Source organism: Dreissena polymorpha, chromosome 15 (assembly GCF_020536995.1).
Source record: "Dreissena polymorpha isolate Duluth1 chromosome 15, UMN_Dpol_1.0, whole genome shotgun sequence".
Classification (NCBI taxonomy): domain Eukaryota; kingdom Metazoa; phylum Mollusca; class Bivalvia; order Myida; family Dreissenidae; genus Dreissena; species Dreissena polymorpha.
In genome coordinates, this window is record NC_068369.1 from 298385 (window position 1) to 370473 (window position 72089).

Sequence of the window (72089 nt, forward strand, 5' to 3'; positions counted from 1 at the left end):
GGCATCTGAACAAATGCTAATACTATTAACGCCATTGCAAACATCACAACACTCAGCATAGACGTGAACTGGTCCTCTCTAAACGGCCATTGCAACACTGTTTTAAGGCATACGGAACCCGAACCTCAGTCGTAAACATTAACTAATTAATTCATGCATTATTGAAGAGAATGCCCATTTAAATTAAAACATAAAACTGTAAAAGTGAAGCGTACCCGGAATGGCTGGAGATTCCATGCTTTGCGCTGAAATTAACATAACATTGACAGATACTGCTGATGAAACGTAAAACAACATAACGTCGAATGTTACCATTTCTTTGTATAATGACACGAGTCTTACTATGGCAATTGAAAGCTGGTGGGATAGTTTTCCTTGCTATGCAAATACCGATTGTTTTTAGAGAAACGGGCATGTCGGTGCATTATTCAGCGTGCAATATATTCAGCTTCCTATGAGGAAGATAGCGATTTCAAAAGATTCCCCTTGTAAGATTTTTATTTTTTAAGTCTGAATGAGGAAACACTTTCTTATAAAATGGGTCTGTGCTTATTAAAGAATTTTTTTTAACAATATGTATGCGTGAAGCTGTGAATAGAACAGTTGTCAGCACTAACATGTATTAAATAAGTTCTTTGAACATCTTAAACATTTCGTTTCTAAAATAAACTTTTTCAAGATGGTTCTACTTCTTTTCCGCAGGTTTCAGTTAAGTATAATAACTGTTTTGCTCACATTGCACAGAATATTAAATATTGAGAACTTATGATCGATGACAAGATATAAATCTGACAAAAGAATCAAATTATAATTTAACACAAGTAAGTGTTTTAAGTAAATATTTTCTACGACAACTCTTCTCCTATTTCTGATTAAGGTAGCGCAGTTAGTAAAAAACAGTATTAAAATGTGCACAATAAATACTGGTAAAACTCTTAGATCGGCTAATCTTCGCATAGTTACGTGAATGAAGGTAAAATAGCAACCGTGATATCATTCAAATAAGGCTGGAACGGAGAAAGCCTTATCAATCAAATAAGCATAAACGTATGAATGTATTTCTCCTGGAGACTGACTCATATATGAATGTATTATTTGTATTTAAAACAGTTTGCTTAATGCGTCCTACGCATTAAAAGCGTCGAAACGAAGAAAGACTGTTGGTGAAGCAATATTTCGATTACCTGATTCAACATACAAAGCGAGGAAAAGGTTGTTTTCGAATGATCAATTTCGGAATTAAAAAAATGTATGAAAAGTCAACGCAATCTCTCTTATCCCATGGGCTTGGGTTAACAGCCATAATACAAATAGAAAATCGTGATACATAGCGTTGAATTATTTGCACGTTTTAATAAAAAAAACATGACCCAGCTCACATTTTTAAAGATCTATTTTACACTATTTTTAATGGAATAAAGTGGAGAACCCGCTCATTCGTAAGACTTTTCTATAAGTATCATGACCTTTTTACACAAATACGTATTTTTTCACTAAAGTGCAACCGCGCATTTGAACGGTTAGAAAACATGTCGGATCAGTGTGAGGACTTCATATTACAAACGCGCGGTTGCACTTAACTAAAATAAAATACTCATTTGTTTTAAAAGATCGTGATACTTTTAGAAAAGTCTCACAAATGAGGGGGCTCTCCCTTTTATCCCATTAAAAATGGTAAAATATATTAAAAGAACTCATTAAAAATGTTAACTGTATCTCGCTTTATTCTCCCAACACATATCTTAAAAAAGTCACGTGATATAGGCCCCGTGTTGACGATGCCCTCGTCTAAAATGTACATTTAGAATCATGTAAATCGATTGAATCATACGAAACGCGATATAAGTTTCTAATGTTTAAAGTTACACGATGAATATGAACATTTTATGCACTTTTCAAAAAAAAAAACAACACAATTACTTCTATGAATAACATGAGTAAATACTATACAGTTTTCAAAAAAGGAGAAATTTAGCGGTTCACTCCATATCTGAATAATGTCGTTTAGTTTCTTTATGCATAAAGAGACACGGAAGAACAACTTGTTAAATGCTACCTTTACTAATATCGTTAATAGTTTATAATGTCGTTACAAAAGGCGTGTCTGAAAGCTACATCAATTGCGGTTGTCAAGCTTATTAAAGATTTAGATATGTGAACAAATCCGCAGCGATTTCGCATTGCGTGTATCATCATAAACCTATCGACCTTTCACGCAATTCATTTAACGAGATTTTACTCATAATTATCATTCATCATTCGGTTATGTAAATAAAGTCATGTGTACGTGAATAATTCATTTACAATAGAAGCCGATAGACATGGACGTTAATTTATTAAACGAACAAAGTTGTAATATTCTCAAAATATGATACTATAGAAATATTGATCATAGAATAAATTACAATTACACAGAAATGTTTACATGAAAAACCAAACGAACACGCATGGGGTTTCAACCTGTTTGCTCCTAATGCTTCGCAGTACACGTTGCGTTGGGTTGACGTCATCTTTAATTATTATTTTATGTTCAAATTTGCGATTGGCTCCTGTTCATACGTCTCTATGGCAAGTTTTCTATTTGTTTTACATTTTAACCCATATCATAATGTCAGATAAAAACTAAAGCAATACTTAAATAGCAAAAAGTATGATTTTTGTGTTGCAAAGAAACAGTACAAAAATGACGATCGTTGAATTTCATAATGTCCAATTAATCGTATATAAACACACCATAGTATGATGAAGTACATCGAAACTCATTTTTACTAGAAATTATATTCAAAATCTAAGGAGGAAACTCTCAGTGAACATGCATGTGTTCGCATTGTTTATATGCAAACACTAATCAATGATTGTACAAGAAACTAAGATGGTAAATCATATTAACAGCAATCACATTGTACACATCTGAGGTACATGCTAGACGATAACATATATACATAGTTCACGTTGAATACATGCACGAACTATTTTACGAAAAAAGGACGATTGAACTTGACATTCTTTTTTTATTTCATAATAAAACCACGGCGAAAATCCTTGCATTTGAATCTCGAAACTCTTAATACATACAGTGATAAATGCCCGAAAAATTAAATAACAAACGTGGAAAATGATTATGAAAAATCTAACCCGCAATTACCGCAGTAAAAATACATATTGGCATCTCTTATGTATTATGTCAGACTGTATAACATGTACATCGTTAATGTATGATCCACTCAAGTTAATGGTAATAGTGGTAAGGAGGTTACTAAATCCAAGCCGCAATAACCGCATTGAAAAATATGTTGATATTTAAGCTACGTAAAGAATAGAAACATCAAATGAACGTGTGTACATGTTCTTGGTTTTCAAATCACCTTTAAAACAAAATGCTGATTTGAATAAAACAACTTTAAACAATAAGAATACTGAAATAATATAAACGTAACAGATGTTTTACACCTGAATTATGTTCAGCGATCAACGGCAATTTCATATGTTTATATAAAAAAATAAACATATACACACATAGAAAATGCATCTTCAAATCGAATCAAAAACGTTTATGAACATTGATCCGAACATTATATTATATAACAAATCCGTAATAAAAAAGAATGATTGACAGATTGGAAATAAAAACATGATGTATTTCTAAATGATAGTAGGATTTTATTCAACCAAGCATAAACACTCAACGAAAATTATATGTCTAATCGCTTTAATTTAAATGATTACAAATCTTAAATTGAACTGAATTAGTTTGATTTTTTTCAGCCGAAAAATTTGTGAGTGCGTATATAACAGATATTAAGAGTTCAAAATAAGCTTTAAGCTCCAAAATCTGAAAAACCATGTGTAAGCGCGTTAAACGTTGAACCCAGTGAACCCAATTCTCGAATATCGGCGAAGGCATGCATGAAATGAACCTACTTTTACTATCAATAAAAACAAGACGAGCTTTTTAAACAGAAATTATACGGAAATTACCGAGTGACTAGACGTTACGTTACGTATACGGCGATAAACGTCGATCATGGTTAACGAGGGCAAGTGCTGACAACATTAGTAAAGACAGCTGGACACTGACTGCGGATTTCTGTTTAAAAAAATGAGGAGTATTATTTTTATCACAGTTTTCACTGTGTATGTTTGCGTGTGTTTTACCAAGGCTCAAAGTGGATCTGTGTTTAAGACAATCATTCGAAATGGAACAGGTAAGTTTTGAAGTATAAAAATCGACAGATAAATCGTTGCTTTAATTTGAAAAATACGGCTGAATGATATGTCAATATAAATCTTATCTAATCGTAAAATGGCGTCAATGTGTTTGGTGTTTTGTTGCTAATGTACTTATTTTTCGAAATATATTTAATATATAATATATTAATTTAGTATGTGAACACGCATCTATGTGATAACAGTTTATGGCTTATTTATTAAATATCTGACATATCTTTTTACTGCACATAAAGTAGCAGATAGTAGAAATTTTAAATTATTAAGGTTTTCTTTGGTAAAGTATGATGATTATTTTATCGTTTTTTAATTGGCCATTTTAAACGATGAAAGAGTTGGTTTGTTCTCACAATCGCTAAACGATATATTAATATTGATTATTTTGTAAAATGTGTTGTCATAAAAAATAATATAAATATGTTTTTGTAGTCGAACGTGTGTATGTTACTGGTATTATTTTGGCGTTGATAAAGCATATCTTAACAAAATTAATCAATAGTTTCATCGAAAGATGTTTGATGTTAGAAATCTTACATAATATTAGACATGCATTCATGATTGACGTAACTGTTGGTTCACAACTAAAAAAAGCATGTTTAATTTCGGATATTGTTCAATTTAATGTTGAAACGTTGACATGTCCGTATGATATTTTCCTTCTTATTGATGAAACATGTCGAATATGCAAACGCTTGTAATAAACCTCTTACGTCTGATTTTCGGACTAGCCATGTTACATAACACCATGTCGCACTCGCAATCTTCAGGAGCCATATGTCGGCCCTGACAAGCCATGGGTCCTCCAGGCATAAAGGTTTAGATACATGACAGACGGTCCTTATGTCCGATTATGTACCAGTCAATGAAACTGACTGGCCAAATACTCAAATACAGGATATATACATGAAGTTGTCGTGTAATTTGCACAAGCTAAATTACAGAAGGAAATTAAATAATTTCGTGGATTGTTGTGGCGACAGTCTAACATATGTATACATCCATTTCATCTGCGTTATAAATTGCAATTCGAATCACTGGCCTGATAGTGAATTATGTAATATTATAAATAAGTATTTTACTAAATTCATTTTTCAGATACCAAACGGTATGCTTCTAGTTTCGTGTCAAACACCCTATGCGCTGTGCATATGCTTATAATTCTAATTACTTGGTATCTTTATATTTAACAACGTAATTGTCTTTCATGTTAACACGTGTAACCACTTATCATCATGCTTTGTAGTCGGTTGTAAAAGATATTGAGCACCTCGTGGTATTGGTGTTCATTTTTATTTCTCTTGCAAACTTGTAATAAAACTTAACTCGAACATGCATTCATCTAAAGGTCATCTCAATGATAATGTGGGCTTCCTCGTGTTTTCTGTTTAATCAGTATATGAAATCACTTATATTTTTAAGTCGATAATAAATGTACTTTCTTAAAAAATTAAGTACAATATATTAATTGTTTTCAATATTCATAGACAATTATATTTCTTTCATTTATGGGCGCTTTGGAAACATTACCATCATCATTTTATATCATAAGTGTTAGCACGACGTCAAAACTTATTCGCCTTGATAAGTTAAATAATGCAAAAATAGGTTAATTGATAACATGCCGTATTCATAACCTACATTCACGCATGAGTTGCAAACTTTAAAAACAAATGTAAACATGTTTTTCAACATATAAATTAATTGACATGGGGAATTAATACAAATTACAACGTTATTCGCATTAAGACAACATAATTTTGTTACATAAGCAGCAGCAAACTTTTTTTAACCAAATACAATAGCTGACATATGAAAGCATAACAAGCTTAAGTTAAACGCAATATTAGAACATACATTCATGTAAGTTGTATTTCACCGACTTTAGAAATGAATTGAACTAATCGGTCCGCCAAAAATATCACTGTACGTCACGATAGCAGAATAATCGAACATAAGTAGATTTATCATACTTAATAATACAAATGTTCCTAAATTGCAATGTCAACAATTTCTTGTAAATCTTAAAGATATATTTTGTATGTGCATGTTCATTCAACTACTTATTGTGGACGGGTTTACAACGCTCATTTAAAGAACACTCGAGAAATTGACTGACGTTGATTGCCTGACCGTTTGACATTCCGGCGATTAAAATGTCATCAACAGTGACTGCAAGCTGAAGAGGGATGGATAATTATAATATTTATACCTTTTTTAAATAATTTAAGTGCGGAAATGTGTATCATTACTTGTAAAAGTGACAAAATTACAATACTTTGGAAACAAAATAATAAATGAAACCAACATGTACGTCTAGATTTTATAATTTGAGAAGAAAATTTAGTAACATTTTCAAAGTTGTATTGACCAAATAAATTGCCAAAGCAAACGTCACATATCGTTGCAATATTCGCGTAGTTCAGTAGTTTTTTTAAATACATATAATTTAAGTAATTAAAAACTAATTACTGATGTGTCGCCTTTTAGTATTAAGTATTAAACATTTTTAGTATTAAACATTTTCTGCTTTTTAATTAATGTTTTTTGTGTTTTTTTTCATTTTGATATAAAGATGTTTATATTTTATAGAACGACATTTGTCTGTATGGTTGTTTTGTTTTTAATTGTTAATGACCCGAGCAATATATGAGTCGCGTTCAGAGGAAACTGGGCATAATGCATGTGCGTAAAAAGTCGTCCCAGATTAGCCTGTGCAGTCCGCACAGGCTAATCAAGGATGACACTTTCCGCTTTTATTACATTTTTTTGTTGAAAAGAAGTCTCTTTTTTGTTAAAAGCCAATTAAGGCGGATAGTGTCGTCCCTGATTAGCCCATGCAGACTGCACAGGCTAATCTGGGACGACATTTTCCGCACATGCATTATGCCCAGTATTCTTAAAACGCGACTCATATGTATATAAGCACATGATAATGATCCGATGTTCCGCAGGTCCAGTTCCTACACGAAACCAAACAGTGATCGTCCATTACACAGGTAAGATTTATCTTCCCCTACCGGTTCCACCGGAGGGGACTTGTGATTTGCGCTCTGTCCGTCAGTCCGTCAGTCCATCAGTTAGTCACACTTTTCTGGATTCTGCGATAACTTTAAAAGTTCTTAATATTTTTTCATGAAACTTGAAACATGGATAAATGGCAATATGGAAATTATGCACGTCATTTTATTTTTTTCCTACGTCCAAAATCCTGGTTGCTATGGCAACAAATAGACTAGAAATACTGCTGAAAATGGTGGTTTTCTGGATCCTGCGATAACTTACATGGATAGATGGCAATATGGACATTATGCACGTCATTTCATTTTGTTCCTACGCCAAAAATTCTGGTTTCTATGGCAACAAATAAAAAAAATCTGACAATGGTGGAATTTCTGACAATGGTGGAGCCAGTAGGGGACATATATTGCTTGGCAATAGTCTTGTTGAATGTATATTGTTATATGTTTAAATCCTCGTAACTTTTCATACATTGAAACCCTTTATATTTGTTTCAACGAAAATAAACATATTGCTTAATATGAATCTAATGCATATAAAACTGTCTTAGTTGTTTCTAGTAACATGTTTGGCAATATTTGGAACAAGCGCACATCAGCTTACACATAGCTACTTTAAATACAAACATTTATTGTAGATATCTCATATATTAATTACAGTAGATAATTATTAAAAGTGTACGTTACCTTTGATGTATGGATTAAAAATCAGATGACGATAAATTGGAATATTATATTCACCATAAAATGTATTCACAGAGACGTTTCAGTTATTATTCAATATGTTTATAACGCGATGCTTGGGTAAACTGAGATACATGTGACACGCTTTTCATGTCGAGTAAATAAGTAATTCGATCGTTACATTGTATTCTATTTATCCATTCGCTTCCTCAGTTCAATATCAACATAGAAAAGCCCCAATAAACTCCAATTGAGCATCTGATACGAGCATCAAAATTTTGTCTTTATATAAGCTTGTGTTTCCATTCAAATACTGTATTTTTGCATTTGTTTTCGTTGACATTAAATTTCTTTAAGTCTTGCATTTTCTTTTGATCTTAAAGTGGGTATGCACGATTTTTTGTGTGTGTTAAAGGGGGGTTGGTAAAACGACAATATTGAAAAAAGTTGATTCAGATTCGCAAATTTTCGTTTAAGTTATGATATTTGTGAGGAAACAGTATTACTGAACATTTACCATAGGTCCAATATAGCCATTATATGTATCTTTTGACGATTTGAAAAACTAAAAATTATAAAGCGTTGCAACGCGAAACGATTGAATAATTTGGCGAGTTCTGCTGTTTAAATTTTAGAAACTACGAAGATTGCTTATATAAGGTTTAAATACTTAAACTGTGAAAACTCGGCGGAATAGCCGAGAGGGCTAATGCGTTTCTACTTCAGACTAGCTCCAGGACTCCGGGGGTCACTGGTTCGAGCCCTGGTACCGGCTACTTTTTTTCCTTCTTTTTTAAATTTTATTCTTGTTTTTTTACTGGAGCTTTTAAGATCCAATGTTTACATTTATCAATATAAAGCATTTAATAACAAACTTCAAAATATGCCAAAATCTGTGAAAGGGCCCCTTTAAATTGTAATATATTGATAAAAATATGTTATAATAACACAAAATAAGAAAAAATATACATTGAAGACGAATTTCATTAAATACATCACAGAAAAATTAGCGCCACGAGCCGATTGTGACGAAGATATTTCGTACATATTTTCCTACAATAACCGAAGCATTCGTCTTTTTATTATGATCGGAGTTAGTGTTCGTGTGTCGTATGAATGGATATCGTTGAAGGAAATAAAAATGATCAGTAAAACAAAATTGTGCCTATGTGACGTATGAACGATTTGCACTAAAACTAAATTTAGATTGACAGTGTACATGCACGCTGGCGAATTCGACTGTACAGACATTTTCGATTTCAGAATTAAACATCTGGCTTATTTCGCATTTTTCGACACATGTTCTTCTTAACTTTTATTTAAATTTGTATTGAAGTATGTACTATAAGTTTTTTTACACATTTTATATAAATTCATAAATATTTTACAAAATCGTGCATACCCACATTAAATTCGTGGATTTTTGTATCATGTCTGATAGAGGAATTTGGACTTGAACGTTCTTTAGACATTCGTGGCTAAGAGGGCCCTTCCACATCGACGAACATTAGTGTAAGAAGATTATGTTAGTTTCAAAGAAGATTGGTCTAGTGATTGATACTGCTTGATCATGAGCTAGATAATGCAAGATGAACGGATTTATAACGTTACTCAACGAGGACTACGAGTATTTGAGACGCATTCTGAGAAAACTGGGCAAAATGCATGAGCGTAAAGTGTCGTCCCAGATTAGTTCCACACAGGATTATCAGGGACGACACTTTCCGCTTGTATTGTATTGTTCCGTTTAAATGAAGTATCTTCTTAGCAAAAACACATTTTAGGCGGAAAGTGTCGTCCCTGATTAGCCTGTGCGGACTGCACAGGCTAATCTGGGACGACACTTGACGCACATGCATTATGCCCCGTTTTCTCAGAATGCGACTTATTTTTCAGGAAAACTGCAGAATGGGGAGGTGTTCGACTCGTCACGTGATCGCAATGAACCATTCTCGTTCAAGCTGGGAATGCAGGAGGTCATATCTGGTTGGGACGCCGGGATTTCGTCCGTAAGTTACCACTAAAGCTAGCTCGTGTGTCGTTTTCATTACGAAGATCTACAAACAAATGTTACTGGTTTGGGGAAAGCTCGTTTTATCGAGCAGGCTTGTTGAAAGCAAGATATAGATGTCTTAATGATTGAGTGTATATACGTGCTTTTGTGTGTTTTTCCTGACGGTGGCTTCATCATTCATTCTGCTATTTTAAAATTACTTACCGCATTAGTTCACCATGCAAATACGCGTGAAAGGCCCGTGTCCTTAGCTCAAAGACCAATGCCCAATGTACGATTGAAGTCCAAATTCGTGATAATGCAGCTTTTCTGGAATGCTACTGCATCATTCCTCACGCAATCCACAAGTACTTCCCATAAATGTCCATCATGCGATGGCGGTTGATCGCGTGTATAACTCGTATAACTAAGTGAAAGATCAATGTAAAACTCGTCACACCCAGGGGCGTTGTTTCAATTATACCATTTAACCGGTAAGTAAATTGTATTATGATGAAGGCAATTTTATCATAAATAGCGACACATGTCTTTGGCTAAAAGGTCAATTAACACTTACAGACAAATTGGAATACTGGCATAGCACAACTAGTATGGACTGAAATTCAATTTATTATCTAGAAATATTAATATAAGACATATATTGCATGTATAATTCGCATTTCACGTTAAAGATCTTAGGTCCTAGCTCAAATCACAAGGTCGCTGTGGCGTTATGGATATGGTGTCCGCCTAGCGATTGGGAGTTCACGGGTTCGATCCACACTATTGAATCGTTCTTTAGATCTCACAAATAAACACAAAGCGCAGGTTGTAGTCCCAGGAAAAGGAATTGAAAGGTTTCAAATAAGCATTTGGCTTTCTATGAAATTGAGCTAAAATAAAAAGTTATAAACTAAAGGTCAGACTGCGGTAAAACGTCGCATGCGGGCGTGATGCAGCATGTCAAGATAGAAATTACAATATTCATTTCAGACCATGTTACCATTGATTGCCATTGGTTGTCATTAATAAAATTCAAAAACAACGGGATCGACATGCATCTAGTATATCCTGTCAGCACAGAATTATGTGAGCATGGTTGGATGAAAGTAATGCCGTAGGAGTGGTGCGTGCAAACATTAACTCAAGATATTGTTTCAAAAGCCAATGCACGATAACTTAAAATAGCAATTCCGTCAAATTGTGTGAGTTGTAAAAACTCAAAAATGCGATATTCATTATATTCCTTTTTTTAATAAGTTATAAATAAAACCGTTTGATACAACTTATTTTAATGATTATGCCATAATTTTGATTGAATCTAGAAATGTGTCAACAAAAGGTACTTATGAGCACGGGTAAAAAAATACAAATACACAAAAAACTATGAAATATGTTTCTTACTGTTTAAGATGTTTCAGTGAATTCCTACTTACCGTTATCTTACATCCATATCCATGATCTTACGGCCGTGGTCTTGTGTTAATAACTTTTTTCCGAAAGATTGCTGCCTTGTTTACAAATAAGTCGTGTTCTGAGAAAACTGGGCTTAATGCATATGCGTAAAGTGTCGCCCACACAGGCTAATCAGGGACGACACTTTCCGCCTAAACTTGATTTTCGGTAAGGAGGGACTTTATTGAAACTAAAAATTCCATAAAAGCGGAAAGTGTCGTTCCTGATTAGCCTGTGCGGACTGCACAGGCTAATCTGGGACGACACTTTACGCACATGCATTATGCCCAGTTTTTTCAGATCACGACTCAAATGATGTATGCGTTGTTTTCAGATGAGAGTCGGAGAAAGGGCTGAAATAGAAATCCCACCGGAATATGCCTATGGTGCCGAGGGTTACCCGCCTGTATATCCTTTTTATAAAAGTGTTATTCGCCCCCTGTATTGATCCTCATTTAAGTACATGGGTGGTGCTCTGTGAAAAAGGGGTTGAATGCATGCGCGTAAAGTGTCGTCCCAGATGAGCATGTGCAGTATCCTTAAAAAAGTCTCTTCTTAGCAAAAATAATGTTCGGCGGAAAGTGTCGTCCTTGATTAGGATGTGCGGACTGCATAGGTGTATATAGGACGACGATTTACGCACATGTATTAACCCCTTTTCACAGAGCGCGGCTCGTGTTATTGTTATCATCACCTAAATTTCACAAGGTAAAAAACATTACCATTAAAGCGATAATGGAAATTAAATTATCCTTCTTGCTTAAAGCCTTTATAACGCTCAAAATCAACTAAAATTTCGTAAAGTATTTCGTAAAATAAAGTTTACACCTTAACAATCAGTGTTTCTAATCCCAATAGCCACTATTTCAACACAAGATGTGGTATGATTACATTGATTTTTGTTGATACAAAAAGCTCGTTTTTATTTATTTGTGACACAATTAATTCCATTTAAATTTCCCGCGAATATATCTATTCATACGACACATTATTAGTTTATATTGATTAAAATATCATGACTTGTATATTGCATTACTTTAAAAAGTTGTTGTTTTCTATTTTCAGTATATTCAGTATTACAATTTTACTGGGTACAGGCACAGGTGGTTAGCGTGTGGCTATGATATTAATTAGTGAAAACATCATTTTGAATGATAAATAATCATATTATAACGAAAAATTAACTTTTCTGAAAAAAAATATTTCACTATCAAATATATATATAACAAGGTATGCAACTCAAAATCAGCCCAAAACGGGGTGCATCGCTTTGAACAGCCATATCTTCATCAATTTAGCAGCGATTTTAACGATCTCGGTCTTATTCAACGCAGAAATGAATTTCCTTTCTGGAAATGTATATGTCTTGCAATATTTTTACAAATGCTGGGTCAACTTTTAAGAAATAACACGATACACAACACGCATGACCCAGTTGACAGTGATCATGCTGTCTTTAAGACTGAAATCTTCACGGAGTAAAGGGCAACTTCCCTACAAAGTTCATGTAGTTCGATACCATAATTCAATAAAACGTATGAAAAAACATTATTACCGTTCTTGTCGTTACATTCTGCATCAAGACTTACTGTCCAGCGCCGTTTGAAAACTTTGTTTACATACATTTCAACTAACTGACATTTTAAACATACGAGTGATTTCATTGGTCCAATGCGGAGGTGTGTCTTTACAACTGGAGATTTCATTCATAAAGAATACATGATCACTGTCAACTGGGTCATGCGTGTTGTGTATCGTGTTATTTCTTAAAAGTTGACCCAGCATTTGTAAAAATATTGCAAGACATATACATTTCCAGAAAGGAAATTCATTTCTGCGTTGAATAAGACCGAGATCGTGAAAATCGCTGCACAATTGATGAAGATATGGCTGTTCAAAGCGATGCACCCCGTTTTGGGGTGATTTTGAGTTGCATACCTTGTTATATATATATTTGATAGTGAAATATTTTTTTTCAGAAAAGTTAATTTTTCGTTATAATATGATTATTTATCATTCAAAATGATGTTTTCACTAATTAATATCATAGCCACACGCCAACCACCTGTGGGTACAGGTACCAGGTAACTACCAGTTAACTATAAATAACGCAACTAGATTGATCATCATCGTCACGTGGTAAACGTGGTAAACCCAGGAATGCAAATTGTGCATGCGTAGTGAATTGTATAAATTTTATGTATACAATGATCAATCTACTTGCGTTATTTATTGTGTGTATATCGTTATGTCACCTATTTTCGCGATGTTCTTTCGATTTTACATCGCGAAATTGTATTACCGCATATACTGAAAATATGAACTTTTTCAAGTAAAGTAATATACCAGTCGTAATATTTTAATCAATATAACCTAATAATTGTAAAAAAACATCTCTTTTTTCGTCGTTTGTGGTTGACGGTCCCTTTAATGTCTATTCCTGAAAAAGTTTGAATTTATCACAGCATATTCGGAAAGTTAGTTTGATTCGGTGGAATATCGATTTACATTCACGACTGATCATAGAAACTAAAATTTTCAGTCGTGGCGCAGCTTTTATCAATGCATGATTATATAAGGTACTTTTAAAATTGTTGCAAAAATACTGATTAATATTGTCTGCTAGGTAAGCTATACCTTCTCTTAATATATCTGAACGCCAATTGTAATTAAATAAGTCGATGTTATGGATTTCATTACCTTGAAGCCTGCTCGCAATATCGCGTTTCCTGTCAAGTTTTTGTTCAATATACATGTACTTAGAATTACAAATACGCGACTTTCCTTAATATGTATTCGAATGCGTGTTCTTACAATATCTGTAAAAAAAGCATAAATGGCGAACATGGTCCCATTTAGATTGGTTACCTCCCCTTATCTTTCGCTACTCTCTATATTATAGTCAACGAAGTCAACGGTTATATTCAACGGGGGACCAGTTAAGGTCCCATTAAGCTGTTTCCGATTTAATTTTAATTGAACATGTCGAAATTAAGTAGACAATGTTCACATATAAATGTCAAAAATCGTGTTAACCATAGGTAAAATGCCTTCAAATTATTACATTACATTTAATTATTTTACAATTTTGTTCTTATTGTGGTCATGTTTAGCATTGTCAATCGGACATGTGCGACATAGCTCACATTGTTTGTTATCAAGTTGCGTGACTAAAAGCTGCTTTTCGATTTCCATTTGACAAATAGAACGTTAGTTAACTATCGGTTCCACTTGCGTATAGCTTTAAATTATGCTTTAATTGCTATTTTAACATCGAATAACCTCAAGTTGTGATCCGAAAACTTCGAAATGGGGATTCGGTGAAGAAAACAATGGGTTATGACGAAACCATCAATAATATAAATTATTCGTAGATAGCAAAGAAATAATGTTATTGCGGCGATATTATAGAAAGTCAACCATCTTCAACATTCCATTAGCTATTGAAGGAAAAGTTTAACCGCGGTCGCAGAAAAAAAAAATCAAAAATTAAATCATAATAAGTGAATTTATCAAATAAATGTAACAATAAACACAGGCAAATATATTGTTATTATAAGAAGGCTTAACCAACACTGATAAACATTTCACTAGTTTCGTTTTTTAGTATAAACAAATGCTAGTAGTACATTTCGTTCTTAACGATCTTACCATCCCAGCGTCTGCCACGCTCATCTTCGACATCGAGCTAATGGGAATCGAGGGCGTCACAGACCAGCAACCAACGGTACAGTTGGTGGCACAACCGTCACAAACATTCGGAGCGGCAGGTTCCGCGGCCGCCTCGAGTGGTGGCGTTGCACAGTTTTCTAGTGCGAACTTCGCGCCACAGTCGCTACCATCTTCGCAGCCTGCACAACCCATGGGAGCGGCAAGTTTCGGAACGCAGGGCGTCTCGAGTGGTGGCGTCTCACAGTTTTCTACTGCAAACTTCGCGCCACAGTCGCCATCCACTGAATTTCAAGGGTTTTCTTCGATTTCCCAGTTTCCTCCTGTGAATTCCGGCGTGAGCACGCAGGGATTCTCTGGGGCTGCTTCTTCAGCATCGTCATCCCAAGGTTTTTCGACCGGCTTTACTGCGCAAACTGCACCTTCTTTTACGCAACCGCAACCACAACGTGAACAACCTCAGACACCCAGTTTCACTGCACCGGAACCGCCAAGGCCCCAACAACCAAGCGGTTTTGGCACAATGCAGTTCGGATCCAACTCCATGTTCCCCTCGTCTAGTATTGGGTCAGGACAGCCGCCTGTTGTCAGCTTCACCGCACAAGAACCACCAAGGTCCCAACAACCAAACGGTTTTGGTACAATGCAGTTTGCTTCACAGCCCCAGTCCACGTTTTCTTCATCTAGGCTTGGGTCAGGACAACCGCAAGTTGTTAGCCCACCTCCAAGCCCCTGGAACCCGCCAAGTTCATTAGGTGCCGGTTTCCGTTCTCAGAATTTTGCACCGTCATCACCGCCATCCGGGTTTGACACTGGCTCAAGGACGTCTGCTTTTGACTTTCAAGGGTCAAGATTTGGACAAACTGAACAATTCGAAAGAGAATCGACATTATTCCCGTCAGGCCCAACGGGACCCGGATTTCCGGTCGATCGTGGTATGGTTAGCCGATCTGGACCAGGAATGGGCGTACCCGGTCAGCCCGAAACCTTTGGCAGGTTTGGTCCACCAAATGACTTTACGGCTGCAGGGGGAGATTTTACCGACTTTAGAAGCAGTTTCGAAATGCCACCTTTTGCCGGCTCGCCTACTGCGCCTGGCATGAGGCCAAGTGATAGACTCGGTATGCCCGAAGGCGCAGTGTTAGGTTTTGACAGCAGGCGGGATCCGCGTCTCGACATGGCCAGACGCTTGAGGCCAGGATTTGGTTCAATGCCGCCGAGATTTGGTGGCACCGACATGCTAGTCGGTGGAGCCGACATGCGGATGGGAATGCCCCCGATGCGAGGCGGCGCTCCATTCATGACTCCCGTGCGATCTCCATTCAGGAGACTCATCCGGCGAAGACGCGCGGTTGTATAGTAAACATGACTTCCGGTTTAGTGAGGCAGCATAATTAACCCCTTCATTCTTTTTCTGGTGACAGACGATATTTGCAAAATTCGCCATAAACAAAATTTCAAAGAGTCGTTTGGAAAATATTACCAGAATACCAGTATGAATATTAAATTTAGTTTTATTGACAAGAAAGATGAAAATGTAAACGAGACAGTACACATTATGAACATGCAAACGGAACAATAAACCCGACAAAACGCTCTTAAAGTGCAGTTCATTTTGCAATTTAATATTGTGTTGACATAACAAAAGGCAATATAACGCAAGAGATTATTGACAGACAATAAACTGGCTATAAAACCTATCACGTCACTGTCTACGTTGGTTGTAGATAGTGTTTGAGTATTTAAGTGATTCATCGCCAATTAGAGGCCTTAGTTGGACCTTGAACTGTTACGATTTCTGTGTAAAAAATGCGATTTTTTTATTTTGACGAAATAGTTTATGCCTTTTTGTTTAAACCGTTTTGTTGGTTAATAAAATGAAACGGCGTGAACATTGTTTTGTATGTGTGTGAAATAATTTTCATCAAAAAAAGTTTGAGTTGTTGTTTTTTTCTGTTAATATATACGCACAGCGAACGATTACTCTGTAGTTTTTAATACTTAATTCTTAATCATTTAAGCTGATCATGTCGAGTATGTGGTGTCTTTTGTAAAACCTTATCGCCATTGATATTTAACAGTAAGCATGAGAAGATATTTATCCCATCATCAGACGTGGATTGTCGAAATAAACCACTGTGGAATATATTTTCCTTTATTCCGGCATTGCTGAAATATAGCTGTCACGCGCGGCGGACTCTTATAGTCCTATTTCTTGGATTCAACTATAAGTAATCATTTTAGTAAAATCGAATCAGATTCAACAAAACAAACAATTTGATACCAAGATGTAATATATTTTAAACACAACATGGAACACAAACAGCAAAAAAACATTTTTTACAAATATTAAGTGCGTGTACTCATGACGTCATTATTTTCACGTCAAACGACAAAAGTCATATTCTTTCCAACTAAAGCTGCAGTTTTTTAGTATTTTTTCATTATTTCTTTTAAATCGGGGACGTAGAGGTATGATTAATAGAAAAACAGGTAACTGATCTTTGTGTTATATATTAGGCTCGGGACGAATAAAATAATAAAACCATGTTTGCTTTAAATAACTTTGGGATTTTCCGTGTAGTTCTATTTTCCGATTATATTTTTAAAGAAATAATTGACGACTAAGAAAATTGATTTTGCGCGACCCGAAAATCTGAACCACTCGACAAGATTTTCTAAGCCTCTCAAAATAAACTTCGCTTTATTCAGCACCAGCCTACGGTAGTTTTCTATATATTATATACGGCGTGTATTAATTGACCTTTAAATATTTAACGTGGTACATATGTATAGTAGATAAACTAAATTTAATTCGCGCATTCTGTAAAAATCAATATGCGTGTATTACAACTTTTTTTGTAAACAATTTTGGAAATAATGCTTCCATCTGTTCAACTCTTTTCAAATTATATTTCCATTTGTAAACTAGTTTGCAAAAAATACGTCCCAGTTCATTTTGTTTGAACGGCTGATACCAGAGATCTCTTTTGTTCAATGTATTCTTAGATGATTACATTGTTTTACATGAAATTTGATTAAAGAAATGTATTTTATAATACAGTTGGTGTATTGCTGAAGGGAATTTAAATTGTTGAACTTCAAATCGGCTAAATATGTAAATGAGGATATGTAGATTGTTTGTAGGATATTATCACGTAACCATCGATTGATGATGTCAGAATGCATATTTTTTAACAATACGATAAAAATATTAAGCATTATTTAAGTTCTGAATAGTTTATTAAGAGAGACGTGTAAAGGAGATGTTCACAGTTTTGGTAAAATGGCGATTTAAACAATAATTGTCATACATTCAAAAAGAATGTGTGCATTATGCTCGAACAGGCGGAATAACACCCCACTTTATAATCGTCCTTCAAAATCGGTAAAATAATATAGAGTTGGTAATACTTTTCAATTCCTGGGGTTGGCATATATATTGAAATAAATATTTTTTGCTGTTGTAATTTTTAAGAATATTCAAAAGCGTATAGATTTCTTGATAAACTTATATAATGATTTTTTTTATGGGAACATGCTACTTCATTGATTAGCAATATTATTATGTGCATTTTGTTACACAAGACAGTTCATAGGTCGCTTTAAATAACATATGTACAAAGTTGAAGCACAGTAATTTTGTTATTCAGCTTTCAAGTTTCTAAACAATTCTGAGAAGTTCCTTTACATCCTTCTCAATTCGAGCGAGAACAGCCACTGCAAACGTATGTAAAATTAACAATGAACAATTGTGTTGAAATGTGTTCCCGCTTTTTTACACAGTTTTTTTAAAACGCATACATATTATGACACAAAAACTACCACTTAAACGTTGTCAGGATGCTTCTTCAAAGTTCATAAAATGTTGCTGCTTTACATGAAGCTGCATAGGACGCTGTTTTAATATGTCCTTTCAGCACCCACCGCAAGGTTGACGTCGTCTGATGTTCTGGGCTAAAGACTAACTCACTGACGTCATTTTCATTGACATTCATCGGCTCTGTCCTTTGGTGTAGATCCTAAGATTTGAATTAAAAATTAAATCAACTTTTCGGTTATATCGATGTAGTATTTGAATTCTGTAAATGTAATCGAAAACTTAATATTTACACCAAACCGACAATAACCACCCTTTATCGTGTGATACCCTAATGAGCCGTTTGTAGGCTCCACATTTACGCAAAAGAATGATCTATTCAAATGTAGCAGTTTTTCTGTAAAACTGGTGGCTGCTTGAATAACTCAAAATACACAACCTCTTTATTAAAAGTTGCAAGTACTTACCATAGCTCGTATACAAGCTCTTGGGCATTTGCAATATGATAATAATTCTATATAAAAGACAGGATAAATCTGTATAAACACAAATCTTACTAATGGTGGTGATTTCCCTTGATCGAAACGTTGACAGTAAAATGTATAATAATTTTATAAATGTATAAAAGTCATGAAAACAGTGTTGGACTCTATAAAAACTACGATTGTCGTTGTGACTAGTTTATGTTAAAACAGACAGACGGAATGCGATTTGATTTTAATTTGCCTATATTTATTGTTAGCGGAATAAAGGATTAAGGGGGACGTGTATCTGTAAAAATAAAGTTGTGTTTTGATTGCATTCCCTTGTAGAGACGTTTATAGTAAAGAAGTGCTTAAACTAAACTGTCAAACTAATAGATTATTATATACTTTCCAAGATATAGGATTCTGACAAAGTCCGAACGGACTAACGAATGGATGGATAGATGGATGGATGGATGGATGGATGGGTGGATGGATGGATGGATGGATGGATGGATGGATGGATGGATGGATGGATGGATGGATGGATGGATGGATGGATGGATGGATGGATGGATGGATGGATGGATGGATGGATGAGCCTCGTTCTGGAGAAAAATGTACTAAATGCCAAGGCTGAAAGTGTCGTCGCGGATAAGGCCATGCGGGCTATTTTGAGATGCTACTTAACGAATATTCATTAAACCAATAACGAGGCTCATATCGTTCTTCAATTGAGGTACATACATCTGCGTGCTATGCTGTTGAATGGCTTGGCCTTAAATATCATACACGACCTTCCTGCACTGCCCTCCCCGCCTGCCTGTGCACGTGCGATATGACGTACTGCAGCCGCACTCTCTCTTCTTTCAGCTCCTGAATTGCCAGCTCGTACTGGGGACAGACAAGAGCACCGCCTTGCGGGTGCAGACCGCTCATCTATTTTTCTTTTTAAAGGTGTAGGGACCTATCTCAATTTCAATCACAAAGGATGGAGGGGTGGAGTGGAGAGGGGTGTATAGTGTGGGGGTGTGGTAATTTATAACATTATCTTCCAAAAATGCATAAAAAATGCAACAAAAAATGTTTTTTTTGGGGAGGATGATTCTTGGGTGGGATGGTTGGACGGTATTTCAAAAATAAAATAATAAAAATAAATATTTGTGTTTTTTAACCATGTTTGAAAAAAACAAGAGATGTGTTTGTCAGAAACACAATGCCCCCTATTGCGCCGCTTTGATTTTTTTCCTTTGACCTTAAAGGATGACCTTGACCTTGAACTTCCACCACTCAAAATGTGCAGCTTCATGATAACGCCGCTTTGAAATTATTATTGATTTGACCTTTGACCTTGAAGGATGACCTTGTCCTTGAAGAATGACCTTGACCTTGAACTTCCACCATCAAAAAGTGCAGCTTAATGAGAACGCCGCTTTGATTTTTTCTAATTTTTTGTTTGACCTTAAAGGATGACCTTGAAGGAAGACCTTGAAGGATGACCTTGACCTTGAACTTCCACCACTCAAAATGTGCAGCTTCATGAGAACGCCGCTTTGAATTTTTTTTATTATTTTTTACCTTGAAGGATGACCTTTACCTTGAACTTCCACCACTCAAAATGTGCAGCTTCATGATAACGCCGCTTTGATTTTTTTATATTTTGTTTGACCTTTGACCTTGAAGGATGACCCTGACCTTGAAGGATGACCTTGACCTTGAACCTTCACTACTCAAAATGTGCAGCTTCATGAAAACGCCGCTTTGAATTTATTTTTTTGACCTTTGACCTTGAAGGATGACCTTGACCTTGAAGAATGACCTTGACCTTGAACTTCCACCACTCAAAATGTGCAGCTTCATGATAATGCCGCTTTGAAATTTTTTATTTGTTTTTTTACCTTTGACCTTGAAGGATGACCTTGACCTTCAAAGATGACCTTGAACTTCCACCACTCAAAATGTGCAGCTTCATGAGAACGCCGCTTTGAATTATTTTTTTTGGACCTTGAAGGATGACCTTGAAGGATGACCTTGACCTTGAACTTCCACCACTCAAACTGTGCAGCTTCATGAGATACACAAGCATGCCAAATATCAAGTTGCTATCTTCAATATTAAAAAAGTTATGGCCAATGTTAAAGTTTTCGGACGGACAGAGGCCATATATTAGACAATTGACCTTGAAGGATGACCTTCACCTTTCACCACTCAAAATGTTCAGCTCCATGAGATACACATGCATGCCAAATATCAAGTTGCTATCTTCAATATTGAAAAAGTTATGGCCAATGTTAAAGTTTTCGGACGGACAGACACCATAAATTTAACATTTGACTTGGAAAGATGACCTTGACCTTTCACCACTGAAAATGTGCAATTCCATGAGATACACATGCATGCCAAATATCAAGTTGCTATCTTAAAAAGTGAAAAAGTTATGGCCAATGTTAAAGTTTTTTTCGGACTGACAGACAGACTGACTGACATTCTGACGGACGGTTCAACTGCTATATGCCACCCTACCGGGGGGCATAACATTTTTTTTGGGGTGGGATGGGGTATAGTGTGAGGGTGTGGTGGTCATTTATTAGATGATCTTTATTATTTTTTTAAATAATGGGGTGATTACGGGGGGATTCGGGGGGATTCGGGGGGGGGGGGGGCTGGGGGATGGTTTGGACGGAGTAAATTGTGGTACAAGTATGTCAGGTAAGAGTTGTTTTGTCAAAGTATCAATCGAATCGAATCATAAATAAAGAAGTTATGGCAATTTTAGCAAAATTTAATAATGTGACCTTGAGAGTCAATGTCATTCAAAGGTCAAGGTAAAATTCAACTTGCCAGGTACAGTACCCTCATAATAGCATGAAAGTATTTAAAGTTTAAAAGCAATAGCCTTGATACTTTAGAAGTAAAGTGAATCTAAACACAAAATGTAACCATATATTCAAAGTAAGTAAGTAAAAAAAGGGCCATAATTCGATAAAAATGACAATCAGAGTTATGAAACTTGTCCTTTTCTGTCCCGTTATGATACTTTGCGAGTGTTCCAAATATGAAAGCAATATCTATGATACTTTAGGGGTAAAGTGGACCAAATCACAAAACGTAACTAAATTTTCAAGTATAAAGGGCCCATAATTCCGTCAAAATGCCAATCAGAGTTACATAACTTTGCCTGCACAGTCCCCTTACGATAGTTAGTAAGTGTTGCAAGTATGAAAGCAATGACTTTGATACTTTAGGAAAAAAGTGGACCTAAACACAAAACTTAACCAAATTTTCAATTTTCTAAGTATAAAAAGGGCACATAATTCTGTCAAAATGCCAGTCAGAGTTACATAACTTTGCCTGCACAGTCCCCTTATGATAGTTAGTAAGTGTTGCAAGTATGAAAGCAATAGCTTTGAAATTTAATGAATAAAATGGACCTTAACACAAAACTTAATCAAAATTTTTAATTTTCTAAGTATAAAAAGGGCACATAATTCTGTCAAAATGCAAGCCAGAATTATCTTACTTTGCCTGCCCAGTCCCCTAATGATAGTAAGTAAGTGTACCAAGTTAAATGCAATGCATTGATACTTTATGAGAAAAGTGTAGCTAAACGCAAAACTTAACCGGACACCGACATCGACGCCAACACCGACGCCGACGCCGACGCCAAGGTGATTACAATAGCTCTTTTTTTTCAAAAAAATAGATGACCTAAAAATGGGACCGTTACGTCGTACTGGTGACAGAAAATGGGACCGTTACGACGGATGTGTGATACATTCAGGGTGTAGAAATTAAAAGGTATTCGCTACGCATGTTTTTTTGTTTCTATATACATTATACGTATAATTAACATCCGTCCTTAACTTTCTTTTCACGACACATGCAATAATGCTGAATAATTACATAAACTTCATAATTTTTGAAAGGGAAATTTTGCAGCCTTAGAAACGGACACTTTATTGTTTTGTTCGTGTCCGAAAATTTAGAGAAAATATTTTAAGTCTAAGAATATTTAGAGCACTATAAAATAGTGCATTTAAGATCGGATTAGGATAAACAATTTGTATAGCTTCAATTGTTTCAACGAATAATAGCACGTGCTTATTACATACCACGCCATTTTGTTCGTCTGCCAGGTTTTATGACCTTAATCCGGTTGTAAAACGGATGATGGAATGCCTCAAGGTCAGAGTTATTTTGCAGCCTTGGAAAATTCGTTAACTGTTGAACAAATCCATTTTAGAGAAAACATCCCATATGCTCGTATAACCACACAGTTTACCTCGGCGATTTTACGGTCAATCTGCGCTAAGCGTCTCTTGACGTAATCAAATTCCTCCAGAAGCTTGAGTGAAGAGCAAAGTGATGTCGTCTGTGGAGAAATGTCACCTGAAACATAAAACAGGGTGCAGAATAAGATTGCGTCATAAATGTGACTCAAAGAGTTGTATGTTTTGTTTTTTAGATCTGGTGACCTAGTTTTGGACATGCATGACTCAGATACGATAAGAAAAGTTACATGAATACAAAGATAATGCAAAATAGTAAAACTTTTCGGGAGTATGTTTACCGTGAATCCGAAACAAATGCATTAGGATACAAATTGTTGAGAAATATACAAAACAGCTCACTAAAAAGAATAATAAAAAGACATTTATTTAAAAATCTTACGAATTCCCACTTCAGCATGTCATCGAGTCTCTGCTACCCACCTCTCCTAATGGGTCTGTGGCACGATCCGGCGCAGCCCGGTGTCCCCGTGCATCCGGTTCTGCTGTGTCGCCTCACTTTAGTAGACACCACACTCGGCTTCCGTTTCCGGTCCTGAGGCTTCGGACTGCTGACGCTGTGCGGTTGCCCTCGGTGCAAATGCCTTTTTGGCGCCTTAGCGGACGAATCGGCCTTCATTTTGTTACCAAGTGGATTCCTTGTTTTGGATCCGGATCTAATTGTATTTAAACCTACAACGGATTTCAGCTTTGTCAAGCGATCCTTATTAGACGCGAACGCTCCGGTCTGCTTTTCATTGTTCGATACCTTGGTTAAGTCGGAGCAAGCGCGGGATGCTGTTCGACACCGAGCATGTTTGACTTCCTGTGTAGGAAGTGATTGACCGACGTCAGCTTGCCGTCTCGCGTTTGTTAACAAGGGTAATCTTTGTTTTAAAGGCGATGAAACTTTCTGGTGAGACACCTTTATTAAAGGGCTTGAGAATGACTTTACGGACGGTTTACGGCATATAGCCCCATTTCTTTTTGCACGTGACGTTGACCTGAGTGCCTCCACATTCGGTGTTGTCTTTTTCTGTTCAGAAACTGTCCTCTTCCTTCGCGAGGTCGAATACGGCTCGTGTCTAGTTGCAATTAAAACTCCGTTATGTTGATTAGTTGGTTTGCTGGGTTCCAAGAATAAGTTTAGACTTTCGTTATGGTACGAGCTTTCTTGTTCAGGTTCCAAAATATAAAAACCTTTTACATTAGTGGATTTTTCTGTTTGATCGCAAGCATTTGAGTCACAATCATCTCTTCTTGTCTGTCTCGATGAAATGGCATCGAAGGCGCTAGGGTTCATCTCAATATAGGCCGGTATATCGTGTTCACCTGGTGCCTTTCGCTTCATTGAGTCTTTTGAATTTTTAAATTCTTGAGTCTGAAATGTTAAGCTATCGTTCTTTTTTGTTGTAACCTAAGAAAAGTGGCACTTAAAAATAGTAACCAAAGAAACTTTTCGCAATTACATATATGAATACGTTTATAGCAATGTATTTCAGAAATATAAACTTGAAGTTGGAAAATGCAGTTTAAACATCATAGTATGTTATACAGGTAACAAGCATCTCTTACAGTATGTCCGGAAGGGATAGCATTGATGGCGGTAGGGGCCATCTCAATATAGGCCGGTATATCGTCAACACGCGATGCCGCTCGATTCGTGGAGTCTTTTGGACTTTCAAATGCCAGAGCCTGAAATGTTAAAAATATTGTTATTAACGATTGTTTCGTTGTAACGAAAGAAAAATGGCACATAAAAAACAGCGCACCCATAAATGGCACATTTTAAAATTGAACAAAAATAGATGAATACGTATACAGTGATGTTTCAATAATATAAACGTTAAGTCATTTACAACATTTAATCCAGCCAATGATTTTATAAAAGTTGCGCTCAGTTCAATCACAAAACTACGGAATCCGAATAGTGCCATCTATAATCTCGCACTTCTTTCATCAAGGGCGACACTAGGCACACGAAGCGATACTTTATATTTTTCTTGACAGTCGCGGCGACGCACGATATTTTTCTTGACAGTCCCGGCGATACTCGATATTTTTCTTGACAGTCGCGGCGACGCACGATATATTTAACACGATATATCGCCCTTGTGTAGGTAGCCCAAAAGGTGATATATCGTATAAAATATATCGTGCGCCAGCGCGAGTGTCAATAAAAATATCGAGTATCCCCGCGAGTGTAAAGAAAAATGTCGTGCGTCGCCTCGACTGTCAAGAAAAATCGAATCGATACACAATATTTTGCGCGACAGTCGAGTCGACGCACGATATTTTATTTTTCAAATATCGCCCATTTTATCCGAATCACGTGTATCGCGGTCTAATTTCAGACCTCGACACTAGACACGCGAAGCGATACTCGATATTTTTCGCGACAGTCGCGGCGACGCACGATAATTGTACTGTTCAAATATCGCTGTAATAACATCGCCTGTCCACTGTCAGATTTTCAAAAAAAAAGTCAGGGGAGACAAAATGGGGATAATTTCACGTCATTAAGCATGTGTATCATGTCGTATGTATATCTTTTGATATAATAGTATTTTATAATAATGTTTATTTCTGATCAGCAATTAAAATGTATATGATTGATATAGCAAGCTATTCGCTTCTTATACTTCAATCTTGCCATAAATAAATATTTAATATTACATAAATATTTTATATAAACGTATATTTGATGATAGGTAAATCGCTTGGAATAACGATTTTGAATATAAGACCGAGTTCCCAAGGTTAAGTTATTAGGTTCTACGGTTCAACGTGCATTACGTGTTTTTGTTTAAATCATATTTGACATGCAAAAAGTAACAGTGTGAACTTTATCTGAATATAATTATATAATAGTCATTTATATTTATCTGGAACCCTGTAAAGCAATATGAAACAAATGTTTTTCGCCCTTCAAAAGCGTTTGTGTTAGCCAAAATGAATATTATAAAATTGTTGTTTGCACTGTGTGCAGTTTTATTTATGCCGATAATTTATTTAATAAAGCATTATAAAAGGTCTTTAAAAGGTTAAACAATACCAGCAACAAAAATACCGTCTAATTAATGTATTAATAGACTGGACATTAATGTTGCTCGTCAATAATCTGGATAACCTATTAATGATGATAACACAATGTACTGAAAAGAAATCTTCTGGTTTTATATTGATGTCTTACTAAAAGTTAAACGTTATCTACAAATCTGCAATCCTATTGGAAGTGATACAGATTATAATGATATTTTATCTTAAAATTGATAGAAATTTTACTCCATTGTTCAAATTTCTGAATAGTTTTAAACAAATATCATTGTCAATATATATCAAAAATAAAATGAAAATAAATTAATCTTTATAAATCTGTCGATGGCAGCAGTATTAATAATAAATCGTTAAAAATTACTGACACCGTTTAAAAAACCTGACAGTGGACAGGCGATATTATTACAGCGATATTTGAACAGTACAAATATCGTGCGTCGCCGCGACTGTCGCGAAAAATATCGAGTATCGCTTCGTGTGTCTAGTGTCGCGGTCTGAATTAGACCGCGATACACGAGATTCGGATAATATAGGCGATATTTGAAAAATAAAATATCGTGCGTCGACGCAACTGTTGCGCAAAATATCGTTTATCGCTTCGTGTGTCTAGTGCCGCCGTTTGATGAAAGAAGTGCGAGATTATAGGTGACACTATCCGGATTCCGTACAAAACAAAAATCAGAGCATTTTCGTTCTGTATGATTAAGAAACATTATTGCCGACGAACAAATATGTACGTGCATGTCAATTATAATTCACTATGAAAAGTCGTTAAACCATTAAAAAGTCTTTGTCAGAAACCCACGACAAATCATTAATTTACACTCCATTATGAACAATGTAACGGAGCTGAGTGGGTCAAACGTAAAAATACGACGATTTTAAAAGTATTTATTTAAAAGTAAAACCGATAGTCTTGGCGTGCATGTCGCGTCTGATGAATGTTCACGCGTGAGCTGACTTACTGTCAGACGTTCGTCTGCTGTGACATTCACGCGACCTGACTCTGAAACATCAACAACAACACCATGGTACTAAATATCTAAGTATGATCTGTGTTCGATGTTCGAGTATGGACGAGTTTTAGTTCAGTATGTGTTTATCAAGTTAGTAATGCATTACGCAAGCTTGCACTTTTTCAAAATCAATTAATTTCACTATACTTGACTGGACTTAAAAAGCCCATGACCATGACTTTATAAATTAAGGCCCTGTGACACAAATAATAACTAGTTGTCATGATTATATAAAGCGTTTAGACTTTAACCCGTGTATTTTGCTGTTTTTTTTTCCATTCTTGGCCCAAAAACATTTTAGTACATTTACCGTACCCGGGGTACATGTAATTATACTCAAGAGTACCCGGGGTACATTTAAGTTATACCCGAGCCGACAATTACCAATCGAGCCTTAATTACTTGTAAGATGGATTCGATCTTTCTTGTTAAATATTAGCTGAATGTAACAAAGACATGGCGGTTCTTTAGAAGTGGTTATATTTATGTTGATTTTCGTCCAATACTTTTAAATCACAAATTTGATCATGATGCAAATTGAAATCAAAAGCACCGCATAGCGGGTGTCAACGCCCGGCTGCGGGTGCAATTTGGAATAAATGAAAGCTTGTCTGAATAATGTTTTTTATATTAGAGGTCGCAGTGACCTTGACCTTTGACCTAGTGGCCCAAAATGGGTGTGGCGTGTAGAACTCATAAAGGTGCAGCTACATATGAAGTTTCAAAGTTGTAGGTGGAAGCACTTTGATTTTAGAGCCAATGTTAAGGTTTCTGCACGACGCGGACGGCGGACATGCTGGCTATGACAATACCTCGGGTTTTCTCCGTAAACAGTCGAGCTTAAAAAAACACACAAGACAATATATTGACACAATCGTGTGTGTTGTTGTTTTTGTGTAAAAAAAATGAATGAAAGTCTATTGAAATACATAGTGCTTGTAGTCAGGTGACTTTGTAAATTATTTGAAAATTGATGTGTAATCATCGCTGGAGTTGATTTCGCCATCACACATACCCTTGTTCGCTGAGTCGCAAACTTCCGGGAAGCAGTGGCGCGCTAGGTCTATTAGAATCTGCAGCAGGTCTTCCAGCTGCCGTCTGTCTAATCGAGCCACGCCTACTCCGGTCACGTGGGAAAGCGGAAGTCGCAAAGCCTAACGTAAAAAGGGAACTGACTCGTGAATTCGGTCTTGGGAAACTCAAATATAAATGTATAATGTACCTGTATCATATATTTTGCATTCAATAATGGTAAATCGAAAAAGTAAAGTGTGTACCTTTTTTTTTTTTTTTTGGGGGGGGGGGGGGGGTAGGGGGTGAGAAGGGGGTATAATGTGGGGTGTGGTCATGTATTAGATGATGTTTCAACAAGGGACAAAATTGTCACAAAACCAGGTTTTCATTGTGAAAAAAAAATCTGATAAAGGGAGAAAACTCAAACTGAACTTTTGAAATGACCAAAAAAAATTAACCCCCTTTGTAAGTTTTTTTTTTTTTTTTAATCTATTTTTAGTCGTGGCGACCTTGACATTGGAGATATTGACGTGATTCTTTCGTGGGACACACCGTCCCATGATGGTGAACAAATGTGCCAAATGATTTTAAAATCTCACAATGAATGACATAGTTATGGCCAGGACAAGCTCATTTATGGCCATTTTTGACCTTTGAACTCAAAGTGTGACCTTGACCTTGGAGATATCGACGTAATTATTTCGCGCGACACACCGTCCAATGATGGTGAACAAATGTGCCAAATGATTTTAAAATCTGACGATGAACGACATAGTTATGGCTCGGACAAGCTCATTTATGGCCATTTTTGACCTTTGAACTCAAAGTGTGACCTTGACCTTGGAGATATCGACGTAATTATTTCGCGCGACACACCGTCCAATGATGGTGAACAAATGTGCCAAATGATTTTAAAATCTGACAATGAACGACATAGTTATGGCCCGGACAAGCTTATTCCGCCAGCCCGCCAGCCCGCCAGCCAGCCAGCCAGCCAGCCCGCCAGCCAGCCCGCCCGCATTCGCCAATCTAATAACCAGTTTTTTCCTTCGGAAAACCTGGTTAAAAATAAACAAGAGCACCGCCTTGCGGGTGCAGACCGCTCATCTATTTTTCTTTTTAAAGGTGAAGGGACTCTCATTTTCAATCACAAAGAAGGGAGGGGTGGAGTGAAGAGGGGTGTATAGTGTGGGGGTGTGGACATTAATTACATTATCTTCCAAAAATGCGAAAAAAATGCAAAAAAAAATTGGGGGTGGGGGGGTGGGGGGGGATGGGGATGGATTGTGCGATGGTTGGACGGTATTTCAAACATAAAGTAATAAAAATAAATATTTGTGTTTTTTAACCGTTTCCAAAAAAAATAAATTTGGGGGGGGGTGTAGGGGAGTGGGGGGGGGGGGGGTATAGTGTGAAGGTGTTGTGGTCATTTGCAAGACGATCTTAAAAAAATAAAAATAAAAAAAATTCGGGGGGTGGGGATTCGGGTGGGGGAGGGGGGGAGTGGGGGGGGATTCTTGGGTGCGATGGTTGGACGGTATTTCAAACATAAAATAACAAAAAAAAATATTTGTGTTTTTTAACCGTTTCCAAAAAAAAAAAATTGGGGGGGGGGGGGGTAGGGGAGTGAGGGGGGGGGGGGGTATAGTGTGAGGGTGTTGTGGTCATTTGCAAGACGATCTTAAAAAAAAAAAATAAAAAAAAAATGGGGGGGGGGTGGGGATTCGGGTGGGGGAGGGGGGGAGTGGGGGGGGGAATTCTTGGGTGCGATGGTTGGACGGTATTTCAAACATAAAATAACAAAAATAAATATTTGTGTTTTTTAACCGTTTCCAAAAAAAATTGGGGGGTGGGGTGGGGTGGGGTGGGGGGTATAGTGTGAGGGTGTAGTGGTCATTTGTGAGATGATCTTAAAAAAAAATTAGGGGGGGATTCGGGGGGGGGGGGGAGGGGGGGAAGGGCACGGGGGATGGTTTGGGTGGAGTCTATTGTGGTATGTCAGGTAAGAGTAGTTTTGTCAAAGTATCAATCAAATCTAATCATAAATAAAGAAGTTATGGCAATTTTAGCAAAATTTAATAATTTGACCTTGAGAGTCAAGGTCATTCAAAGGTCAAGGTAAAATTCAACTTGCCAGGTGCAGTAACCTCATGATAGCATGAAAGTATTTGAAGTTTGAAAGCAATAGCCTTGATACTTAAGAAGTAAAGTGGATCGAAACACAAAATTTAACCATATATTCAAAGTTACTAAGTCAAGAAAGGGCCATAATTCCGTAAAAATGACAACCAGAGTTATGCAACTTGTCCTTTTACTGTTCCCTTATGATAGTTTGCGAGTGTTCCAAGTATGAAAGCAATATCTATGATACTTTGGGGTTAAAGTGGACCAAAACACAAAACTTAACCAAATTTTCAATTTTCTAAGTATAAAGGGCCCATAATTCCGTCCAAATGCCAGTCAGAGTTACATAACTTTGCCTGCACAGTCCCCTTATGATAGTTAATAAGTGTTGCAAGTATGAAAGCAATAGCTTTGATACTGTAGGAATAAAGTGGACCTAAACACAAAACTTAACCAAATTTTCAATTTTCTAAGTATAAAAAGGGCACATAATTCTGTCCAAATGCCAGTCAGAGTCACATTACTTTGCCTGCACAGTCCCCTTATGATAGTTAGTAAGTGTTGCAAGTATGAAAGCAATAGCTTTGATACTTACGGAATAAAATGGACCTAATCACAAAACTTAACCAAAATTTTCAATTTTCTAAGTATAAAAAGGGCACATAATTCTGTCAAACTGCACGCCAGAGTTATCTAACTTTGCCTGCCCAGTCCCCTCATGATAGTAAGTAAGTGAACCAAGTTTGAATGCAATAGCATTAATACTTTCTGAGAAAAGTGGACCTAAACGCAAAAACTTAACCAATATTTTCAATTTTCTAAGTATAAAAAGGGCACATAATTCTGTCAAAATGCACGCCAGAGTTATCTGACTTTGCCTGCCCAGTCCTCTCATGATAGTTAGTAAGTGTACCAAGTTTGAATGCAATAGCATTGATACTTTCTGAGAAAAGTGGACCTAAACGCAAAACTTAACCGGACGCCGACGCCAACGCCGACGCAGACGCCGACGCCGACGCCAAGGTGATGACAATAGCTCATTTTTTTTTTTTTCAAAAAATAGATGAGCTAAAAAAGGAAAAAAAAATCGATGGGGGTTGAGAGGGAGGTATAATGTGGGGTGTGGTCATTTATTCGATGATCTTTCAAAAATAAAAAAAGGAAAAAAAATCGTTTGGGGGGAGATGGGGTGGGGGTGCAGGGAATCTTGGGTGGGGCGTGGGGTATTGTTTGGGTGGAATCCATTGTGGTATTCGGGTAAGTGTTGTTTTGTCAAAGTATTAATAAATCTGATCATAAATAAAGAAGTTATGGCAATTTAAGCAAAATGTTTAATTATCTAAGTATAAAAGGGGCCATAATTATGTCAAAATGCTTGATATAGTTGTCTGCTCTTGTTTATAGATTTGGATGATGTTGGTTAAGAAGTATGCAAGATATAAGAGCAATATGTCAAAGGACATAGGAAATATCTGGGGAAGTACACAAACTTTAACATAGAATTATCAATAATATGCATATTCTTAGTATAAAAGGGGCAATATTTCTGTCAAAATGCTTGATACAGTTGCCTGCTCTTGTTTATAGGTTGAGGTCATGTTGGTAAACAAGTATGCAAAATATGAAAGCAATATGTCAAGGGACATAGGAAATATTTGGGGTAGTACGCAAATTTTAACATTTGCTGCATATTCTAAGTGGAAAAGGGGCCATAATTATTACAAAATGCTTGATAGAGTTTTCTTCTCTTGTTTATAGGTTGGGGTCATGTTGGTAAACAAGTATGCAAAATATGAAAGCAATATGTCAACAGACATAGGAAATATTTGGGGAAGTACGTAAACTTTAACATTTGCACGCCAACGCTAACGCCAACGCCAACGCCGACGCCGGGGTGAGTAGGATAGCTTCACTATACATATTTTTCATTCATAATAGTCGAGCTAAAAACGATACTTCTTTTCAAATATGAATTGTTACTGAAATCATGTTTTAGAAGAGGGTTGGGGGGGGGGGGGGGGGTAATCACCCGATAGTTTAGACGACGACGTTCATGCCGAGACAGGTATCTTTCGCCGTTTTATACCCTATAAATTTTATTATTTTTTAAAATGCCGTTTACTTGCTAGTCATATCAGTAAGAATGGAATTTTGCGTTATATCTAATTTATATTTCCTCTACACCTCGACTTTACTCATTCCGAAATTTCTAAGCATGATTACAAAATTACAAGTCCCGCTAAGAAAACTCGTAACGAGTAAACTCGAGATATAGAGCGAGTTTAATGCGAAATAAACCCTAATCTCTTTCTCACTTATATGGCTGAAAAGTGAGCGGCATTTAAAACATACACACAAGTAATAAGCAGTATACAACGGCGAAAAAAACTGTTTCGGCACTGACGTCGCCATCTTGACATTCTTTTGATCGTCACGCGATTACCCCATCAGTGTTGAAATAAGTTTTAACGAATGATTTTCGATTTTTGTGTTAGTTGTAAGTTAACAACGCGTTTGGTGTTATTATGTGAAGCAATTTAGCGAAGTCAGTTTTAACCCGGTTTTATGCGACAATTACTTTGATTCCTGCATTTCAGCAATAGTAAGTGGTTGGCAGCAAGAGGACCACACTGGCCCTTCAGCGCTCACCTGATTATACATACACCAAATGTTTAAGACTTGACGAGGCAATTTAGTTTTGTTACTTGACCTAGATTCAAGCATGGCCTTCATATTGTCAAGATAAACATTCTTACCAAGTTTCATAAAGACTGGGTAAAAAATGTGGCCCTAAACTGAAAATAGTTTAATTATTGAAGATTTTACCAAATTACCACGTTTTTAAACACATCATACAAAGATTCAAACTTGGCCAAGATTATATCGAGATAATCATCAAGACCGTGTTTTATCAAGCTTGAGTCAGCTTGCATCGACAGTACTGTATTTGTTTGTAAAGATTTTACATAGTATCTCGACGCCAGTGATCCAGATTTAACTTGAGCATATTTTTTTTCAAGATAAATATTGACAAAGTTTCATAAACACTCAGTCATATATTTGACCTTTAAGGTGGTTATACGGTATTTATAAGATTTGACCTCATGACATAGTTTTTGGTCAAACATGACCCACGATTCGAACTGTCCGTATATTCTCAAGATAAATATGTTGACTAAATTTCATCAAAACTGATAAATGTGACCTTCAGAGTGGCTTCATGGTTTTTCAAAGATTTTACCGGGCGTCCTACTTAATACGCAACCCAGATACAAACTCGGCAAAGATATTATAAAAAGAAAACTTCTGATCATGTTTGATAAAAGATTGGATGAAAAATGTCGCCTGTAGTGTGGTAACGATCTCAAAGTTATCTTCTCTTATAGGTAAATGGTCAACATCACATAATTGCTCAAGTGATTAAATTTTCAACGTCAAGTATCGGTACACTGAATCGAATGTGTCCAAAATCACAATAATATATACCTGATCCAGTGTGGTGATATTCAACATCATGAATACACTCTGATGTGTCATCAGCAATACCGATCATTCCTCCTCTAATGTGTTCATGATCAACTTAAATAATACCTTCTCTATTGTGTCAATGATTTACATCACATACCCTTTCCAATGTGTCGATGATTTGCTGCAGGGTTTGTGATTGCTCGGTCAGGGTGCTAAAGGGCTTTTCGTGTGTTAGAATGTCATTCCCCGTAAGATGCTCAAACGTCCTGACCACCAGCCACGGGATATCATCTAGACAACGAACTCTGATGTCCGTCCGTCGGCCCACCGGTAAGTAGCGTTGTAACGTTCGCGCTTTCTCCAACATGACTTAAAATTTGTTAAAAAAACAAGAGCTGTGTTCGTGAAACACAATGCCCCTACTGCGCCGCTTTGAAGCTATATATTTGACCTTCGACCTTCAAGGATGACCTTGACCTTGACATTTCAACTTTCAAAATGTGCAGCTCCATGAAATACGCATGTATGCCAAGTATCGACTTGCTATCTTCAATATTGCAAAATTTGACCTTTGACCTTATCATTTGACCTTGAAGGATGACCTTGACCTTTCACCACTCAAAATGTGCAGCTCCATGAGATATGCATGAATGCCAAATATCGAGTTGATATCTTCAATATTGCAAAATTTGACCTTGACCTTGAAGGATGACCATGACCTTCACCTTTCACCACTCAAAATGTGGAGCTCAATGAGATGCACATGCATGCCAAATATCAAGTTGCTATCTTCAATATTGAAAAAAGTCATTGCCAATGTTAAAGTTTTCGGACGGACAGACGCCATATATTTGACATTTGACCTTGAAAGATGACCTTGACCTTTCACCATTCAAAATGTTCGGCTCTATGAGATACACATGCATGCCAAATATCAAGTTGCTATCTTCAATATTGCAAAATTTGACCTTTGACCTTGAAGGATGACCTTGACCGTCACCTTTCATCACTCAAAATGTGCAGCTCACTAAGATGCACATGCATGCCAAATATCAAGTTGCTATTTTCAATATTGAAAAAGTTATGGCAAATGTTGAAGTTTTCGGACGGACAGACGCCATATATTTGACATTTGACCTTGAAGGATGACCTTGACCTTCACTTTTTACCACTAAAAATGTGCAGCTTCATGAGATACGCATGCATGCCAAATATCAAGTTGCTACCTTCAATATTGAAAAAGTTATGGCCAATGTTAAAGTTTTCGGACGGACGGACATACGCCATATATTTGACATTTGACCTTGAAGGATAACATGACCTTCACCTTTCACCACTCAAAATGTGCAGCTCCAAGAGATGCACATGCATGCCAAATATCAAGTTGCTATGTTAAATATATATAAGTTGTGGACGGACGGACAGACTGACATACTGACGGACAGTTCAACTGCTATATGCCACCCTACCTGGGGCATAAAAAAAGTATTTGCAGTAATTTATTGATTTTTTTTCTGATTCTTTGATAATATCAACGGGCATAAATAATAACTAATTGTTTTTTATCTCAAAGAAAAATCGAACGTGTAGTCTTGTTAATATGAAATCTTAAAGTAAAACAAGAAAAACGCATGTAGGTGTTTACATGTTTGTATAACCCTGGCGTGTTTAAGGATAAGTATGTTACCGATTTGAAAAATACATTTGCGACAAGTGGAACGAAGTACCAACCTGCCTTGTTAAAGAAACCAGTCGAAGATGTAAGAAACTGGTGGCTGGGGCTTTCGAAGAAGGTTCAAATTCGCTAACGGCCTAATTTAATTTATTATACCGATATGAAATAAATATAGACAGGTTTTAGGTAAAAAGAATTGTTTTAAATTTTATATATCGCCTTACTATGTTACTATTTTTTATTTCCTTTTTGATTTTTTTTACAGTTGCTTTGTTAAATGAAAAGGCATATATATATATTATGCCTGTTTTTACATTAAGGAATTCTCGAAATACATGTTTTGGACAGATCTTGTATTATTGATCAATTCTGATCAATTCCGATAACACTCAAATCGTCTCACTAGCTGAAGACATAATTTATGACCAGGAATAACAAGACTGTCATGATGTGGATCATATATACGTAGCTGTAAGAAAAAGCTATCTGCTGTAATTTTTCAGACTATGTTTAATTCCTATTGTATGTGTTGACATTAATCATTCCAACCTGTGGAACAGATATCTAAAAGTTCGTTTGAAATTACCTTACTTCAAGTATACAAAATTACATTGTTGAATCCCGTCTACAAATGTGACCTAACAAGTTTGCTCACACACGTTCAAATGGCTATATGTGTATGAACATGTTTAAGAGGCTCCCAAGTGCATATTTGCCGTTTGCCGTGATAATTTCATTCAAAACATAATGCGTATTGTTGGTCATGGTCTATGAAGTAAGGTAAGTTTTGAAAATTGTGCTTTACATCAAATACTAGATTATATCACCGTATTATGTCCATCGTTTCAGCTGGAGTAATCTAGTTTCGATAATTCAAGTAACCGAGCGTGTTTTCAGGGTGCAGGATCATGTGACTTTGTGGCGTTCCCCCTTTTAACTTTAATGGCTGTTTACACGACAGTAAGTGGTGCTTTATTTCAAATATTTTTTAAGAATATTTTTTTCTTAAGAATTTCAACAGGTGCATAATAGAAAGATTTGTATGTTGCTTATGGCAATGTGAAATACATCAGCATTATTTTATTTAATAAGCCTGTGTTCTTGTTCAAAAAGACCATGTTTACTGCATCCATTGTACACGGTAGTGCTTCATGCAACACGAAAGTGTGTCACCGATTTTAAACGTATTCAATGATGTATTCCTATACCTTAAGATATCTGCACAAGCTGCAAGAAAACTGTCTTTTATGCACTAAGCAGTTGTATTAATGCATTTCAATAACTTGAGATATTTGCACACAAAAAAGTTCCTAACGGTGTGATTACATTCTGTCCAGCCCGTGTGTAAACCCCAGAAAACCCCATTGATTCTGCACCCAGGTTATGCAATATGCGCCCGTAATGGACGACACAATATGAAAACGAATATGTCCAGTACGAATGCATTGTTAACCTATATTTTAAAATCCTAAAAGTTACTGGAATTTAAAGTAAAACCAGAGATGTGTTTGTCAGAAACACAATGTCCCCTATATCGCCGCTTTGAAGCCATACATTTGACCCTTGACCTTGAATGATGACCTTGACCATGACCTTTCAACACTCAAAATGTGCAACTCCATGAAATACACATGCATACCAAATATTAAGTTGCTATCTTCAATATTGCAAAATTTATTGAAGCCATACATTTGACCTTTGACCTTGAAGGATGACCATGACCTTTTACCACATAAAATGTGCAGCTCCATGAGATACACATGCATGCCAAGTATCAAGTTACTATATGCAATATTGCAAATTTATTCAATATTGAAAAACTTGAACCAATGTTTAAGTTTTCCAAAGAATGACAGACAGACAGACAGGCAGGCAGGCAAAAAACAATATACCCCGATCATTAGATCCGGGGGCATAAAAAGACAAAGCTAGTAAGAAAATGTTAGTAAGTAGATCTAAGTAAGAGATTGCATGGATAAATGAATTAATTTTTTTTACCTTTGACATTGAAGGATGACCTTGACCTGTCACCACTCAAAGCATGCAGCTCCATAAGCTTCACATGCATGCCAAATATCAAGTTGCTATCTTCAATATCCAAAAAGTTATGACCAAACTTTAACCAAGGTTAAAGTTTTAGGAAAGAAAAATACAATGATATTTCAACTTTGACATTGAAGGATGACCTTGACCTTGAATTTTTACTACTCATAATGTGCAGCTCTGTTAGATACACATGCAGACCAAATATGAAGTTGCTATCTTCAATACTGCAAAAGTTATTAAACTTTAACCAAGGTTAAAGTTGTGGTACACACACATACAATGAATGAATGAATGGCATACAGACAGGCCAAAAACGATATACCCCCGATCTTTAGATCCGGTGGCATAAAAACTGTTGTCTCTTATCAGCCAACGAATTGAGAAAGTAGGTTAACACGCAAGGGTCAGACATATCACTTATATACAAACTTATATTAACGTTGTTATAAATGATACTATAAACATGGCTCGCACACAAGAACTATCACCGATAAAAAACCCACCATTTACTTTCGTTTGCATTAACAATCAAAATGGTATTCGCCTTTACAATCATCTTTAAAATATTTACACATTACTTACCATTATCCACACCTATATCCATTTGTATAACTACTCTTCAATACACGGTATGCAATGACATTAGAACATATTATTAAAATCCCCACGATATGCACGGGAAATTAGAGGAGTCCTAGTCTGGTCCCGTTCTCGACAGATATTGTATAATGTCGGTAGCCATCCAGCGAAGATTTTGACTGGTTCCGTGCATATTATTAAAATCCTTGCATAATAACCATGATGATCGATTTGACTTGTTATATGTATGTTTTTTAATGTTATAGAACTGTTTTACGAAATTTTTCTTTCTTCGCATATTTCATATTATCATGGCATTTTGCATCAAAAATCAAAGGTTAAAATTTAGAAATATCAACAAAGCAATTAAGAATTCTCAGACATTCCAAGTTGTTAACCCTCAATATTTGCCTACATGTTTTGACCATTTATTGATAAATTTCACTTATATAAACTTTAATAATGACCCAGCAAGAAATATGTTGTACACATATTTATACGCAAATGCATTATATGTGCATTTATGATAGGAACGAATGTGTAACAAGTGGAATTAACATACACAAAAACGTATGCAAGTGTTCTTATCTCCCCTCGTAAAACCAAGAAAAAATACCAATGGCTATTCATAAGTCAGTTGGAAAACAATTTATGCAAACGTTGACCTCAGACATTTTCGAATATGTATCGTTGCTTCCTAACACATATAAATACTTAAGTTTAACAGCACACATTCAAGTGTCAGCTTCTTTGGCAACAAATGAATATGTAATTCCCGATATTGCTAAAAGTCACACATGGATATTTGCTGACGACACAAAAACTCTTTACTACAACGGATCAAACAGACATACCGCTAAACGATTTAAACAATCTAACTAAATGGGCGAATTATGGGAACTTTCATTCAATCTTGATAAATGTAAAGTCATCCATTACGGACATAACAATCCTGAACGGGATTATACCACGAACACCACGACTTTATAATCTGTAAAAGAAGAAACATACCTCGGAGTAACTTTCACCAGAGATCTTAAATTTAGAAAACACATAAATGAGAAGATAAATATAGCCAACAGTATACTAGCACTTATAAAAGGGTCTTTTGGTTATCTTGATAACTTCTCCTTCTTGAGACTTTACACTGCATTGGTGAGGACACACCAGGAATTTCCTAATGTACTTTGGCACTCATACCTCCGTAAGCATATTGAGAGTAGTGAACGGGTCCAAATGAGGGCGACAAAACTTGTTCCAACCTAAAAGAGTTTTACCATACCAGACCAGACTAAAATAACTTAAGCTACCAACATTAGCTCGAAGGAGACCTCGAGGGGATATGATTAAGAGATATAAGCGTGTGAAGTGTCTTGACGATTGCCCTGTTGAAAAGTTTTTTACGACTTCAAAATTCATCAGAAGAGGACACTCCCTGAAACTTGAAAAACCAAAATGTGCACTTTCATTTACACTGAACCAGTTCTTCTACAGGGTTATTGGCGTCGCACTGAAGTGCGGCGACTTGTATATAATACGTTGTGGGTTTTTTTTTTCGCTTATGGGAGGAGAAGTTATTACTAGTATACAGATCAATGTATATATTTTTGTTTTAAGAATATCTTGCATAGTGGTGATTTTTTGTGTAAATTAGTGTAAATAAGTACTGCACTTGTGCCTATTACATTTACTACAACATTTATTGCAAATAATGCAAAGCTATTTCTTTTAATTAATAACTGATCACAGGGACTGGGCAATATTATAATATCACAGGGACTGGGCAAATACGCGAACCGGTAAAACCTTCTGATTTTGTATAAAAACAAAACATAATCAAAATATATTTATTTTGTGGTTTTTCTGACAATAGTGCAGACTTTTGCTGTTCGAGTTTTGGTTAACGCGTATTTTCTTCAATTTTACAAGACGACAGCGATTACACGGTTTATTGCTTTATTGATAACCGTGACACTACAGTCACTTAAATTCATTGCGTAAAAATGAATTGGGGTAGGCATACTCAAAGTAAAATTTCTTGAGATAGGAACGGTAGAAAATATGTTGCGTTAAATAAATATAAACAATATATGCATCTCATCACACTACAAGTGACATAAAACGTAATTAAAGTTTCTTGTCACTGAACCATTTGTGTCGTTTTGCCATTTTATCCAGATAAGTGCATATATTATTGGACATCAAAGGCACAATTCGCTTTCAATGACACTTTTTTCATTCTGTATCTACTAACAAAATCCAGTCGAGTACGTTTATTAAGTTAATTGTCAAAATATATGTATATCCGATTACAAAAAACTATATATTTTGGATATAGGGTTAATCCATAGAAAACGCCCAACCGAATCAAGGGGTAGGCGTATTCAACCATGTATAAAAAGTTAACCGGCTGGTAAAAAGTTTTAAAATTTTGCAATTAGTTGTGATATACAATTTACTATGTGGAAATAATAACAAAGAGTGTTTCTGGAAAAGTACCTATTAGGCTCCCTCTACCTTAATATCATAGTTAGAAAATAATTTTTCAAGCGGTTCCGTAGTGTAGTGGTTACACGCTCGCTTCACATATGAGAGGTCCAAGGTTCGAGCCCCAGTAGAATCAAATTATTTTATTTGTGTTCTATGTTAACTTTTTGTTTTGATGTAGACATTTTAATTTAAATAAATATGCTGTTTTATTGTTACCATTTTTTGTTTTTATTATGCCCATGAAATATATGTGTGAGAGGGTGGGGGGTCGTAAACACATAAAAACCTTCTTTGTTCCACTATCCTAGCAACCACCTAGTTACAACTAAAGGCGCTATAGAGCGCGAAGCGCGACACGTATTTTTCATTGTAATAATGAGTCTTGATAAAGGAAGCAGCCGCTTATCAATGAGGAGCACCATCACAGCACCCCAGTCTCATTACTATCAAGTCCTCTTACAGGTTTTTTTAAGAACCACATATAGAATGCCGCATGCCTGACCCGTATCTTGCCAGTGGTATGGACCCTTTAGTATGGACCTTTAACCCTGCTCACTATCCAGCGTTTAAACCTCCGGGTTTACATTTAAACCGACTATTAATAGCTTATTAATATCTTAGTTAAAAGGTGATTTTTCAAGCGGTTCCGTAGTGTAGTGGTTACACGCCCGCTTCACATGTGAGAGGCCCAAGGTTCGAGCCCCATTAGAATCAAATTATTTTATTTGTGTTTTATGTTGACTTTATGTTTTGATGTAGACTTTGTAGTTTCAATAAATATGCTGTTTTATTGTAACCATTTTTGTTTTTATTATGCCCATGAAATATATGTGTGAGAGGGTGGGGGGGGGGGGGGGGGGGTTCGTAAACACATTAAAACTTTTACAGTGTTTTCATATCAATGAGTACTCAACCCCTATCGTAAATAAGCAACGTAAGAATAAGTTCAGAATCATCTCCCCTTAAAGTTGAGAAAAATATGAAATTACGCTTACAAGATAAAGCAGATGTTTTAAAACTACACAGTTCTGTTCCATTAATGAAATCTGCTCACGGATGCCAGTAAAAAAAGGAAACCAAAGTTAATAAAATGAACTATGAAATATTTGGGGGTTACAACACAAAATCATAGATAATGGTTATTTGGGGGTTATAACACAACATCATAGATAATGGTTATTTGTGGGCTATAACACAAAATCATAGATAATGGTTATACCAGTATCTTTTTCCATTTTGTTTAAAATAATCGGCCAATATATGAATATTTACAGTAGAAAAAAATCGTTCCATGTGACTTCATTGAGTGCCTTTTACACTGAAATTCCCGACGCCCTTTGATGCTTTGCATCAATACTTATCTTGTTAATGAATGGAACAGACTACCCCAACATGTTGTGGATGCAGAAACCCTGAATAGTTAAAACAAGAAATATCTTTAAAAAAAGATATACGACGTTGATTGTGGTTGAAGTTTATGAATGGTAAAGAGTTCAATGAATGAGATCAAGGATAGCGAATGTCCTTCTGTACCGTTCTTAGCTGCATTACACGCAGTACGGGATGTTACGCGGAGTTTTTGCGGCTTATTTTACATTATTACATATTGCTGGTCATAAACTTATAGATACAGAACAGAAAACCAAAAGAATAATGGAAGTGAAATTAAAACATATGAGCCAACCGGCCACACGCGAAGTATCCGTACATATTTTAAATATTTATACGCGCGTTCTTCGAACTAACCTTGTTTAGTGGTTTGTCGGGCATTGCTATTTGATTCGAGTATTAACAGTATCGAGAATCATATCGCTCATGCTTAATACATTAGTCAATATGGTGGATTAATTCTTGTTAAATTAATTAAAAATGATATTTACAAACAACTATGAAATTTGTTCTCTTGCTCTGGATTCATTATTTGAGTAAATAAATTCCATAACTCAGAGCAATATATGCTCACTCGGATATTTCGACAATATCACATAGTCTTCATCAGAGATGTGCTGGTCAGTTGAACGAGTCACGTGACGTAGGATGGTATTGTTGAAAACTCATTAAGAATCTATTATTGACATACCATAATTATATCGCTGGATATCTTCATTTAACATATTTCTGGTCTAAAGAAAATTGCAGTTCACATAGTTCACACTATAGCGTCTTTATTATATAACGATTATTTTACTGGCCACGAACTCCGGTCAGAACATGAGGTATTCGTGAAGACCCAGCGATGACCTGTATATAAACTCTGACATTCACACACACACACTAACCGCGAACTGACGAAGGTGTAGAATCTACGCACAAATTGTATTGATGTGAAGAGTTCAGTGTAAAACTGTTCTATCTATCATGCCTTTTCATAAGAGATAAAATTGTTTCATGCTGAACACGCAGTAAAACAGTGTTAGAAAGACGCGGCCATGTTTCGAATGTTCTGGTGGTATTCTCAAATCGGCCAATGGACTAAATGAAGTGTATTCATCCGTGGGTAGCCGCGGGCATTTTTATGAATGTAATGGTCACCTAAGGTCAAAAGTGACATTAATCAGCTACGCCGAAAAAAGCGCTTAGATAAACATCGGCAAGAAAATAGGTTGTATGAGTACTGAATGAGAAATGTGCTGTTAAGCATCTTACTAGTAAACTGTACCTTATACACACTTATCAGTCACCTCATCATATTATATTAAATACGCGGGACCCAAACAAAGCTGGTCTATACGAAGGTCGCATGACGGAGGGCTAAAAAAGAACGATCTCCTTACATATGGGCCCGAAAACCATCATACAGGTGTCCAACAGGTAATAGTGTAGTAAAGAAATTAAGATGTAGATCAACTTATAAAACACATCTTATTGCATATACAACCATAACAAAACTGTTATTAAGTATAATTAGCCTAGTGTATACCATTTGTAAACGATAGCGATCGGGGCAGATATAGTTCAAACAACTCACATATGCAATAATACTCATAATAACCTAGTTTTCATATACAATGGTTCAATTGTGCAAACGTATGATATTTAAATATGTGAAATCTATGGTTATTTTATATTCAACTCGTAGTTTAACAAACAATATTTTACCTGTTGATGTGATCTAATCGGCGGAGGCAGATACATGAATATGCCTCTATGTCGTTCATTAGCCATTTTCGTTGTATTCGCAACTATTGAACGTAAAGTAAAATTGTGTAGAAACTTAACTTATAGAAAACGTGATCTATCCAGTAAAGACGATAATGTTACCTGTAACGACAGTGATTATCTTTAATCGGTAGCAGGATAGTTTAGTTTGTATTTTCATCTGAAATAGTAACACATTTGTATAATTCATTGTTGAGACTTTATTAAATTTGAAACGACCACAAACTTTTCGTTACGTAATATATTTGTGAAAGACCGTGCAAATCAATACCTGCATTTTTATGATATCACGTTTGTATAATTAACCAAATTTTATTTCTTACTTATACCCTCATGTCATCAAGACACAAACATAATCCACCAGTATTTCACATACTTGTCAATGCTAATCGGATTGGTCTGAACATGTGGCCATTGTTTTCAGTCAGTTACCCTGTTATCTACATAACATAAATAGACCTTAATTACATGAAAAATTAAACTTTGGTGATACTCTGACGACTCATTAAAAGACTCTGCCCGGCATTTGGACTATCAGTTTATCGTGTGACCAGCTCTATGCAGGCAATTATTTCTACGTGTCCTACTCTTAGGATGATCACATGTTTGTACGCTCCCTCAAGCCAATATCATTCTATTCTGTTTGTGTGATCACCATCTGTCATTGCAGGGGGCATTTTAGAAGTAAAAGGGGCCTTTTCACAAATTTTGGCATGTATTGCACTTTGTCATTAAATGCTTTATATTGATAAATGTAAATATTGCATCTAAAAAGCTCCAGTAAAAGAAGACAAAAATAAAATTAAAGAGAGAAAAAAGGTAGTCCTCAACTAGGCTCGAATCACTGACCCCTGGAGTAAAGGTCTTACACTTAGACCACTTGGCTATCCGTGCTCATACAATGCTGGATGTATTTTATATCCCAGTGTGACCCAAATTCGACGATGTAACGGTTACATGAAGCAATATTTAGCAAATAATGAAAGAAATAATGAAATGTTTAATAGGACAAAATAATAATTTTAAACTCGGCTGTATTACTTTGAAATGATTTCAAGACAATAATCATCCATTTAATCAATACAAATAGAAGATCGTCGAATTTAGGTGTCGTCGAATTTGGGTTGCGGTAGGATACTTTATGTAAGCAATCCTCGTAGTGTCACAAAATATAACGACAGCAACAGAACTCTCCAAATTATTCAATCATTTCGCGTTGCAACGCTTTATAATTTTTAGGTTTTTAAATCGTCAAAAGATGCATAAAATGGATATTTTAAAGCATGGTAAATGTTCAGTATTACTGTTTCCTTACAAATATCATAACTACAATGCAAATGTGCCAATCTAAATCATTTTTAATTTTGTCAATTTAAAAAAACGTGATAAAGTCCCTTTAAGTAGTTAAGTGTTAATGTCTTGCTGATGTTGAATTTATTTCATTCTTTATTAAGAACTTTAGTGATGTTATTCATATTGTTTTACATCACAGTTATGCTGATTTTTTTAAACAAATCTTTCTATTGTTTCCTTAATTTCTTGTTATCGTTTCCTTTAAAGTAAATATGGAAGCTTTCACACGGCCAACCGTATTGTTTCACCAACCAATCCAGTTAGCCCAACGCGTCGCAATGGTGAAACATAACCGTATGCTATTATGAGACAATTAATAAACAAAGACTAATAAGATTTTTCCTAAGATTTAATCTTTAATTTATGTGATTTTAACAATGATTCGGAATTTAATACTGGCTACATGGGTACATATGAAACGAACATAACAACATTTTGTGACATCAGCCCTGTGGAGAAAACTGACTTCCTATGATTATATCATAGCAACTGGCAAATCAGCGACCTATGCTAACATAGTGTCAAGATCCCATGAGTCAAAATCCAAAACCTCACATGGACAGCCAATCGAGGACAGTCCGTATTACCTCTCCCCTGATAAGAAACGCCCGAGCGTGACACGAATCTGGACCTCCCCTCTATACATAGAGATGGAGGGCAACACCCCCCCCCCCTCCCCCCGTTGAAAAGAGGTAGGCCCCAAACTTGACCCCGATATACAATACGACACCACCCTGACAAACCTGAAGCCTTGTAAGACTGTCGGTTCAAGGGAAAGGCCAGGCTGAGACCCCCCAAAAAGCTTTCTGTCTCCACGGGACCGCCATGAACATATACATTCTATATATTTACCCCACAAAATGGCTTACACAGGCCAAGGGTACAAAAAATCTTTTGATTCCGTGAATGCCTCCAAAGCTAATTTCCAGTTTTTTAGAAGAATGGTGTTACCTATATTGGAAAATTGTATATAACTGTCATTTAATATTACTTCCCCCCAATGTCCAGTACGAAATTTCTTATAGCATTTTTACCCTTTTCTCATCTTGTCTATTAAGGGACCAGAATCTAGCGGCGCAATATTGACGACCAGATGAACATAGTATCTTTATAGAGGGCTTTGTATCTAAGAAATAGCGTTTTGATTTTGTCGATGACATCTTTGCCCTCTCTTGTCAAATCATTAGACCCGCAATGTTTTTAGCACTTATTTGGTAAATTAAACGTCCCATTTTTGTATTCGTTTGTCAAACTCGCATCAAGTTTGTAGAGCGTTTGACCTCATTCCCCTCTCCAGAAGATCTTCAACCTCAAGCCTAGGTTCGGAGTGCCTTCATTTCCACCCAATGCACTAGGGAATCCCCTACAATCCTTATTCTAGTTTTTGCAAAATACTTGAAACGATTTATTTTTTCTTTGTTAATTCTTTAAAGTCGTATGTATTTTTGGTATGCTAGGGATTTCCTTCTGCATGCTTCCATAATTTTGCCTCTCTTTACCTAAGTCTGCCAGGTGCGTGGCGCCCTCTATTCTGAAACTGTGTGTTCTGAAATGTCCTTGGACATGGCAAAACTTAAGGGCTTTAAACATAAGGGCTTTAAATTGATACTGTGTCAATTCTTTACCATTTAAATGGATAAATAAGTACAAAAAAATATTATGGACAATATTAGAGATATTCCTTCATGCATAGGTATGGACAATGTGATTTTCTATTTGCAAGAAATGTAAGACAACGGATTTCCCTCTCTGATCTGTTTTTGGCCATGTAACTGTTTATTTGATTTCGTTGTCTGCTAACTGAATATCATTTAATTTGATTACCTTTGAATTATCCGTCTTGTCATTTGCCTCCATGAATTTGCTTACCCTAAGCAAACCAAACAATGCTAGGGTAAAAGCTGCTCTATATATATACTCCTGGCTAAAAAAAAATTGTAACAATAGCAATGTAATTGGGGCTCTAATACCTGCATTGGTTCCCTTTTTTTACGCCTCAAACCTTCCAGGGCCTTTACTACGATGAAAGATTTGGTTGTGTTATTGATCTGTTTTAGTTTATGTGCATATGCGATGCCTGAGATGTATGTAAATGCTGTTGTAGCTGACATTTTTTGGTTTGCCAAGTAAGCGATGAAGTTCAGCAGGTCCTGATCTGGTACTGGCAACCTCTTAGAAAAGTTATGCAACTCTCTAAATTCCCCTAGTTTCCCTAGTGCTACTGAATAGGTGTCCTTCGTATTGTTGAATGTCGAAATGAAAATTAAGTCTCTCGCTATACCTGTTAGATGTTCCAAACAAGATCTGGGACCTTTACCGGGAATAGTTGAGCCTCTGGAGCTGCTCGCCTGAATCCTCCCACTGTGAGCGAGAAATCGCGTCTGCGATAACGTTTTGTTTTGAAGAGATGTATATTGATTTTATGTGTATGTTATTTTTAATAGCATAAGGACCATGAACCTTACTAGATTCATCACTTTATCTGATGTTCAGGTGAGGGTATTTATAACTTGAACGACGGCCTGGTTTTCTACTTGGAAAAGAACTTATTGTGTAACAGTTGTGCCCAAGTTACACTAGCTGCTACTACCGGAAATAGTTCCAACAGAGTCATGTTACGACTTAGACCTTCTTTTGTCCAGTGAAAAGGAATCTGTCCATTGGCCGGCAAAATAAATTCCAAATCCCCCATTATCCCCACTCATTGCAACGGTATAAAGCTCGAGCTCCATATTTATCAACCAATCTCTTTTCGAAATTAAATTGACTCTTTTGTATTCAGCCAGAAAGGTTAGCCAAACCTTTAAGTCTGAACGAATATTAGTTGATATCCTTATTTTATGGTGTGACTTCTAAATGCCTATTATTGCATTAACCAATCTTCTTACAAGCGTTCTGTCAGGGGAGATAACTACGTGCAAAGTTCAAACTATCGATTAGAGACTGCATTTCCTTCAGAGTTCTCTTTTTTGATAAAATGGTTTTCTCAAGTTGGTCTTTTAACTTAAGTAGCTTATCCTTTCGGAGAAGCATGATCATTTTTGAGGAATCAAGATCAATTCCTAAAAATGTAAGGAATGTGGTGGGTTTTATCGTTTTTCATCTGCAATGGGAATTCCCATAATAAGGAAAAGTAAATGAAATTCTGACTAGATGTAGTCAGGTGTTAGGCTTGAACCCATTTCCCCGAACAGGAAATTGTCTAGATAGTGTACGAAATCGTTGTTTAAAGTTTTTTTCACTCAATTACCAATGAAGAAATGTTTCATTTTTTTCTTTGATGTGGGATATTTCTTTGCACTGGTTAGATTAGTTGATTCTCTAGGATGTTTGTGACAAGTCAAGTGGGGAACCATTTACTAGATCGTTCCGCAAGAAAACGGCATTTGAGTGGCCATAATTTTCTAACGCCTGTAACATATTCTAAATTTGTATTGGGGTTTTCCTTAATTTATAAAGACGAATGGTATTAAGGCTTTTCAAACCTGCAAATGGACTTTGGATGGTTTCCCCCACAGGACTGACAGACATGGCTAAACCTGCAATCAGGTAAAAATCGGTATTTAGCTCCTGAGTTGAAATATTTGCACAATTGTGCATTATTAGGTCTTCTCGACTGCATTGATTGGGCATGGGCGGGTTTGTATTGATTGGGCGCGAGAGAGCTGGTGCTGCTTACTGAATTTACAGAAAGAAGTCTAAATTCTGCATTGATAACCCCCCAAGAAGAAAGTGGGTTGTTATCTTTTTGTACACGGAATGGTTCGCCGTAGTTCCACCAGGAGAAGGACCTAATTGCCTCCATTCGAATATCTCTCAAGTATTAAAGTAATTCTTGGGACCGAGTAGGCAACTTTTCCAACAGAACCCCCATATAAATCACAAAAGCATACGTCCATTGCTTTATTGAAAGCCTTGATCTTTCCTGTTTGGGCTGATAGACAAACAATTTTCCATCTATAATGGCCAATGCCCTCATGGGCCCATTTGCCGCTAAAGAATCAAGTTCTCTAGTTGATTTCGAGAGAAGTCCCATGTCTATGAATTGCAAATCCCAATTGTTTTCCCGTAATTTTAAAGGCATTGTACTGCCCCTTCTGTCATAAACACTAGTCTCATGGACTGGGCTCCAAACATTATCAAAAGTTGTAGAGAGCATGGTCGTTGGGGAAGGAAATTTAAATTGTGGAATCGCACCTTCAACTGCAAAAACATAATTATTCTGGACACTCTCTGTGTTCTCTGTCTCCGTAAGCCTATTTGGTCCTTTTCCTCTTGTGCTGGATTAATTTCTTCTCTGTGTGGCCATATTTACCTTGTGATGTTAACTGATAATTGTGTAAAACAAATTGTGCGTGTGCTGCGTTCCAAGATTAAAAGGAAAAGGAAGTTCTAACAGCTGGCCTATTGCATTCTTGGATGACTCCAAAGGAGACAACCAGCTGTATTTCCTCGCAATTACCCAGTTGTGTTTATCTCCCATTGGAACTAAGACACCTTATATCCTACTATACTTATTGATTTCTTATCCAAATTGATTTAAATTGGATTATAAAACATATACTTAATATAATCAGTATTATTTTGCTCGTTTAATGCATGAAAACGTGAAGTTGTTCTGAATCATTCGCATATGGATTCTATCAAGTTTCGTATTCATTAAGCCGTTGTAAAATAAGAAGCATCACCTTTTTTTAGAGGAAATGTTTTGTATCAATTAGTAGTTTACGGAACATACGATGTGTATTGATGCTTTAAAAAAAAGATGAATATATAACGCCTTTTTGAAACTTGCTTCACACGTGTACACATGCTCATAGCATAAGCAAGATTTCGATTGTGTGTTAAACAGTTTCATGACATTTTAAAGGCGCTTATACAAAATGTTAAATGGACTTGTTTCGTATTAAAAAATATAAATAATATGTTTATTAACAAATATATACTGTTTGGAATAGTTTTAACAGATAAAAACCGCAAGAAAAACAATAAATCAAATATTGCCTTCCACGGGCTTCGAACCAGGAACCTATGTAAGCAGAAACACTGCGCCACGCTGGCTTTAATATTTGATATTAAATTATAAACGCTATGTTAACTTTGTTACATTTATATTTTTCAAATTATTGAGGAACGTGTTAAAACGCTTTATTATTGTATCGTTTATTATTGTATCGATTTTGTAAGACAACTATACACTCATAAACCAATCTTTTTTTACACGTTTCTTTGTAAGGAGTATGTTTTGCTTGTTTCAACATACTGTGTACATTATTTTGAATCTATAACAATTATTTTAAAATCCTCATTTAACCAAACTGTAATCATGTGTTTTTGCAGGAAATTCATATGGAATAATATGTTTGTGGTACAGTTTCTTTATTGTCCCCTACCGGTTTCACCGGAGGGGACTTATGGCTTGCGTTCTGTGTGTCCGTCTGTCTGTGAGTCTGTCTGTCAAACTTTTCTGGATCCTGCGATAACTTTAAAAGTTCTTAATATTGTTTCATGAAACTTGAAACACGGATAGACGGCAATATAAACAATATGCACGTCATTTCATTTTGTTCCTACGTCAAAAATTCTGGTTGCTATGGCAACAAATGGACTAGAAATACTGCTGAAAATGGTAGTTTGCTGGATCCTACGATAACTTTGAAAGTTCTTAATATTTTTTCATGAAACTTGCAACATGGATACATGGATAGATGGCAATATGGACATTATGCATGTCATTTCATTTTTTTCTAACGTCAAAAATTCTGGTTGATATGGCAACCAAAAAAAAAATAATTCTGAAAATGGTGGAATTTCTGACAAATTTTGGAGCCGGTAGGGGACCATATTGCTTGACAATAGCCTTGTTACTTTTGTCACCGTTTCTGACGTTATAAAACTTGGCGGATTCTAACATCGGTTCCGAATATCTGTTTATGACGAGTTTCTCACTTTACATATTCCACCACAAAACTGCATTCATCTTTATCCTTTGGAAACAAAATGCATCGATTTGTAAGGTACAATGTTGACAACATATATCTTAGTGGGATGGTCAGGTATCATGTGTTACTGAACAGTTTATTATACTTTATACACATTCTTTAACTGTGTTCAAAGACTCTTACAACCCATGCATTTTAAGTACAAATTGAACTTGTGATAGATTCAGCGCTTTCTTGGACTTAAAACAGCTAGTCTGTCTTAAAAATATCCAATAAATAGATACTAGTGAACACATTATGAGCATGCATTTCGGTAGACAATATCTAGTTACATTTTTATAAACACATAATATGTGTTAATTAATAAGATACAGGCCAACTAGTGTGTATAATTATGCAGTGTTCAAGGAATCAAGTAGTTACTAAAGAAGAGGGTCCGCATGCCCCTTACGCATTCATCTGAGTTCGCGGATACCAATTGCTGTAGATTTGACCAGCTGATGTAGGTTTAGATCACTCTTAACCCAGATTCAAGCATGCCCTTCATTTTAGCAAGTTAAACATTATTACCGAGTAACCTCAAGACTGAGTCATAAATATGGCCATAGCGTGATAACTTTTTTTTCATTTGGCCTGGTTACCTAATTTATTGTACGCATTTGATCCAGATCTAAACTTCATATTGTCGAGACAACCATCTGACCAAGTTTCATCAAGCTTAAGTCATAAATGTTTTCCTTGGGGAGGTATCAATGCTTTCTTTCTAAGATTTGACCTGGTGCCCTAGCTTTATATGCACATGACCCTTATTCAAATAGAGGCTAGGTATTGCCAAAAAAGCAACATTCTAACCATGTTTAATTAACATTGAATAATTAATGTTGCCTCTAAGGGTTAAACAAGGTTTTCATAAGATTTGACCTGGTGACCTAGATTTTATGCAAACGTAATCCAGATTTAACTATGCCAAAACGTAAAGATTTACCTTCTTGCCAAGATTAACCAAGACCGAATCATAAATGTGGTTTCAAGACTCATATCAAGGTTGTTCTTAGTTTTATTCCAGGGACTTGATACTTTTTGTAACGCATGTAATTCAGAATAAAACCTTGCCAATGTACAGACAAGATAAACATTCTGACCAAGTTTCATTTAAATTGTGTAATACAGGTTATGTCTAGAGGGGTGACAAAATGATTCTAGCATTTGTCCTGGTAATATTTATTTTGAACGTAAGTTTAGATATCGTCCTAGAAAATGTCAAGATAAACATTCTGAAAACGTGTGTAAAGAGTCAAAAATATGGCTTATACATTAGTAGCAAAATGTTTTTCTTAGTTTTGACCCGATGGCATAGTTGTTTAATGTACGTGACCTTGTACGTAATGTAAAGACAAGATAAATATTCTGACCATCTTGCATCAAAATTAAGTTAGATTTTTTTCTGCAGTTATAATAGGATTTTTTTTACTTTTTGCCTGGACGCATATTTTAGAACTCGACCTAGAAAATGTTTATATAAATAATCTAACAAAGAGTGATGCAGATTGATTCCTAAATATGGTATCTTGAGCAATATCAAGTTTTATTTAAGTTTTACCCGCTGACCTGGTTGTTGCGCGCATGTGACCCAGATTCATACTCGGTCAAGGCATTGTCTTAATAACCATTTAGACGACATTTTACCATGATTGAGTCTTCAAAGTGGCCTCTAAAGTGGGGACAAGATTTTACCTGGTACCTTCTTTTTTAAGCTACTGATCCGGTTTGTAATTCGGCTTGGATCTTTCAACTAAGCATTCTGATCAAGTGTTATCAAGATTGGGTGAATAGTTATGTTCTTTAGGGTGGTTTCAAGGTGTTTATAAGATTTTACCTTGTTGCCAAGTTTTTTAATGAACTTAATTCAAATTCGAACTCGCTCTAAAAATTTCGGGATAAATATCCTTACCAAGTTTCATTAAGATTGAGATACGATTGTGTTGTAACCTGCACTTGCCCAACTACCGGGGTAAATGATTGCAGTACATCTGCCCTCATATGATAGGCCTGGAAATCGCCAATAGGCGGTCGAGTGCATGTGCCAGCAGTTTATAGACTCGCTACGAAATTTCTGAGCGGGATAACAAAATTACAGCTTCCGCTAAGAAAATTTGAAGCGAGAAGTGTCGATATAAAAAGCGAATATTAATTAACGCCAAGCAATTTCTTACTGATATAGATGGAAAGTGAGCGGTATTTAAAAAGTAAACAAAAGTAATAATGGTATAAAACGGCGACAAATACCTGTTCCGAAACGAACGTCGCCATCTTGATCGTCACATGATTAACTCCTCTGGTAGAATTGCGATTCTTTCGCTTTGATCTTTATTTTTCATCTCCACCCTAGGAGCTTAAGGCACGTGTGTTTTGTGCGACATGTTGTCTCCACATGCATTTGTGTCAAGTAATTTTAAAATCGCAAATACATCATTAACAGTCCAGAAAAAAAGTCGGGTGATGAGGACATACGCATGTTCATTCATGAGCAGTGATCAATACCGTTAAAGATGCCTGCTAAAATGATTAACTATGTTATCGTATTGATTTAAATAATGTCACTGAAAATTCATCCGTCTATACCTTTTTATCTAGTGTTTAATGTACACATTGCCCATGTGTCTGAGAGATCCTGGACTAAAGACTAACAAGTCCCTGCAAAGTTGGTGTACGTGACAGACCATTCAGCCAATTTCCTTACAGCGCAATTACTTATAAGGTAACGTACAGCGGCCAAATTGTAGAATCCTAACTCCCAATTTAAGGGACCTTTTCACAGATTTTCGCATGTATTGAATTTTGTCATTAAATGCTTTATATTGATACATGTAAACATTGGATCTAAAAAGCTCCAGTAAACGAAAAAAGAATACAATTAAAGAAAGAATCAGTTGAACATTTCGTCCGATTTAAAGAGACATGCATCGGTATATACCTCAATCGGATACATTGGTAACTTCACTTACATACAAGCGTCACGCTTTCATACCAAGCTATTTTGGGAATTGAAACATACATGGAGGCATAATAGTTAAACATTAAAACTTTGAACACTAAATGTTTCGTGATGATATAACTATTTTGGTTACCTACATCAGTGACACCCTTATTCAAGAAGACCTACTTGTAATAAAGTGCAGCAATAAAAAGATAATTGCATGAGCGATAAAAGCTCACGCAATAAAACGAAATGAAAACATTAAAACAAGCAAATTCGTTAGATTGATATCGCCCGTGAAATAAAGTTAAATAAGTGTGTGCTGTTTTGCGGACTGCCTCGTAAATACAATTTAATAAACGAATACTTTAAAACAAAATAATAAAAAAAGTACCATACTGTTAAGTTGAAAGACGAAAATAACGCCATATGCATTATCTTTTGAACATAACGAACCATTTAAACGTTGATGAATAACGAACTGGAACTAGAAAAAAATCAGAATAAATGGTACCATACCATCGACGAAATCTGAGCTTATTCAAATGCATATTGTTTGTACATTTAAAACGTCATTCATATTAAATCGAAGTAATAATTAATAGGGCATACTTTGTATAAAGTGCTCGGTGTTTAATAACATTTAATTATTTGAGTAATTAATACGATTCAAATACATCAATTTACCTATTGTATGTAACAATTGTTTATCCCAAAGCCAGGTATCTTTAGGAAAATTGTACGTTCACGTTGTTTTCATTTTGTTTTCTTATCTTTATATTTTGGAGCTATGATTTAAACTCGAAACTCAGGTCATACGCTATAATTCACTTAATATTTCAAACCATAGAAGTTCATATGTATGCCAATAGACTTGTATATATCTTTAAATTTTGGAACTGGTTGTGACTTACGAACGTTTAAAAAAATGTGTCAGAGCTTTAAAACACTTTAGGCCCATTAAAAGAACATTTGTTCACATGAATATGTCACAAGAGGCTGCCCTTTGAAAAGATCCCTTTTATTGTGACCTATAAATAAGTGTAAACATTGATGTCAAACCCAATACACGAAAGATGCGAATGCTACATGAATTGATTATTTATTCATTCGTGTACTCATTAAAATTATCAGCAATTCAAACGTGGAGTTTAAACAGCTTTAGGAGTTGCAATTCACATTTCAATACAAAGTGAAATAACCTGTACACACAAACAAACATTAAACAAAAATAGTATTTTATACGTAAGTCCATTTAAGCTCAGTCAGTCAAAGAAATCGCCAATCCCACGCGCTAAACTAAGCATACACAATATTCACGATTAGTAAATTGAAATACAAAAGTGTGATTTCTTGCCCTCGGTATTTTATCCTCAATCACTCATTCCATCATTGCTTAAGCTTTCAAATAGACGTTGTATATTAGAAGTTATTTTATTACATTTGCGACATTTTAAGATATTATCGTTATTTAATTAACATGAACGGCGCCTTACAGTTTTCAAAACACCTGACTAGATAAAAATCAACAGAACACATGTTAATAAGTATTCCCTTTTAGCAAACCCACCTATCCCGAACAAATTACATCCCATAAAGTGGAGTGCTTCGCGCATGTTTTAAAGCTAGACATGATTACAGATAATCATATCATGGTTACCGAAAATAGAATTTATTCAACCGCCCTTTATCGGATGTAGAAGTATAACAAAACTAGAAAACTTTCGAAATACCCGTTATAAATGATTCTACTACATCGTATTGACTCAAATAATGAGAGTGATAGATTAACATTATTTGCAAATTGATGTATTATTATATAATGGTGTTTATTTTTGTTTTACTATTTTTTATTCATTATTTAACCTTGGTATTTTTCCACACTAAGCTATAAAGCATGTGCATCCATGTATTATCATCATAACGTAATCGCCTCACGCGAAAGGGTTTATTTTCGAATATATCAAACCTACGCTAATTTTTCGCCTCACGCGAAAGGGTTTATTTTCGAATATATCAAACCTACGCTAATTTCATTGAAAGTAATGACTACGTGTATAAGCCCCCGCGGATCAGTTATGTTTCCCTGGTAAGGACCTTATATGATAATAATTAAGAACTTGTATTGAACAAGCAATTAAAGGGCCATAGTTCGGAAAAACTGTTGGCTGCTTCTTTTTGCCGGTGAAAAAATGTCAATGTATGTTAAAATAAAAAAGTAAAGAAAACGCTACTAAATTGGATAAATGATCACGTAAACTTTATCAGCTTGAAGCTTGTATACTCAAGAGGAAAGCCTTCATCCTTAGTCCGGGAAATCTCTAAGTTGAGACTGATGATTCTTAAATTTGGTACATATAAATAAACGCGTTGCAAGCAAATTGAATGAATGGTCACATGCGCGCGATGCATGTAGGCGGAGCGTGTTGTGATTAACGAACGGCTAAAAAAATGTTTACCGGTAGGTGTTGAAAACACAGGAAGGAATCCCGTATTATTTATATATATGTATATATATGCTTTGATAGAAACCAGGAGTGCAACTTCATTTGCCGTAAAACTACACCATCTTTACTGTAAACCATGTAACTCGAACAATTTTTAACGAATCAACTACATTGGTCCAGCAGTATTTCGATACCAGCCCTCAGAAGTTGACACTTACGGGAAAAAAAATTGGTCGTACATAAGTGTGTCCAATATAGCTTCAATTTCCGATAGTTTCAAACAGCAGAAACACACAGATTTCATGACTGTTCGTCATTTAAACGGTTAATCCCGTTCAATAAACATCAATGAATCGATAACAATACATTTTATAGTAATTCACACACCATCAAAAGTGTTTTTCACTCCGATTTGTAATTAAACAACAAGAGCTTTATTTTTTAAAGGAAGTACGGGAATCCTCTGACGCCATTCAATCAAGCATAAATTTGCTACGGGTCTTTTTTGTTGGTTGGGCGGAATTTCCCGAGGATCTCCGAAAAAAGGTGAGTGAGTAATTGATGAAAACCGACAAATCGTATTTTGTGTCACTCGAAGTCATCCCAGTGTCAAAATAGAAATTTCTGTTAGATTTTGTACTGGCGGATGTAAGACGCGATGAATGGTGTTTACCATACTTTTTCGATAACAATAGGTATTGTAACCGAATGAAAACTGTTTAATGTGAATACAGGTGCTTTTTATATACCGTTTAATGACTTGGTTATTGAGTTTTAGCTCTTTAAAGTGATCGACATGGAAAATCTCTATGTGGACACACTTATGAGTTTGTCAAATACGCTACCCTTAGAAAAGATACACTTTATGTGACCTATAAATAAGTGTAAACATGGCTCTTAGACATAATACATGATTGTTCCATTATTTATTATGTATTCAATCGTTTACTCACTATAATTATCGGCAACCACAATTCGGAGTTCGTATTTTCAAGTTTCAACACAATAACGGCATTGGCGATCCAGCTGATGACTTGTTCGTATCATAACGAAAAAAGAAAGAAAAAACCCTATCTGTCCAGTACGGTGACCATCAACCGAATTCACATGCTTTCTGAAACGGGGAAATAACCCGGTTCGCCCAGAAGATAAGCGCCTGTCCCAACCACTTCGCTTACCGGACAGCAATCTAGCTGTTCGGTTTGAGCGTATTTTGAAGTTTATAAGATCCTTCCGCGCCTGAGGCTGCATTATGTGAGGACTCGAAGTGTGCCCCAGCACTACTTGCTAATTAACTTTCCTAGACTCCCGAAAGATGGAGCATATTTTGATTTATAGCTGCATTTTCCAACTTTTTGTTTTACTGAAATATATTAAATTTTGTGGATTTGTTCTGTGGGTTGAAACCGTAGTACCAAGCGGAAACCCTAGCAGTCCGGTATGAGAGCAAATTGAACCCGGATCGCCTTATTGAGAAAAAACAATATTATTTATTGATAGCAGTGATACGGGAATTTACAAGGATGCTGGGATAGAGAAGTGCGTGGTCAAGGTCAACCTGATTGGACCTGACGGCGACACTGGGCTGCAGGAACTAGCAGGCGCTGTCTCAAAACACCGACAGCTGTGGCAATCCACACAGAGGGACGTTTTCGTGTTTGAAGCTGTGTCCGTTGCAAATATAAAGAAATTAGACTGAACTACACAAGAAAACGACAAGGTAACACTTGTTTGAACTCTGTTTATTAAGTATAAGCAAAAATAAGCGAAAAGCAATAAGCAATGAATTCTAAAAAACGTGCAGCAATGAGAGATAATAAGCGAAAAGCAATAAGCAATGAAGTCTAAATAACACAGCAATGAGAGATAACACTTTTCAATTTCATTAATTTGACACGTCCACGATTGGAAACAAAATTAACAAAGAATGTATTCATTATATGCAAACAGGCTAACAAAAATATTGTTAAATGGTTTTATGGATAATCCACCATTATAATGATGATAATCGCTTCATAATCAAGAATTATCGCTTTTCATCGATAATTTGAAAACAATGTACATGAATAAACCAAACATCAAAATTCACACTTACAGTAGATTCATTTAACGACATAGTTTTCAATATGACAATCTGAACTAGTCACTTTAACATTACTAAATGGGTAAATGCATATCATAGTAAGACAATTGAAACTTTCATCAATGAAATGAAACAAAACAAACATCAACTACGTCTCGTCTTGTATTACAAAGATTTACAGACTAAGCAACATATAGTTTTATTTTCAGATCATTGTGAAAATACACTAGTTCGTGAAATTGGAATACAACATCAAACTGGGGAAAACACTATGCATTTTTAACGGTCGTAAGTATTAATGTACGAAAATTATAAGTAAACTAGACACTTGCATATATAAGTCCAATGTAATTGATTTTGATTTAAACTGGTCGTTTTATTTGATTTTTTTCTAAAACCTAAAGAAACTGAAACTGTGTCTACGTGTGTGTGTGCATGAACATGGGTTAATATACAAACAAAATGGTTAATAATACCGTCACTGTCAATAAAAAAGGTCATGCACAAGTATTTTTTGTACTATAAGTATAGACATAATATTACAAAAATACGTTAAGAGCATGAAATGAATAGTTTTGTGTGAGAAAATCACTAAAATTAAGTCCGTTCCAAGTTCGATGTCTTATTCCAAATTCACAGTATACAGTGTTGTGATGCATTGTCATGAATGAGCTATAATGCCAGCTTTAAAAATATACCGTGATGTATATGTTTGTATTAGGCCTAATACAAAAAAATGGATGATGCATAATTTTATAACAGGATATATTTTGTTTTAACATGTACTCTTCGATGGACCTTCTTTACATAATTGCCTTGCATATCATATCATATCATATTAATTTAAACACATGAAAAAGAAATGCAAACTATTGGAGTTTACCGTTTCAACGTTTTCCTTAGAATGGAACATAATTTCCCCTACATTTATCATACATAAATTGCTTTACAATAATAATTTTTAAACTCTTCACAAATTGGTGTTTCCTTGATAGTTGTTGCCACTCTGCTCGTATTGTTATCAAAGTATCAATGTTTACAGCGGATATAACATGTAGCCTGTAAAGGTGCTGAACCACTTGTGAACGTAGTATGGGGCCACGCCGTTGTCTCCATGATTCAGTACGCACACACGGTCACCTTCGGCTAGGTCCACAACAGCCATGTTGTCGTCAGAGCCATAATGGCCGGTACCCTGGGAGTATAGGAGAACTAGGTTGTGATCATTTTTCCTCAGAGTGACTTCCATCACACGATTTGAGCCAAGAATATGTACATAAAACGCATAAACCCCGGGTCGTGGGGCTGTAAATATTCCAGTAGTTCCCGAATAGGCATTGCCATGGTTGGTTACAACAGTGTCAAAGACTATTGACTTCCAGGGTTCCACATTTGCTATACTTGTGGAAAGATGTGCATGAAATGCAATCTTGCAGTTGTTCTCAGTTGTATCAAACCCGCATTTAGTCGCCGACAAAGCAGTTGTGAGCTTGTCCAGTCTGTCCTGACCATCCTTGAGTGATGATCTCAGTCCAGATATTTCCTTTTCCAGTGTTTCCACTCTATCTTCTATATACGCCGATGAAACGTGCGCAAACAATGCCAAGCTTACAATAATGTTTAAGGAAAACATGATGTGTACAGCTTCAATATTAACTCAGCAATAATGAAGCAACAGTCGGCAATGATCGATCTGAGTGTCACGACTGAAATCTCTGCTTTAAATAGACGAGTTGACGGGAGGAGTTATGCGTTGTTTAGACTCCACCCAGGGGTTGGCAAAGATGGTAGCATTATGTCAGCGCGTAAATAACGTGTTTTATATTCACACTCGTTAAATAAAATAAATATTCTTCTATAAATGATGTCTAAATAAAACATTTATATGTAATAAAAATAAAATGCATTTTGAATAGTTTATGTCGTTGCTTTTAATTGTTTTCATTGCAAATGAAGTAATTATTGAACAATGTGCTCGGTACTTATGTAGTAACCACACGTATCTCTTTAGTTGATATATCTTCAATACACTATTTGTCAAGAAAAATACCCAAAGCCGTACTTTTGTCAGAATAAAAGTATAGTTAGCCCATTTATGCCTAGCGTCTAGAAAAAAGGCCTTGGCAAACAGCGTAGACCCAGATCAGGGTCTGCGCTGTTTGCTGAAAGGAATTTCTGTAAGAAATATTTTAAATATAGAAAAAATATACTAGGCATCCCTAATTTTAGAAATAAATTGATCCAATTTAGAAGGATGGGAGAGTCCATTAGGCATAAATGGGTTAATGTATTTAATTAAACAACACTGAAATCAATCACTAGATATATTGACCCCATGCAAACAACACATCATAACTAACTTGAACCTGTACAAATTATGAAAAATAACTCATTATACCCCCACAAACGAAGTTTAGGGGGGTATATAGGAGTGATCTTGTCTGTCTGTCGGTCGGTCTGTCGATGTGTCTGTCGGTCGGTATTAAGTGTCCGCTCTCTAATTCAAGTTGTTTTCATCCGATCTTCACCAAACTTGGTCAGATGTTGTATATAGATTATGTGTAGGTCAAGCTCGAATATGGGTCAAGCTGGGTCAAAAACTAGGTCACGGGGTCACTAAGTGCGTTTTAAACATTCAGCATGGTGTCCGCTCTCTAATTCAAGTTGATTTTATCCGATCTTCACCAAACTTCGTCAGATGTTGTATCTAGATGATGTCTAGGTCAAGTTCGAATATGGGTCATGCCATGTCAAAAACTAGGTCACGGGATCACTTAGTGCGTTTTAAACATTCAGCATGGTGTCCGCTCTCTTAACCAAGTTGTTTTCATCCGATCTTTACCAAACGTGGTCAGATGTTGTATCTAGATGATGTCTAGGTCAAGTTCGAATATGGGTCATGCCGGGTCAAAAACTAGGTCACGGAATCACTTAGTGCGTTTTAAACATTCAGCATGGTGTCCGCTCTCTAATTCAAGTAGTTTTCATCCGAGCTTTACCACACTTGGTCAGAACTTGTATCTAGATGATGTGTAGGTAAAATTCGAACATGGGCCATGCCGGGTCAAAAACTAGGTCAAGGGGTCACTTAGAGCGTTTTAAACATTGAGCATGGTGTCCGCTGTTTTATGTGAAGACAACATGCAAAATATTCTGTGTCAATGCATGTGGGGATATTCGTCACGTCTGTGACAAAGATCTAGTTGTGTTACACATGAACCAACTTTTCTTGAGAAATGTAATTGATTTAATTGTTTCCACCAACATTGACACCGTTCGTTGAAGCATTTGTAATCCGGTTTCCCTTTTTTTGCAGAAACAGATTCTCTCGTGACGATCAGATTCGGTACATGCAGTTTCAAAAATCCACATTTAACTAATTAATATATTGGTCTCTGACATTTCTATTGTTTTTTTTTAATATCGACTGCCCACTAGCATCTTTTTGTTGTGTTAACTTGCATTGAATAACTTGTGAATACATTGTCATCCTTTATGCCCATATACGTTTGAAAACATAAACCATTAGGCAGAATAGAATAACTTCTTATTCTTCATGTATCTATTGAATTTATATTGTCACAAGTTTATTTTAAGCGTGCGATTTGTTTATGACTATACTGTAAGTTTTCATTAAATAAAACCCACTTGGGAAAGTTGCAGATGCCGTTATGACAGCTTACTGTTCGATGACATCACACAGTTTATTACACTTCGTAGCTTACAAAGATAGCATATTGCAACAATTGTGTAGGTACTTATTCAATTGATTTAATTGCTTTAATTGCTTTCATATTTCATACTTCATTTTGGAATATTTAAAGCAGGTAAACTCGCTGAAGTAAGTGTTGTGTTCTTAGTGTCCCTGTGGCATCTTTCTACGTTCTCATCACTCCCCACGGTGTACATAGTTTGCTACCTCGTCACGAAAAAACGCAGTAGGGGCCTAAGTTGTGTTCGGCAAGACAAAAATTAGTATCAGCCAATCCTCTATCAAAAAAAAATTGATTGATATGGGTTTAAGCTTATGCATGCATTTGGTAACCAACAATTTATTACAATTTATTTGTTATTTACAATTTATTTTATACAACCGTATACAACTTGTATACTGCGAGTACTGCGTATCGGTGGTTACGACGTCCTATGTAATCCAAAACATGCCGAATATCTGCCCCAAAACTTCTTAGTTCCGGGGCCGAATGTTTACAAGTTGTAACCCCACTTTATTATAAACAAAAAACAACCGTTAAATGGCCTGTCTACGGGTAAGTGTGTTCTCGTTTATAACAAAATACGATGTCAGTGTCAAAATCGTGCACAGTTGCATAAGTTTTGTTAAGGATTGAAACAGTATTTCACAAGATAACACGACGGTTTGACATAATAGGACTGTATTTTGACAAGTCAACATCAAATTTAGACAAGATAATACGACGGTTTGACATAATATGACTGTATTTTGACAAGTCAACACCACATTTGAACATGATAACACGACTGTTTGACATAATAAGGATGTATTTTGACAAGTCAACACCACATATTGACAACATATCACGACGGTTTGGAATAATAAGATACCTTCTTAGGAAGACAGAAAGAAATGTAACAACGTAAGACAGCAATGGCGTTCCATACCACACAGTGATGCGCGTGTTAGACGGTGCTAAATTTTAACATAATGGGCATACTACTACGATGACTATTAATCGCTCGAACTTCATATCAATTAAAATAAAATGTTTCTTTTTTTCTCCTATATTTTTCCTGGGTGTTTCTAATTAATGTTTTTTTATTCCCACGCTTTTTGAAAAGCGTGGGGATATTGTTGTTATCTCCGCTGTCCGCTCGTCCGTCCGTCCTGGCCACTACCTCCTCCTACAATATAAGCACTAAAACCTAGAAACTTACCCACATGGTAGCTATGATCATATGTGCGACCTTGCACTATTTGGAATTTTGATCTGACCCCTGGGTCAAAAGTTATGGGGTTGGGGTGGTTCGCTCATTTTTTTATGTTATGGACTTTAACATTAGCCATAACATTTGCAATATTAAAGATAGCAACTTGATATTTGGCATGCATGTGTATCTCATGGAGCTGCACATTTTGAGTGGTGAACGGTCAAGGTCAGCGTCATTCTTCAATGTCAAATTTAAAAAAATCCAAGGGAAGTAATAAGCTTTAAAGGGGGGTAATTAATGAACATGCCAAATGATTTTTGTTAGATAAATAAAAGCGGCGCAGTAGGGGTCATTGTGTTTCTGACAAACACATCTCTTGTGTTATGTTATTTTACATTAACTTCTTCATTTCTACTTCGATTTACTTTCAATTGATACTGAACACCTCTTACAACAATATGGTCAATCTCAACTATGCATGGCCCCATTAGCAACCTTGGGGCGACCCCTGTGTCAAACATGCGGCGTGGGGATACGGGTCGGCCTCTGCCGCGCCATTTCTAGTTTTATTTTCAGTTGGCCACTATCGTCAAATTTGATCTGAAGAGAAGTCGGTGTGAAATTGTTAAACTATATTGACACTAGAGGACAAGAAAGTTCAAAGTCATTGCTATGTTGTTGTTGTTTTTGAGATATTCAATAATGTTTAGTTTATATTGTTATGTTTTTATAAAATGCACATATTATACATATATATTAAACATAAAAAATTGCATACTGCTGAAATAAATGGTAATTTTATGTATTTTATTTAACTGACAATGACTCGTATATAGTTAACCAATGGCTGGTCCGAACTGTCTGTTAGTATTCTGCAAAGCGGCAAACCGTTAATACACCGATACGCAGTACTCTTCATAACAAACAAAATGGTGTCCGACAGTAAGCAGAACCCAGCCGATATTGAGACAAAATGTCCCATCATATCATAATGGAACTTAATTTCTTCACAAAATGGACAAAATAACAACGATCCGATGTGTTTTCTTTTATTTATTACGATACAATAATTGTATTTCAAGACAAAGGCTAAATACACCGATACGCGGTATCCCCAGTATATTTACATCACCGGAGAGAATGTTAGCCGATAGTTAACGACACTTCTTGATTTCTGGCTATTAAATCATATACCAACAATAATGAACACCAATGGATACACAAGCCTGTATGTTTAAACTATTTACTATTACTTCGGGTTGTTTCGTGCTAATACGCAGCATCCAAAACGCAACAGTTTCATTCTAGGCAGACAAACATGTCATATGCAGCATGTACCACTGACCGCTATTCCGCCTCATGCTACGTACGGCACTGCATTTTATGAATTGAAATGTCGCCTAAGGTTTTGTCAAGAAATGTTGCTGTAAAAAATGAGTATCCGTATATCACCGATTCAAAATATGATTATTTACAAAACGCACCGACAGGCACACGGAAAATAAAAGGATCTTATTCGTAACTAAATTAATAGAATAGGTACCTACAACGTTTTACTGTCATGTGTCGCGTGAATATTCGCATATTCAACAACAACTCTGCGGTCATCTTAGTTTGAATGACACTACATAACCCCGAGGTTTTATTTCATTGTCATTTGTACTACTTTTAAATTGGCAAAAAGCTGTTGTTCACTGTTTTTGTTTATATTATATTTTGAGGGGGTAGCTCGATGTTAAATAACATATGTTGGTTTATTCTGTATATGCAGTACTCATGTAGCAATTTTTTTGCAAGGTGTTTAATATTTTCAGAAAAGAACGAAATCCAGGTTTTTGTAACATAAAACATACTGTAGGTGATCGTACGATTCCCTTATATCGAGCGTAGCCTCATTTCGATCATTTTGTTTACATTAAGAACGCGGCTCTTGAGATGACGTCGCACGCATGCGCTACAAGTGTTTTGTCTCACTAACAGTATTTTGCTTAAAAAGTGAATAATAACTGTAAGTGCTATCAAACACGGGATCAAACAATACACACAAACAGTGGTAAATTTAAATACTCTTTCTTTCCGCGTACCATTCTTGACTGGAACTTTCTAAAGGATAGCAATATGTCATCAACATCTACAAATTGATTTAAGGCTACAATATCGGCAAGAGCGCGACATTTGCCCAGCTCATATAAACTACATGCGCACTTCCCGTTTAATAAAAGCCAAGCTTTATTACTTCAACGTAGCAAAGTCGTACGAATACAAGCGTGGACAATTAAAAACAATGAAATCAACGGCAGCGAATGGCGTCGAGTCAGTAGCCAAACCATTTGAGGAAACAGCCCATGCAAGGGGCCACCACTGGATCGACGATCAAGGATACCGGGAGTGACCGACGAGCGTTACCAAACAAAAGTGATCTACATTCCACATCGGAGCACGAACACATGCAACAACTTCGGATAGTAAAAGAAGAAATACCTACGACAGGTCAGCTGAGGGGATGTATAGACCCTAAGCATCTTAATGAGTCTATCTATTGTTGCATCAAGACTAAGCTGAGTGGCGCAAAAAAACTTAAGCGGCTTAGATGTTTCACGTGCTTATTAATCACATAAGTTGGACAGGAAATCCTTTTACCTAACGATATCCGTTCACCGTTCGAACGGTACGTGTACTTACCTTTGCCGTTTGATCTGAATTGGGGTCAAGATATTCGTCAAATGACTATTGACGAGGCATTAAGAATGTATTCTTGACGCTATTAGGGGGACCACAAAGTCTGAAAATGACGGTAATCTACCAGTGCTCGTTTAGCTGGACATGGCACGAGAATCAGGGGTACGTTTCAATTCTGATAAACTCCTGATTGATATCAAAGATGTGTCATTCTTTGTCGGTATTTGCATTTTCAAAATCAAAGGAAAAAGTAGAAAGTGTTCTTGGAATGGTTAAGTACCAGCAAATGTTTTCGCCACATTTGGCTGACAGTACAAGTAATGTACGTGTTAACTACAGAAACACGTTTTCCTTCACCCGCCAATTGACGTTGTCGATACAATGGCGGACGTAAAACTTTGACGACAAGAAGCAGGTTAACGTCACGCTTGAATGCGATGCGAGCAAACGTGGTGATGGCAAAACTAATTGCTTTTGCAAGCAAGATTGGCCTCTAAATTGATCTCATATGCAAACACAGAACGCGGGATGTTGGCATTAGGTTTTGACATTACAAGCAGTGTGCGTGCTTAATTACAGAAAGATGTATTCGATCAGCAACCTAATGACGTTGTCAATAAAATGGCGGACGTAGTACTTTGACGACCAGAAGCAGTAACCAGTACGCTTGAATGTGATGGGAGCCAACATGGTGGTGGCAAACATATTTCTTTTGCACGCAGCATTGACCCATACATTGACCTCAAATGCGCACATCGAAGGCGAGTTGTTGGTATTAGGTTTTGACTTTAAAAGGTTCATCACTATGTGTTTGGACGTAGGGTCATGGCTCACTCTTACCATTTGCCACATCAAAATCTTCTACTTTGTCGCAAATCGTTTTGAAGGGCTAAAATTTACCAATATCTAATAGGGATGCATAGGTGGCATCGAGAATCGAGTTGTATTCGTAGTCAGCATATCTCTAGTTAGTGTGAATAACTTTGGGGTCGAAATATATTGCTGTGCAGCAATACATGACGGTCATTAGGTCTACTCATATATTCTGATACTATCAGTGATGGTTACAACATCATTATTACTGCTGGAACTAAGATATACCATTTTTGTAGAATATAACATGTTTGATTTCAGAGCCTTCAACATCAACACAAGGAAGACGACGAAGAAGACATGAGAGCTTTAAACACGTGTCACTGAAGAGAAAAAAACAAATTCATCTCACGTATTGCTCCAAGCTTACTGCTGTGTTGATTCAAATTCAATTTCTTTTTTTTAACGATGGCATTTTAAATCACGACCAGTAGTGAATGTCCTATTTATAAGTTTTTACAATGTACTAATATTGAAAATTATATTTATAATATATTAATAATTGGGATGTTATATTTAGTTAAAAAAAAACGTTAATCATTTGTTGATCGAGTTGTACTTGAAATACTTGTATCCACTTGAAAAATATACCTGGGTGAATATAAAAATAATGTAATAATGCAAATGCCTCACACTTTAACTAGTTTGGGTATTTGTGTCTGGTTTCATGAAACAATTGTGTGCCACTCATCGAAGAACATGGGTCATATAGCTTCTCACATGTCGGTCGGTCTGTCGGAAGACCAACAATTTTTCGAGTGATTACTTAAGTGCTCTTGGACACAAAATTATCAAATGATGCATATTTTTACCCGATATTTACCAAATATAATCGCTAATATCTCATTTAGCCCAACGTTCTCAAGTTGCAACTTTTTCATAGCTCATAATACATAGGTAATCTATCGTTAGAGGCCAATATTAAGTCTCTTGCAATTAGTTCAAGGTATAGTTGTAGATTGACTAGCCTAATAGTGGTTGCTTACTACTAGAGGCAGACCCCTATTGATGTTGGTGTTGATACCTCAAAGGTCAAGATCAGATTAACTTTGTATCTATATGACAGCCTTGTCCGAATGATATTTTAAGTTATTTGTATCCCTCAGTCTTCATATTTGGAATACTTGTTATTACCACTTCAGGAAGACCCCTATTGATTCAGAAGTTGATACCTTTACAAGGTCACGTTAACAATTTTCTTTATTTGACAATCTTGTCCACTTGATGAAGTTCTGTTTGTCCCTTAGTTGTCATGTTTGGCATAATTATGTCTTAACGCTACCAGAAGTTTAAGGTCACAAGGTCATGTTAAAATATTTAACTATTTGTGACTGACTTGTCTAAGTGATTTCTTAAGTTAGTGTTTGAAGTTATCATGTATGTGTATATGGGTAGTGGTGTATTCGGACCCCAATTCTCTTGTTATAACGGAAGGCAATGTGTTGTTTCTTGATCATAAAAGGAAACTTAAACTTTTATTCTAAATTAAAGCTTGTATCAAGTAAGGTATAAAGCCCTATTGGGGATTTATAAGTTGGTTTTACGGGCGTGAAACCTTGTGAACACTCTAACTTGCAGTGTCCGACAAATTTCTTATTTTTCAGGTAGCCCACTGGGCTACCAATAAAAATATTTGGTAGCCCATAAAATTTTTATCTACAAAATGATAAGAGGCAGGTTTTCATCTTTATTTTATTTCTTCATTTACATATACATAATATGTATACATACATATACATAATACAGCAAGTAGTCGGATGTACACAGTCGATATCGTAAATTAATGTTACAGTACAGGAACCGTGTACTTAAATGTAAATTTACCAAAGAAAATCATATACTGCATGTAGATATTACATGTATGTGCACATGTATGTGTACTTAAATTCCGACAGCACGTAAAGTCGGAAACGTAAATAAAGCGTTTAGATGATCAACACGATTGACTCGTATGGTGTTAATCAATGCAATTGCCCTTTTTAACAACAAATACCGAGTTTCAAGAAATCAAGAGTATTAAATCATTTATTTACTTGTGTCTGACTTTAAGTACTGTCCGAATTTACGTATTGCATCCGTATGTTACGACACTCGTGTGCAGTCAGTATACAATACAATAATTTTTTCAATAATGAAGGAACTGATACAGCGTATCGGTAACGATACAGCGTGTTTACATTATATTTTATTAAGAGGAAATGTCAATGCCAAATAATTCGCGAGATACCCCGGTACTTTAGTTGAAATTCACAACGAAACTTTTAATGGAAATTAAATGATTTCAATGTTGTACCCGCTACGAAATTTTTATAATTTTACAAATAAATACACCCACGCCAATTTTCGCGCGCTTTTAATCTGGACAAAGAAATTCATTTATGAAATGTAGAATTTTGTAACCTTAAATAGCTGTACACAACGCGTGCAAACCGTGGCAGGTGATTTACGCAAGTTGCAATACAACGTACGGTCCTGATTGGTAGCTTATTTCATCATATCTTTAAATAGAACCATATGCCGAAATTCATTTGACACTTTAGAAAATTTCAAACGTTTGTGTTTATGACTCTTATCGTCTATATTACCCACCCATAATTTGGTTTTAAAAATATAAATCGGACATATATGGGAATATTGATTAACAGTCGATTAATCCAATTATTAATTGACTTTGCAAACTTATTAGCAGGTGTTAACCGCGTTCACACCGTTGTTATTAATATTCATTTTCGGTTTCATTACCGTTTTGAAGAATCCGCTATTGTTTAGATTTATTTAATGTTTGGCGTCCTTGGATATTTAACGACATCAAAAACGTTGTCGCTATTACTCATTGTTGCGGTTAACAAAGAATTCCAAACTGCGAAATGATGTTGCATCATGTGCGCCAACTATCCAACCGGCTCTCATTATATTATTAGCAGACGACAAATGTTGATTCTGATTGGATGATTAAAATTCACTGTTACTGTTTAAGACAATACCGCAAGTGATCGGTGACTGATTAGATAATTGATTGCACTTTGTTATCGGATTATAAGCAATACACAGTGTACAAACACATGGTCAGCGTGTTTATTCTACGTATGTCTGTCAATAAACCGGGCTACCGCTCTTATAGATTTATAGTAGCCCGGCGGGCGTCAGCTGGAAAATTTCAGTAGCCCGATGAAAAATTTTGGTAGCCCCCGGGCTCCGGGCAATGGATTTGTCGGACACTGACTCTATAAATCACATCTCTTGTCCAATCATTGTTCAAATAGCTCAAAACATCTGTGCCTATAACATCTAAACCAAGTTATTTGTTATTTCTTTCGTCACTCACTCACTCACTTATTCACTCACTCACTGATTGACCTTCTTGAGCACTTTTCTCCCTTTATTAATTGTTTATGAGCTGAATAGTCAACAAAGTTATTGTAGTTAAGATCGGTTTCAAAAATTAAGAAATATAAGTCCTTGTTGTTTATTCGCGAAATAATTTTTAAGAAATTATCGAATTGATCAATAATATAATAAAATGTAAAGGGCCTTTTCACTTCGTGGTAAATTGACAAAATTCAAAAAATTTGTTTCAGATTCGCGAGTTTTCGTTGTAGTCACAGGTGGTTAGCGTGTGGATATGATATTAATTAGTGAAAACATCATTTTGAATGATAAATTATCATATTATAACGAAAAATCAACTTTTCTGGAAAAAATCACTATCAAATATATATATAACAAGGTATCCAACTCGAAATCACCCGAAAACGGGGTGCATCGTTTTGAACAGCCATTACTTCATCAATTTTGCAGCGATTTTCATGAACCCGGTCTTATTCAACGCAGAAATGAATTTCCTTTCTGGAAACGTATATATCTTGTGATATTTCTACACGTGCTGGGTCAAATTTTAAGAAATAACGCGATAAACATTTCGCTTGACCCAGTTAACATCGATCAGACCGTATTTATGAATGAAATCTCCAGTTGTAAAGACACACCTTCGCATTGGACCAATGAAATCACTCGTGTGTTTAAAATGTCAGTTTGTTGAAATGTGTGTAAACAAAGGTTTCAAAATGCGCTGGACAGTTAGTTTTGATGCATAACGCAACGGCAAGCACGGTAAGAATGTTTTTTTTAATACGTTTTATTGAATTATGGTATCGAGGTCCGTGAACTTTGCAGGGAAAATGCCCTTTACTCCATGAAGATTTCAGTCATAAAAACGGTCTGATCGATGTTAACTGGGTCACGCGAGTTGTGTATCGTGTTATTTCTTAAAAGTTGACCCAGTATTTGTAAAAATATTGCAAGACATATACATTTCCTGAAAGGAAATTCATTTATGCGTTGAATAAGACCAAGATCGTTAAAAAAGCTGCAAAATTGATGAAGCAATTGCTGTTCAAAACAATGCACCCCGTTTTAGGATGATTTCGAGTTGGATACCTTGTTAGATATATTTTTGATAGCGATTTTTTTTCTCCAGAAAAATTGATTTTTCGTTATAATATGATAATTTATCATTCAAAATGATGTTTTCACTAACTAATTATAATATGATAATTTATCATTCAAAATGATGTTTTCACTAATTAATAGCATAGCCACACG

General features: G+C 35.9%; 2 protein-coding genes across 5 annotated transcripts; one reads left to right on the forward strand and one right to left on the reverse strand.

Annotated features, from left to right (window-relative positions):
* The first annotated feature begins 4038 nt into the window (after nt 1-4038).
* Nucleotides 4039-16575, forward strand: LOC127860828 (FK506-binding protein 15-like). Its single transcript, XM_052399125.1, has 5 exons — nt 4039-4205; nt 7179-7223; nt 9825-9937; nt 11711-11784; nt 15028-16575. Exons 1-5 carry the CDS (start codon nt 4100-4102, stop codon nt 16403-16405), a joined length of 1716 nt encoding a protein of 571 aa, XP_052255085.1. The 5' UTR covers nt 4039-4099; the 3' UTR covers nt 16406-16575.
* Nucleotides 16452-38686, reverse strand: LOC127860827 (uncharacterized). 4 transcript variants are annotated; one of them, XM_052399122.1, is made up of 9 exons: nt 38580-38686; nt 34434-34645; nt 28686-28824; nt 27563-27660; nt 25173-25292; nt 24042-24978; nt 23612-23718; nt 20127-20223; nt 18892-19067 (listed from the first exon to the last, which is right to left on the reverse strand). In XM_052399122.1, the coding sequence occupies exons 1-9, from the start codon at nt 38599-38601 to the stop codon at nt 19030-19032; spliced, it is 1770 nt and encodes a 589-aa protein (XP_052255082.1). In that variant the 5' UTR covers nt 38602-38686; the 3' UTR covers nt 18892-19029. The 4 variants fall into 4 exon arrangements, with proteins under 4 accessions (XP_052255081.1, XP_052255084.1, XP_052255082.1 ...); XM_052399123.1 differs by having other exon boundaries at nt 18919-19067; nt 20077-20223; XM_052399121.1 differs by lacking the exon at nt 20127-20223 and having other exon boundaries at nt 16452-19067.
* Between the last annotated feature and the right edge of the window lie 33403 nt (nt 38687-72089).

Bases quoted from the DNA above. Each gene is read 5' to 3' on its own strand.
- LOC127860827 (XM_052399121.1), bottom strand. From the start codon at position 38,601: ATGGATATAGGTGTGGATAATG. The intron at 28,825-34,433 runs GTATGTGATGTA...TTTTTACGTTAG, and splicing joins TCATCGACACATTGGAAAGG to GCTTTGCGACTTCCGCTTTC. The intron at 24,979-25,172 runs GTAAGAGATGCT...TTAACATTTCAG, and splicing joins CTATCCCTTCCGGACATACT to ACTCAAGAATTTAAAAATTC.
- LOC127860828 (XM_052399125.1), top strand. From the start codon at position 4,100: ATGAGGAGTATTATTTTTATCACAGTTTTCACTGTGTATGTTTGCGTG. The intron at 7,224-9,824 runs GTAAGATTTATC...CTTATTTTTCAG, and splicing joins AGTGATCGTCCATTACACAG to GAAAACTGCAGAATGGGGAG. The intron at 9,938-11,710 runs GTAAGTTACCAC...CGTTGTTTTCAG, and splicing joins GGGACGCCGGGATTTCGTCC to ATGAGAGTCGGAGAAAGGGC.